Genomic DNA, 72,089 nt, shown 5'->3' on the forward strand with positions numbered 1-72,089 from the left:
GCTTAACCCCAAAGAACACAGAATGTGTTTTCATTTCAAAATTCCTAGAAAGCCTTTAAAAATATCTCAAGATTTTTAACTAAGAAGAATGCTTAATAAGCCAGAATTCTAAGAATTCTTAATCGTCATCTATCAGGTGCTCAAAACAATTTCTTTTTCTTGTAATTTGTGTTTTTAAGGGCTAGATATGAGACTTAAAACCATCCAGTTCCTCAAAGTTTATGTCATCCTGGGTTAGTGGACTAAAAACGAAGACTATTATCAGAAGGAGAGCTTGTTCTCTGATTACTCAGACGTACAAACTATCTTTCCTTTATAGCCCATTTTAGAATGAGTGCCCAACATCCGCCTGCTTTGCTGGTACCATATGGTGTTGATGTAGGTTTATTTAGGCTCTGTGTTATCTGGGGAACTGAAAATTGACTGGGGAGTTAGGCAGACTCTTATCTCCTGCTGGCTCCTTTGCTTGCTTATTCTGCACTTTAAATAAATCACTGAGCCCCTGAGCCTCTGTTTTCCCATTTCAAGAATGGGATGGGTGAATATCTTCTTCGCAGGCTCTTGGGAAGCCAGGGAATGCAAAGGTCTGCTGTATGCCGGAAGGCGAAGAGCTATTGGAAACAAATGTGGTAAGTGGTGTCTGTGAGAAGGCAACACAAGCCTGCAGGAGAGAGATGCTGCCTCTCCCTGCTCATGATCCAGAGAGCTCAAAAGCAAGCAGTTCACATTCCCCTATATAGGATTTCCTGTCCTTTCTCTGGTATTAATCGATGATGGACACCCAAATCCCATATTGTCAAAGGGAGGAAATGCGTCTTCTTGCCACCACTGCTCATTCTCCTTTTCCCTCCTTTTGACTGCTTGTCTTCTCAGAGGTGGTAAGCAGAGGAGCCGTGGCTTAGCGGGTTAACCATGAAGACTAATAGGTAGATGCACAGAGTAGTGGGGCTCAGCTTGTCCTGCCTCTTCAAAGTCTCCACAGAGCTTTCCTTGCAAGAAGACAGTGGGGCAAGAGATGAGGAACTCATTGCCTCTGCTCTTGACAAGCTTGCTTAGGAGGCATAACACGATCCATACCAGTTAAGGTGAAGGATGCAATCGATAGCAAGGAGGCCCAACTACATGGTTACCTATGAACCCTCCACACCCCCATCTCTCAGAACAGGCTATCCAGGTGGCTCTCTCCACTTCTTTTCTGCCCTGGCATTCTGCTGTCTCATGTACACTTATGCTCATGATGTGATGTACCAGTGCAGGGCACTTTAGAATATTCTGCTGCTTAGTCAGTGATACTCAGTGGTGATGAGTCAACACCAATGGGGATATCTTCTCTCTTCTTCTATTTTGATGGTATCAGAAACAGTTCCCTGCTTTTCAATGACGTTTGGCTCTTCTTATTGACCAGAACATTATGCAGTGGTCTTTCCAAACTGCCTGCAATCCACAGTCCTCATTCTTATCCAAGCTTCCTGGAGGCTTAGAGTTGAGTATGTGAGCCTGGCCAGGAGGGGCTCTGTTTCTGGTGGGGACACCCACAGTAAAAGAATGAGCAAATCACGAGTAATGTGCCCTCAGTGGAGGACTCAGGAAAGCTCTCAACACCAAGAGAAGGATACTTTCCCAGGAACGTATGACCAGGGTTCCCAAAGACTGGGGAGGGCTCTAAGCTCACCATAAGCTAACTGACTGCATAAAAGCTGTGAAGCAAAGGGGATGGTTTCAGGCTGAAGAATACTTACGAGCCAGTGATGGAGAACACAGTGGACACAAACAAGCCCTCTCTCAAACCTCAGAACAACTGAAATAAAGAATATGAGGTTTTAGGGTATAAGCCTGGGCTGGAATATAAACACAGGCCAGTTTTTTGATGAGACCTAATTTGCCACCTACGATATTGGGATCAAATCTATCCAGCAATGGAAGATCACGAAAGAAATGCTTAAAGTGCATTAGGAGCCTTCTGTGTTAAAGAAAGAACATAAAAAGATAAGAGGAAACGATGCTCTCAAATACAGCATCTCAGGTCCACCAGCGTCAGACTTACATGAAGTGCCAATTAAAATTGCAGGCTCTTTGTTCTCCATCTTCCATTCGCTGAATCAGAATCTCAAAGTGTGAGCCTCACATGCCTACACTTGTATATAAGACATTCTCAAAGTAATTCTGATGCTCACTGGACACTTAAAGAGGTGGCAGAATGTCAGGGACAAGAGCCAAATAATGGGCCAGCAGCCCTAGGGACATGAGAGGAGCTTCTCATAGTTTGCAGGTACTGATGGGAAGGGTGGGGAAGCACCACTCCTAGGCATAGAGAATGAGAGATCTATGACCCTGAGAAAACTCTGATACCGAGAACAGTAGCTGTGACTTTTCTTCCCACAGACGAGGACGCAGGAAAGCCTGCTTAAATGTAAAAACTATTCCACTTCAGAGTGGACAATAGTCTTCAAGATGCCTGCTGAGGGGCTGTAGATGAGATAGGGTAGAGAGAGAAGAAAATTGTGCAGCTGTGAGCATTGGCTGGAGAGGACTAAGAAGTATGAAGCTGTTAACATTGACAAGCAGGTACTAAGTGTGTAGCTGCCATCACTGAGTGGTATGGTCTAGTGATACCCTACACCCTTTGCAGCTTTAAAAGAATCACTTGCTTTGTGACTAAGTCAATTTCGTATTCATCCGATGGCTGGGAAAGGTGACACTGACCAGGATGGGGGCACTTTGGTTGCTGTATCCTCAGTCCTGCCTGCATCAAGGAAAAGCCACAATGTTCCTCTTGCTGGCTGGCTTGGGACCAGTAAGCAATATTTGGAAGAATGGGGGGCATCGTGCGCTGAGGCTGCTGAAGCCTACGAGAGCCCAGACGGAAGAGCTTCAGTCCTGCGGAAGCCACCGTCACCTGCATTTCTGCCGGAGTGGTTGTTTTAGCTTTTATGTATTTTCCTTGTAAATGGGTTCTTTGAACATCCATGCTGTAATTTTCCTTGGCTGAGTACCCAAAGCTGGGGGGGGGGAGGGGAGACTGGGGGGTCAGATCCAGAAATAGAATCTAACCTTCTCACCACAGCTTGCCACAGACTTGCCCAGTGACCTCAGACCATGAATGACCTTTTCCCAAAGCACAGAATGCTGGACAATAGAAAGGCTTTTTAGAGAGGAGTTCTCCATCTATAGCTGCCACCACACTCAGAACCTACGATGGATTGAGGACATCCTATTTGCTCTCATTTCAGGGCAATGTGAATGACAACAAACAAACAAAGCAATCAATCAGTCCCTCTGTTGCGGTGACTTGACACAATGGAAGCCTTTTTCTCCCTCATGCTAGCTGCTCAGGGCAAGTGCTCAGTTGGTTGTTGATGGGATGTGGGTAGGTATTTGCCGCTTACAATCATTTAAGAATTCATGATGACAGAAATGCAGTTGCCTTCAACCCTTGTTTCCAAGGTCACTTGGGCATTCGCCAGCCAGTAAAAAGGGAAACATGGAAAATGGAGCTTCTGAAGTCCAGACCTGGAAGGATTATGCTCACTGCAATAAAGCCAGTTACACAGGCACACTTAACCAAAACAGAAGTAAAAAGTTCAGAAGAAACAAATTGTGATGAACAAACAAGAAATCCTAAGCAATATGCAGAATGAAATTAAATAAAAATCGTTTTTAGGAACATGTGTGGAAAAAGCCAGTGGAATCTGGAGGTTCTTTTTTGGTTTGTTACCTACAATTTATAGTTCCTTCACGTACTGCCCATTCACAAGCATCTATTTTCTGAAGACAGGGTTTCTCTGTATAGCCTTGGCTGTCCTGGAATTGATGTGCAGACCAAGCTGTTCTCTAACTGAGAGATCCATCTGCCTCTGCCTCCCTGAGTGTTGGGATTAAATGTGTGCCCCACAGCGCCCAGTTTACAAGCATCTATTAAACTTCCTTTCCAGATTTGTTTATTTATTTTACATATATGTCTGAATGTACATATGTACACACATGTATGTAGTGCCTACAAATGAGGACATCAAATCCTCTGCAACTGAGTTACATGTGACTGAGCTGTCCATTGTGGGTGCAGAACCCAAACACAGGCCCTCAGCAAGTATTCTTAATTCTTGAATCATTTCTCTAAGCCCTTCAACTCTTACTCTACATCAGATACTGTGGTAAATGCTTAAAGGGGATTTGAAGTGCATAAAAGTTGGTCTCTAGCTCAAGGAGTTCAAAGACTAATAAGAGAAACAATAACACCACCACCAACAAAAATGAGCTGGAGATATACCTCTTCTTGTAGAGTACTTGCTTAGCATGTACAAAGCCCTGTCTTTGATTTCTTGCACAGCATATAAAACCAGGTATGGTGACTCATATCTGTCTATATTCATAGCACTAAGGAGGTGGAGGCAGGAGGATCAAAAATTCGATATCATTTTCAGCTACATAGTGAATTTCAAATTGGCCTCAGGTACATGACACCCTGTTTTAAAATAAAACGTTAACACACAAAAACAATGAATGCTGGAATAGAAGAACTTGTATACAAAAGATGCTGTTTATAGAAAGATTCTATAAATACAAGGGGGAGGTCTACCTAGGTGAACTCTTAGTTATGAAAAATTTCCCTATACAAAAGAAAGAAAAGATCAATTTTATATGATGAGACCCAACACCTCTAGCTTCCTTGGGTATCTGTACATACATAATATACCCACACAGACAGAAACACACGTGCTCAAAATTAATAAAAAATAAATTCGTACAAAAAGGAATGTGGTGAATACAATGGGTAGAGCAAAGAATGAAGAGAGAAATACATGGAACCAAAGGTAGAAAGATAGATCAGTATTAAATTACTGAAAGCCATGCACACTTGCAATGATTCTCAGCTTTTTCTAATTATGTACTGTTTCCCTCTCACTCTTCTCAAATACCTGGTTCAAACCTTCAGTCTCTGGGGGTTCTGGAATAGGACTCTGAGTATTCGGGTATTCAGGTCCCAGGCGCCTATCTCTACGTTGTTCCCTCCATCGGTTTGTAGGTTGAAGCAATGTACTTGGTCTTTATTCCTCTGCTTCTCACTCAACAGAAAGACCCAGCAATGTTCTTTGATTGGAGGGACTCATGCCTCCATCTCTAAACCATTTCCACTCTCGTGCTAACCAGATGCTTAGACTCTTGCTCTGCACTGTAGCTTCGAGTTGGCAAAGGATGGTTATTCAAAAGGAAACCAAGGTACAGTTACAAGGTCATGGGTGAATGGACACTTAGATGAGACAAAAAGTCCACTACCCAGAATGCCACCGCACAGGATACCCACCTTAGCAGGTTGCCAGTGCCTAAAACACACTTAAAAAAAAATCTTTTAGCAAACCACATCATTAGAAAAATGCTTCCTACTTATTTTAGTTGATCTAAATACCATCTTCTTTTAAAATTAAGCAAAAGAATAAGCTCAAATCCTTGTTTAGGAGGTCTGATATGTTCACCCCTTTCTATAAAGAAATACAACATTTCATGTCTACACAACTCTTTAGGAAACCATGGGTGATACCTAAAACTGCAACTGTTGGTCCTCCTCAAGTACCATCTACCTTGTTTTTTGATCTATTGTCTCTCCCTGGCATGGGTAGGCTGTCTTTTCAAGCATGCCCCATTGATCTGCCTGCCTCCATTCCCCAGTCCTGGGATTACAAACATGTACCACCACACCCAAATTTTTGTGTGCTGTCTGGGGGTTGAGGTCAGGTCCCCAGGCTTTTCCAGCAAGCTCTTACCAACCGACTTCTCTCTCTCTCTCACAGCCTCTACCGTGTACCTCTTTATTGTCCCTTGAAACTTGATTTACGTGTTTCTATTCTGCTTGATTTACATGTTTCTGTTCTGCTTTGCTCCGCAGTGATTTAAGATAGCTTGCCGGATGCCTGTGCATCACCAAGTTGAGTAAAACTAAAGCATGAGAGAGTATGGTCCTTCAGGAAATCCAGTTCCTGTCTGAGAAACCTGACTGCTCTGAAGTTAACATGCTGGGTAGTACAGAGCTACCCACAGTGAGTGAGCTGTCAACTAGGCCCTCGTCGTTCCATGTAGTTCAGCTCAAGCACCAGATTTAAGAATAAAGAAACCATTTCAGACAGTCCAGCCCAGAGGACAGCCAATGAAGTAAGACAAAGAAATCTAAGCAGTAGCCAGAAGCTAGGATCAAGAGATAGGCCCAGCCTTCCTTGGTGTCTCCAGCCACATTAGACATTCCTATTGAGGATTCGGACATGATGAAGTAGATAAAAGTCCTGCCCATATGCCGAGAAAAGACTTAGACACAAAATCACATTCAAAATATTTCATCAGGCTTGTAGGCGGTACAGGATGGCAAGTCTCGTGTTTAACCCTCATAGAGTATAAAAAGCTATGCTCTGAGGAAACAGAAAGCTAAGATTTGTACCTGGTAGCTCTAGATAAGATAGAATACCCTGTCTCTCTCAGCTGAGTGTGAAGGACTTTGAAAAGTATAGAGCTAGATACAGTGGAAAAAAATAGAGTCGATTATTCTTCCTGGTCTTATTCTTCCCACTGGACTCCATGCAGCCCACCCCTTGGCAAAAATGTGCACAGACCAGCCAACTCGTTCTAGATTGGACAGCAGTAAAAGAATCTCTTAATGATTGGAGAGGAAGATATTTTCTCTGTGTTTTTTGTTCTTTCCATTCTCTCATACCCTGACAAGAAAGGTATCATGGTGGTATCAGACCAGATGCCCACAGAACAAAAATCTACAGGAGAGTTCTTTCCTTTTCTGATCAGTGGATCTGTGCAAAGTTTCCTTTCCACATCTGGACCTGGGCACAGCTGCAGGAAGTGCATGTAAGAGTGGGGCACAGAAAGCTCCACACTTCTAAACAGTTAAAATGGGAACCTGGCTGGTGGAAAGTACCCGGGTGATTGCAAGTCTTTTTATAAATTCTTGGGCTTAAGACTATACTTTCAGGGACCATTTTTCTAGTTACAAATTCTTGGGCTTGCTTTGAAACTACGGTGTGTAAACTTCACCCTAAAGAACATACCATATTCTGAGAGAGTGAATCATGAAATAAACCACCACCTAGGTTTCTGGTTAGCCAATGAGTAGCATACACACCAGACCAATCTGAATGGCAACACAATGTCTTCAGAATCAAAACTGAAGTTGAAAGAACCCACACAAGGCTATTTGTACTGCATTGCCTAAAACCAACTATTACAATTCTTTAACACAAAATTATCACTATTCGCCACAGGATTTAGAAAAGGCTCATAGTTCATCACAGTAAACTTAAAATATCCAGAACATGATCCAAATTAATCAGCACACAAAAGCCTGCAAAAAAAAATCTCACTCAATTCATGGGATGTCGATCCACCAATGTCAAAGACAAGATTGAGAATGTAAGCAACTATCATAAAAATACTTTCTCGGGGAAGGGTAAAAATGTGTGAAATTAATGGAATCACATCCTCAGCAAAGAAGTAAGATCTACAACATGGACAGTTTCACTGAAGAAATAGCTAAAAATTAAAAACCCAGTAGATGGGCCTCAACAGCAGACCGGAAAGAAAGGAGGAAAGAGCCAACAAAGTAGAAGAGAGACTAATAGAAATCACCTTAATAACAGTAAAGGGGGAAAAGGATTGAATAATAGAAAAAAAACATAACCATCAGAATTGTGGTGCATCAAGAGGCATAACATTCCTGTTATCAGGCTCTTCAGGGAGAGAATAAAGATTGTGGTAAAAAAAAAAAGTATTTGAAGAAATAATGCCTGAATATGTACCAGTTTAGTGAAAAGCACAATCTACATTCAAGGAACTCAGCAATCCCAAATGGAATAAATTTTTAAAACATGCCCAGAAATACCATAATTAACCTACTGAAAACAAATGGCAAAACAACAACAACAAAACACGCTGGTAGCTGGAGTTCTCTAAATTAGGAAGACCAGACGGAAGTGATACAAATGTTTTAAGCAGTGAAAGAAACACATATCAAGGAAAAATTTCCACCCAGAGAAAATATGCTTGAGGAATTAAGGTGAAATAAAAGTATCCTCATAGGAGGGGAACTAAAAAATAATGTGTTGCTAATTAGCCTACTCCAAAGGAACTGCTTAGAAAAATATTTTTCAGAGAAAAGGAAAATGATACTATAAGAAAATGTATTATATTAGCGACTGAACATATTGTTCCGTTGGTAAGGTGCTTGCCACACAAACATGAGAACTTGAGTTCATACCCCAGCACCCATGTAAAAAAAAATCAAGCAGTGTGGTACACAACTCTAATTCCAATACTTGAGAGACAGGAGAACCCCTGGGGTTCACTGACCAGCCAGTCCAGAGAAATCAATGAGCTCTAGACTCAATGAGAGACCCTGTCTAAAAAATAATGGAGAGGGTGATTGAAGAATATATATAACATCTGGCCGCCACACTTACACGCTCACACATAGGTGAAAGCATAACTGAGCATAAATATAAACATACAGAGAGAGACTTTATTATAGTATATATAAAGGACAATAGACATGGTAAATACCTGGATTAATATAATACATTTCAGAAGGCTTCGCTATATGGTAATCCACAGGCGACAATGAAACTATAAGGGCCTAAGGACCTGTATAGAGTGGTAAAGATTTTGTTTTATTTATTTATTTTGTTTTTGTTTCTGTTTTTCCAAGACAGGGTTTGTCTGTGTATTGGTGACTGTCCTGGAGGTACCTTTGTAAACCAGGCTGGCCTTGAGCTCATAATTCACCTGCCTCTCTTTTTAAAGTGCTGGGATTAAATGCACGTGCCACCTCATCCAGCGTTAAAGGTTTTTGTTTGTCATTTGAGGTGGTAAAATTTTGAACAGGTAAAATTGTTAAGTAGGCTGCTTGAGGCTAAATATGTATACTATTAACTATAGCAACTAAAAAGAATCCCACACAAAGACAGGAAGAAATACAGTAGATAATTTAACAGTAGATTATTTAAGCTGGAATACTGAGACATGTTCAAATAACACAAATTAGCGTAAGATTCAGGAAATGAAATGAAGAATAAATGATAAAAATGGGCATAAGTAAAACATATGAAACATAACATTAATTATAAATGATCCACACACACCAAATAAAAGGCAGATATTGACACTAAAAAAAAAAAATGGCCCAACCGTGTTCTGTCCATAATTTACTCCACAATGATAAACTTGTGTTAAAATATAAAATATGGCATGCTTATATATTGTGAAAGTTATTCAGAATAAAGGTATAGCAAAAGAAGAAGTACAGAAAAAAAAAACATACAAAACCTAATCGAAAGAAGTTTGAAAGGCTGTGTTAATGTAGGACAAAGTAGGCTGCGTTCCGAAGAAAATTAGCATGGGTAAGAGGCATATTGTATAATTATAATAGGACCAATTCACCAAGAAGGGATAGCATTTTAATAAATGTGCATATCTAATTACAAAATACATTAAGCAAAAGTGACAGAACAGAAAGGATTCTAAATTATATTTGAGGACTTGAACATCTCTTTTTTCAATATCAGTAGGAGCTGTATCTAATAACCCAGGCTAAAGCACCAGCTAGCACCATCGACCAAGAATGATCAGCACTTACAGACCACCCCACTAAAAAACAGCAAATTTATGTATTTCTGTGAACACATGAAATATATAAAAATATGACCAAGGTAAGTCATGTCTGGGCCTACATTAACACATTTTTTAAAATTCAGGTCCTTAAAACTCTGCCCATTGATGATCACTGAGTTAGAATACAAATCAACAACCAAACTAGACAAGGACATTTTTTTTTTACACTCAGAAATTAAGTCACATATTTTAAAATGGTTCATGGTTCAAAGGAGAACTCCTGAGACTTTTTTTTTCTATTTTTCTTTTATTGAAAATAGATTTTTTTCAAAACCTTCTGATAAAGGCTTCCTCTCACCTAACTTTTCCAAGATGCTTCCCACCTCCCCTTTCATCCACATTCACACCCTTTGTGTCTCAGAAAACCAACAGGCATCTAAAGAATGAAAATAAGATAAAACAAAAACAAACAAATCAGAATAGAACAAAACAACCAAATAAACAGAAGAAAAATAGCCAAAGAAAAAGTGCAAGAAACACAGACAGACACAGAGACATACACGTTTACACACATGGGAATCCCATTTAAAAAAAAAAAAAGAAAAGAAAAAAGAAGAAGTCATTAATATGCAAAGTACCTACCTGTAAGGTAGAAAAACAACCTGACAAAACATTATGAAAAAATAAAGATCCTTCAGTGATGCCACTGAATTTGTTCTGTTTTGGTCATCAACAGCTGTGCATGGGGCCTGCAACTTTAGAGAGGTTTGCATCCTAGTGAGACTGCTTTTCATTTATGAGTGGTTATCAGTTGGAGATAGGAATGTGGCTCGTGTCCACTTCTCTCAGTGATGGGACCCCATCTGTAACAGACCCATGCAGGCCCTGTACATGCTGCCAGTCTCTGTGCATTTGTATGTCCACAGGTCTGCTGTGTTTAGAAAGCCCTCCATCCCCTCTGGCTCTTACAATCTTTGCAGCTCCTCTTCCATGAGATTCCCTGAGCACTGAGGAGATGAAGACATCCAATTTAGGACTGAGTGTTCTAAGGTCTCTCACTCTCTGTATATTGTCTAGCTGTGGGTCTCTGTATTTGTTCTCATCTATTGCAGGAGGAAGCTTCTCTGATGAGGGCTGAGCAAGGTACTGATCTATGAGTATGACAGAATATCATCATGAGTCATTTTGTTGCTGTGTTTCTTTAGCAGAACAGTAGTATTTGGTTTTCCTCTAGGTCCATGGCCTATCTAGTCTCAGGCTCTTAGCCATCCACATAGTATAGGGAATAGGTTCCATCTCATGGAGGGGGTCTTAAATCCACTCAGATATTAGTTGGTTTGTGCTACAGTTGTGCTCACAAATGTTGCAGGCAGGCAATCACAGACTAAAGACTTAGCTGGTTGGTGTTTACCTTTCTTCTTTGGTATCAATCAGAGTCCTTTCAATGTCATGATCACTGGTCCATCTGTGGGAGGGAAGGCTCTAAGTCGGCATCAGCCTGACTTCTCCATTTTTCAATGAGTTGTATAGGTGTTGCCTTCAGCAATAAGGCCTTATCGTCAGTTTGTGGAGAGCAATCAATAGCCTAGACAATAGCCTGGATTGTTTGGGTGTTCCCATGGGGTCACTTTGGCCAAAAATTCAATTAGATGTAACCCATGTCTGGAACTGAAAGCTTCATTTGGTGACAAGTTGGGATGTCCAGTTGGGAATCTGTCTCCTCCATTACTTGGAGATTTCATTTAGATTGCCTTCATTTATGTATATATATTTTTAGGAAGCTTCTACTATATTGAGTTTCCCTACGATTCTCCAAATACTTAAATATTTTTAAAGCCGGTGTACACAAAAATACAGAATGGCAAACTTTGTGGATGAAACAAAACCTAGAAACATATCGATGACGATAAGTGGCGGTATCTGAAAAGAAGAGCGAAAATCAATACTTAATCTGACAATTGAAACAATTAGAAAACAAGAGAAAAATGAAACCAAGCATACAGAAGAAATATTATAATAAAGGTGAAAGCTGAAATCGATAAAACTGAAAATGAGAAAAATCAATGGAACTAAAAGCTGGATCTTTGAAAGATCAATAAAATTCATTAATCTTTAGCATACTGGCAAAGAACAAGGCTAGGACGTACAAATGGCCAGTATCAGGAACCAGAGGAAGACATCATGGCGGAACCTCCAGACGAGTACAGGATGACAACAACGGAACTCTAATACCAACTGCAATGGAGCAGACCTTGAACCTAGCAACTTTAGAGTACCAAATTTGCACAAATGAAATGGATAATCTCAACTGTCCCACAGCTACTGAAAAAAAATATGTTGTTGATTAAAACTCTATCCAATCTTCACTAGCTAACAAAAAATATAAAGGAAAACAAAACACAATTTCTAGACAAGGTGTTTCAGGAAATATAAGATTCATATCCGTTCTAGCTTATTTTATAGGGCTATCATTGAATTGATAAAAATCAGATGGACAGTGTAAGAAAGCCACCGTCTAGTAGCACTCTTAATCTTTCACATAAAAACCTACAGTGAAAACAAATCGATTACATAGCATGTAAAACTAGGAGTACAGCATGCAAAAATTGTATTTTATATGTTGCAATGTATGACTAGAAATAAAAAATTCAACAGCAATATACTTTATAATGCTTTCCTAATAATAAAATGCTTGGGTATAAATTTAACAAAATATTTTCATGATCTGTGTGGTACATACTACAAATTTCTGATCTATGAAAACAGACCTAAATGTTTAGATTTCTATACTATATTCATGGATTAAAAGACACATAATATTAAATATGCCAGGTCTTCCCAAATGGATTTACAAATATTATAGCATTTCAGTCAGAATCCCAGCAGGCATTCCATAGAGAAAGCTGATTCCATCACTGGTGTGGAAAGACAGTGGAGCCTGAAAAGCCAAAATAAATCTGAAAAAAAGAATGAAGATAGGAGAGGTACACTGGCTGATAATAAAATTACTGCAAAGCTAGAGTAATCATATTAGAAATTGGAAAAGAATTAAGCACAAAACTCCATGTCCAGCGATAGAGCCACATACATACAACCACCTATAAATATGATTGTTGGAAAATACAGAACAAAATTTGCTGAACATGATAATAATTTCATGAATGATGTTAAAAGCATTAGGTTACCAGATTTAAAAATTAAAAATAAAAAAAAGTCCTTTGCTGTAAATCTCACAACCTCACACTTAACTTAAAAATCAAATACAATACAAAACTGGTCATAGCTCTAAACTTAGAAATATCAATAAATTAAGATGTTAGAAGAAAACACAAATACTTTTTAGGTATCTTATCAAAGGTATAACCAATTAAATTAAAAATGAAAAAGCAACTTCATCAAAATTAAACAAAATTACGCTGAGAGAAAAGGCAGGCTACCATTACACGGAAGCGTTTTCAGATGACGTGTCTGAAATGTATCTAGGATACTTAAGTAATTCTTAAAGTTCAACAACAAACCAATAAGTGAAAAGCAAGTTGTGAGTCAGAGGACCATCAGTAAGCCCATCACCTTTAGAGGAAGTGCACGTTGAAACGGAGATATAGCGTGGACAGCGTGTCGGTGAAAACATGGATAAAACATGAGAGTGTGCACGAGGAGAAAAGAGGATCTCTCATGCAGTATGAGCTTGTGTGTGTGTGTGTGTGTGTGTGTGTGTGTGTGTGTGTGTGTGTAATATCTCAGCCACTCTGGAAAAAAGCTTGACCATTTTTCACAAAATTAAACACACAGGCCGTGCACATGTCAGCAATCTCACTTCAAATGTAATCTAGCAGATAAGCGAGTATCTGAAAATACCCTACAAAAGAATATTACGTTTATAAAAAGAAAAACTCGTATAATCCCCAAAGATGTATTAAGTAAAAAGAGCGAATCTCTACAGGTTATACTCTATGAGAATCTATGACTGTGATGTCTTCAAAAAGCCAAAACTTGGTGAAGTCCATATTAGTGGTTGCCATTACTATGATGTGGAAGGGTCATGACAACCACAGAAAAGAGAAAATTTTACTTCTGTTAATTTTTATTGGTTTTGTTTTACTCTCGAGGTGGGGTCTTACTATACAGTTCTGGCTGGCCTGGAATACTCCATATAAACTGGGCTGGCTTCAAGATTGCTATGACACACCTGCCTCTGCCTCCCAAGTGCTGGGATCCCAGTCGCATGTGCCACCTCTGGCTATGTGTTAATGAAAAAAAAAAAAAAGACATCTTAAGAACATTATGTAAACGTTATACCTACACAATAACCTTTGGCAACAGCAAAAACAAAGGGTCAACCAAGGTCAATGAGGGAATAAGAGAGCCGAGAATTCTGAGAGGAGCAAAACCTCACGTTTAAGCTTTGACATCCCCAGGCAATGACTGAGGAGAGATCGAGCAAATGCAGCAGGTCTTTCTCTTTACCCAGGCCTTGCACAAACCATGCTGAAAGGGTCACTGGAACAAAGGGCGTATGGGTGCTGAAAGCTTTATAGAGATGTACCTGTCCTTGAGGAGGGAGACAGAGTATTAGCTGACCTCTGTCCTGTGACATCTCTGCCCTCCCTCATGAGCCTGAGAATCAGCCTCAGCTTTCTATTGAACACCCGAAAACACTTTCATAAGTGACACCTCTCTCAAATGCTATCTCTGTGAAAGCCAGGATAGGTATTAGTATTTTCACTTTATTAAGGAGGAAACAGGTGAACATATTTCACTAAGATCACTAAGAGAGGAAAGCCACCACAGATGAGAACCCTTGACCTGTGTTGCTCATTCATTCATTCATTCATTCATTCATTCATCAAATGCTATTTGTCAAGTAACTACTTAAGTGGTAGAGAATGTAAATTAGTCTACTCAGCTAAATTCCATCTGAAAAAAGAATTTTATATATACCATGAAATATATGTTTTTAAATATTTGATAAATGTTACATATATTTATATTAATTTTTATTTGAGATACAGTGTTATATATCTTTTAATATATTTAAATTTTGTATGTTATAAGTAACAGTTATATATCATATAAATTATGTATTTTAATTATATAATTATAAGTAATATAAATTATATGTAATATATAAAAATTATATTTATGTGCTCATTCATATATATATATACATATATGTGTGTATATATATGTACATATGTATATATTCAAACAAGCTGTTAAACAACAGCTTTGTGGCCATAGGAACAGTAGCAATTGTAACAGGCATGTTAGCTGTTGAAAGATCTAAGACATCATGGAGGTTTTATTGGTCAGATTCTTCATTGCTATGTGTACCTGACATACAAAATTTAAGGGACGGATGGGCATATTTTGGCTCACAGTCTCTGTGGTTTCAGTCTGTGACTGCTTGCCCCCAGGTGCTTGGGCAGAACATCATGATGGCCAGGAGTGTCTTCTCCTCAGGGTCAACAGAAAACAGGGGCGGGGGTAGGTCTAGTTTGGGTTACTTGGTTCTATCTTAAGTCTCATTGTACTTAACAACAGATATGAACAAAGCATCAATCTTTTAGATGATGAGCCTCCATTAATGGTAGATAGTTGCTGAACATATTTTGATTGACTAGCAACTACATATATGGTTTTGGGGGTGAAAAGGAAGATGGGAGGAAGCCTGAATATCCTGGGGTGACTGGGCTGAGTTCCCCATGTCCACCTGCCTGCCTGTGGCCACCAGGGGGTCTCACCTGCTCTGTGTATTGTCTTCTCTCAGCGCCATTTTAGGAGCACTGCCTGGAGAATAAGGAGAGAAGAATAACAGCCGAAACGCAACTGTAAAAAGTCATTGTATGTTTTCAAAGGTGGTAATTACTACTCCGGCTTTTCATGTAAATCACTATTAGTATCTTTATTTAAACTACAACTATGTTTTGTTATTTGATACAAAAAAAAAAAAAACACTTTTGAGAACATCTGCCCATAATTGGATTTCTTTCCAAGCATTCCTTGGAAGAAGAGGAAAAGGATATATATGTCAAGGCGTAATTTAATGCTTGTAGTTAAGACTTTGAAAAGAATCCATTGTAAGGGGGATAATTCAAAGGAAGTGTATTATGAAACACACAGAATCCTTTCTGGTGGCCCCTATGAAACAAGGCTGGAGATTTGCCTTTAAAGCGAGAAGCTGCACAGTTGGCCTTTTACAAACCTTAGAGATTAGTCCACACTGGGAAACTCCGACTCCTGAGGAGCAAGAATGGTTTGTGAATGGGAGGCTGCAGATGTGAGGATGAGAGGCATGAGAAATATAGAGAAGCTGTGAGCCTAGAGACCTGGGTGACTGACTCGGTAACTGTGGCCAGTCATTGCAGTGATCACTTAGAGGAAACTAGACTTCAGGTGACCTTTGAGAAGAGGATCCACGGCAGCAGCTAGTGTGTGACAGTGGTGGCTTGCAATCTTTAGCTACACGCTGTGGCAGGAGGCCGGGTGACTGGAATTAAATGCATTTAGAGGATGAGCTGCACACCACGTGGAGTGAGAATCATTTAGATTCCCCTAGAGTCTGGCAAACTAGCTGTGACTCTGACAACAAGATAGATAAATTATTATCCTGACAATTCAAAATCTGGCAAAAGCTGAAGAACTCTTCCAGCGGCAATGACAGAAACAGGTCAGGCTTGAACTCAGCTGGAGCTAGGTCACAAATATTTCTGTATTTTATGCAAAACACTACTCAGCCATTCCTCTGCAGTGCAGCGAAGCTTTGAAATGGCAATAGGTGGTGTTTACACGACTTTGGAAAATTCATAGGGGCCACAAGGATACTGAAATCAAGAGGGTTGGTGGGTAAATATGGATTTATCTTCTATTCTTCTAAGTGTTATAATCTTAGAGTCAGGTCTGCTTTCAGAGTGACATAAACTTAATAACCTTTTCCCAGCCTTCAAAACAACTCTTCTCCTCCAAACTTCAAGGTGATTTCTGCTCCTACCTCCCTAAATGTGCTGTCTACTCTCTAGACTATACTGAAGACTTTCTTGGTCCACAGAGAGGGCCAGCTCCCTGGTTACTTATTCAATATTAATTCCAACCCTTTTTCTTACAAATAAAATGATAAGTTTGTCTGTTAACTCAACCTCTTTTGCCCAGCCATATGCTTCACTGAACAAATCATGGTAATTCCACTCTTCTATCCAAACCTTTCTCAGGAATATACTTGTGATACTGTGTTGTGTCCTAAGACTGGAGGAGGATTCCATTAGGAGGATTTTAAGATGTGCTTCATAGCTTTGAAAGAGTATGTGGAGGAAAGAGTGATCCAGTTGCTGAATACCATCATGTTCATGAGTGTTTGGAGTTGAATTAAAAGTCATATATGATACTTGTCGAGAAGGAGACAACTGAAAGACAAGCAAGACAAAAAGACCTAGAGAGTATACAGTATTGGTATCATGGGGTCATGAACCAACCCATCTGGAGTGTTCCATTTCAGGACTTTAAGAACTCTCATTATCTAAGCCATTTTCACTCATGTTTCCTACTACTTGCAGCCGAGAGGATAATTGATAAGCATGCACATCTGTGTGCTTAGTCTCTTCATCTCACCTCTGCTTTAGTGAACATATTTGTTGTTACCCACAGCCCTCGCCATGCACCAGGTATCAATGAAGAGCTGATCCCCAAAGAGACAAGTGTGTGGATGGCTCTGTAGATGTGCTGCATCTCAATACTAACTGCATTCCAAATGCAGGGATCTGGACCACTGTCATTCCAGGTGTGCGAGCCACAACTTCCGCATTCTTCCCTGTTTCTCCTTTCCCTTAGCCAATCCAGCCTTAGGTTCTATTCATTTTCCCTTCTAGATTCACTCGAACGCTATTTTGTTTCATTTTCTTCCTCATTCAATTTCAAGTTCTATCGTCTCTTAAGGAGACCATTACATCAAACTTCTAATTAGTTTTCTGGATTCCCTTGAATCTGTCTTGTACACTTCAGTCTGAGAAAAAATCTCTCAAAATGCCCGTTTTTCTACTTCCCCCATCTCTGCCGTAGAAGGCTGAAGAAGATAACCTCAAAGTTCATAATGCTCCCAGGCTAACACAGTCTTTGCCTTCCTCCACTTTACGCAACGTCTTGCCCTTGATCCTCTAACAAGACAGGCCTATTGATTGCTTGAATTTGCCTTGCTTTGCACCTGCTCTTCCGTGTGTCCGTCAGACTTGACCTTTGTTTCTCTTCTCCATGTTTCAGCTCAGTCTTGACTTACCTGTGGAACCCTTTCTGAACTCACTACATGGGTAGTTTCGCATGTCACACCCCTTAACAAATATCATACATCTCAGTCAAAGCCAGAATGACCATCTAAACTGGCATGCCTCTGCAAGTGACAAGGATGCTATTAATAATTACACTAGACAGTAAATATAAGCAGAAATTGTCCTGGGAGAGCAGAATGTCTGGCTATCTATCCTTTCCTTAAACTACATTGCATTTCTTGTTTACTAGTTACAGTTAATTCATTTCAATTTCGCTACATCTAAATATGGACATAGACCATATCTCACTGTTAAATTTTTCATGCCAGGCATAGTGCCAGAATAAATAATAGACAATAAGCATCTGTCTTATTGTCTATTATAAGAATAAATGGATATGCAAAGTCAGATCACATTTCATTTCTATTACTTTTTTTTTACTTGCAGGAATTTTTAAAATTAATTAATTAATTTTTATTTATTACAATTTATTAACTTTGTATCCCAGCTGTAGCTCCCTCTCTCACCCTGTCCCAATCTCATCCTCATTCTTTCCCCTCCCTCTCTCTTCTCCTCCTATGCCCCTCCCCAGTCCACTGATAGGGGAGGTCCTCCTCCCCTTCTATCTGACCCTAGCCTATCAGGTCTCATCAGGACTGGCTGCATTGTCTTCCTCTGTGGCCTAGTAACGCTGCTCCCCCAGCAGGGGATGATGATCAAAGAGCCAGCCACTGAGTTCATGTCAGAGATAGCTCCTGTTCCTCTTACTATGAAACCCCCTTGGAGACTGAGCTGCCATGGAGAAGGAAATCATGAAATTTGCAGATAAATAGTGGGATCTAGAAAAGATCACCCTGAGTGAGGTACCCCAGAAGCAGAAAGACACACATGGTATATACTCACTTATAAGTAGATATTAGAATACAATATAGGATAATCATACTAAAATCTGTAAGCAAGAAAGAGGACCCTGGGTAAGATGATCAATCCTCATTCAGAAAGGCAAATGGCATAGACATCAGAAAAGGGAGAAAACAGACAACAGGACAAGAGCCTACCACAGAGGTCCTCTGAAAGACTCTACCCTGCAGGGTATCAAAGCAGATGCTGAGACTCATAGCCAAACTTTGGACAGAGTACAGAGAATGTTATGAAAGAAGGGGGAGATGAAAGACCTGGAGTGGACAGGAGCTCCACAAGGAGAGCAACCAAAATATCTGGGCCCAGGGATCTTTTCTGAGGGTGATACTCCAACCAAGGACCATGCATGGAGATTCCTAGAATCCCTGCACAGATGTCGCCCATGGCAGTTCAGTCTCCAAGTGGGTTCATTTTCTATTACTTTTTATCTTCTCCGTAGACTAGTTTTCACATAGTAGACAATATTATTGTTTCCCATTTTTTAATTAGGGATATTTGACACAGCATTGCTTTATTACAGAATCATTTAGTCAACAACTATTGGCTGAACATCTATCTAATGTGATTCTGGCAATTTAAAACATTAAGATACCAAACAAGCATGGCCTTTTCTCAAAGAACTAACAGTCCCATGTTGGGAGGATAGCTAATACCCACTTGAATTTCATCAGAACAGTATCTAGCCAATCTGGAGATGAAAGCATACTTCTCACCTTAAAAAAATTTCCTTCTTTTCCCTGTCTTCTCCTTGCCTCCTATTCCAAGGTCACTGCCCTCATGATTTTCATTTTTTAGTAAAATCTAACTGCAGGAAACACTCGGCTACTTTGTGGTAATTTTAGATCCTTAGCAATATGTTAAAAATGATATTAATGCATATCAACCTGCAAGAAATAAATGGAAATCTCAAGAAGCCCGAAATTAACTATAAGCATAGGATCTGATCCTGAAGCTTCCCCGTGGGTGCTTATCAAATTCAGTAATAGCTAGTAGTTTGGGTTTTAATATACAATCAGGCCAGATATGAGGCCGTGGGTCCTATGAGACGCTGAATTAGAAACTAATACCCCTTCATGAAGCTGTAATGCTCAGAGGGATATACCCTGAGTAATTAGAGGCATTGAGGGGGAAAGAGCCACCCACCTTAACAGGGGAAGAATGAAATTTGGTGTTCTAGGCTACGGGGGGGGGGGCGCGTTAAAGAGAGAGATATAGATAAAAAAGATACAGGCTTTTGTTTCCTTTTCTTGTTGAAGTTAAAATGTATATTTCCATAGTGGTTAGAAACTGTTGAGATGAGAAATTTACATAGAAATTAATCCTGGGACAGTGATGTCACTGGAGTACCCAGAAGACTGACCAGAAAATCATTGTGGACGTATATAGTTGCATGCTGGGCCACACAGGGTTTTCATAGGTGGATTACCGCTGAGGAATGGTCCTATAGCACAAAACATAGGCACATAAGCAAGAGAGGGATGCAATAATCTACAATAATAGAACGACCATTTTAAAAAGATGGCATCCTGAGCAGAATCCCCTGGAAACAGAGTCTGGAGATTTACAGGCAGAAGGTTTCTGGAGAATGCCCTATGGAACACAGTTAAGAATATGAAAAAAGTAGAACTGATCAGGAGATAATACAGTAATACAACTGCAACAGAGGCCTCAACTTACCTGCGGGGACCTCTGTGGTTGGAGAGGTCTCTTAAGAGTTATTACAAATTGAGAGAATTAAGCCAGGCCTTTGTTCCCTGATGTCAACTAGGAATTAGTAGAGATTTTCCTGGCAAGAAGCTATACATCCAGAGAAGTTGATCCTCTTTGACTAAAGATAATGTTGAGAGAGATCTAAAAGTAAGCTACCAGCAACGAGTGTGTGATAGGGAACAAGTGCCTTTGTTCTTATCAAAGTAGACGGGAGGTGAGGACGCTGAGCAGCATACACTGCAGCCTGCCCCTGAACTACTCAGGTTCTTCTACTTTGGCACATTGTATTTTGTCCTGTCTAGGAAGAGCACTGTCAGATTTGTGACGTGGTTTTTAACCCTGGGCAATCTTGGGGAAGATTGGCAGTCTTCTGTGTGGCAGGTAGTTTCACAAGCGCAAATAACGTTCACCGCGTCCCATCACTGTTATCCTTTCTGCACCTCTTCCTGATCACCAAGTGCCTTTCTGGTCTCAGTAGCTTAACTGATGAAAACTTTGAGGATATAGGATTTCTATCACTTTGCCCTTCTAAGACTGTGTAGGCTGTACTTATCCATTAAAAATTGGCAACAGAGTCTCAAGACATATGCCAATGGTTCGTTTGGGTGTGAAACATACTCTTTCTTCATTGTGGAACAGCCCCAGTTGTATTCTCTTGAACTATAAATTACTTCTGCAAGCAAGGTATGTTCTTTCCCTGGATGCTAGCCTTTTGAGACACAGAGTCATGTAAAACATTGTGCAGCCATAACTTAATGTAAAATGAGATGCTAGTACACCTTCCAGCAGAAGCCTTCACACTAGGAGCATTTGACCATCTAATTAAACTGCTTCTCAAGTTGCCAGGACAGGAAACACAAATTTTGTAAGTGGGGTTACTGTCAGTGATACTAACATAAAAATGACCAAAAAAATGGGGAAGTGGTTAAGAAACTTGATAGAAAGAAAATGAAGATCCAATACATACATCATATGAAGTATTTACTTCTTCAAATGAACACTTTGCCAATGGTAGACAACCAAAGTGGAAATATAAAATATTAAAAGCAGAAAATGAGATGATGGAAATAAAGGCAGATGCGTAAAATCACAATAAATATAAATGGGCTAAACTTAACAGTCAAAATCCAGAGATGCTCAGTTGTAAAAAAAAAAAAATAAAATAAAATAAAATAAAAGAAAGAAAGAAAGAAAGAAAAAGAAAAAGAAAAAATAGGTATATTAAGAACATAAAAGCGTGGAAGACTCAGAGTTAAGAGACAGGTAAAATTTATCAGGCAGTTTCTTTATGAAAACAGAAGCCATTGTATTATCTTTATTAAACAAATTGGTCTTTTTTAATTCACAATTTTATGAACAAACAAAGAAGCTAATTTAAAGAAATGTTCATTAGGAAGATGTCTGATCTTAAATACATATACACTTATCATCATAAGACTAAAATTTATAAGAAAATTATAGGACAACCCACCTCAGTACTATATCTCCTACGATTTTTGTCCTTTTACAAGATTTGCTACCTTATGAAAAAGGGGGCTCCGATTTAAGCAGTGGTTGTTGGGTCAATTTAATCCTCACTATTCAAAAGCAAGGTTAACTTATAAATATATTCTGGAGAGTGAATAAATAGATCTTTTTTTATCTTGTTAAGTTTGTTTGCCAAGTGCAGCTGTGTTTATGAAACTGAAGTTTTGCTTACTGATTCTAGGAAGTGGATTCAGTAAATGATTTATGGAATTGAGTTGAACTTTGGTAAGGAAATATAAGCCTGTTGTCAAACACTCATACACCATGGTGGACTTTGTAAGTGGGTTCCCTACTAAATGGAAATTATCTTTCAGAAATTTGGATTGGCTGACAGCCCTGCAACAGAGCCAACTTCTGGAATTAAAGATGATACTTTTCATGTGAGTTATTCTGTCTCTTTATTTTGTTTGTTTCTGTTTTGCTTTTGCTTGGCTGGGAGGGTTCTTGTTTTGTTTTGTTTTTTAATGAAAATAGATCTCACTGGCATGATTTATTCAAGCACAGTCTCAATCAAAAAGATTTTCCCTTGGATTAATATTCTAAGAGAACCTCCTAACTGTAGTTTTCAGTGTTTATTTGCCAAGTTAAACAATCTCTTTTTTTGGTGGGGGGGGGGCTCTTTCCCTTTTCCTTTACAAATAAAAGTGAAATCAAATGAACAGGGCTTAAAATCAGGCAGGATTTTACAGCTGGTAACACTGAGATAGGCTGAGAGGTTGAAAAAAATGGAGAGAGGGAGGACAAGACAGCAAGAGGTGGGAGAGACAGAAAGCATGCACAGAGAGGCTTCTGCGGGGTAGAGGGGAGTAGCCTTGGGAAGGGTGCTGATAGATAGGGTCTTGATGGCCTTGCTAAAGGGGAGATTTGACTGCTAAATTTGACCTTGCTCCCAAGTAATTGATGAGACGTAACATTATCATCAGAATGATGGTAATGAGCTATAGATGCAGACTTTCTGCCTGTGGAGGTTGCAGAGAAAATAGACTGGAAGGCAAAACGCATTATTCAGCCTAAAGAGACTGGTGCAGAAATTCCTGTTAGGAAAGCTTTGGTGGGGTTGAGTACTGTGAACTCAATATTTCCGTATCTGAAGCGCAGAAGAACTCAACAACAACAGCAAAGATATATTAAACTAAACTAAAATTGTTCCTTACACGTCTCATTCCTGTCATAAAGAGCAGAATCTCGCCAATCCCTCAAAATCAGGTTTAGCGTCAAGTTCATTACTAGGGTCTGCCTTAATTATACCTTTTGGTACTACTTCTCTGACATTTGAAAATACCAAATATTCCCCTAATTGTGGTTTTAGAATAAATTAACTTCGATTCTGCTTTCTTCTTAAATCCTTCTTGATGGTTTCCCTTTGAAGAAAAAAAAAGAAAAAGCAAAACGATGCTTATGTTTTCAGCCACAGTGCCTTCACTAGATACCCAGCCATTACAGCCTCCCATTTTTGATCTGTGCCTTGTCTTGTGAAATGAGATTTCAGTCCTGCATGTTTGAAAAGCTCTGTCTCTGCAGCTTTGCTTTGTACTTGCAAATGTCCTCACTAAGTCTGGAATGGAAGCAATCTCTCATCACTCTCCCTGTCCTCTCCCTCCCTCCCTCTCTCTTTTTCTCTCTCTCCAGCCTTTCTGTTGGTGTCTACATCTTATTAATTTATGGTAATAGATGACTGGCCCATTCTCTTCTATCATTCACAAGTTGACCTTAGCTGTGGTTTTTCTGAATCCAGTGAACAATGTGTAAGCACAAATGGCCTCATCACCTCAAGGGCTGACACCATTCTGAATTAAGATTCAGTAACATCTAGGAACTAGAGCTTGAAACCCTGAAAATTTAACCACGGTGCCTGCTATATTAGGTCTCACACTGGGAGTAGTTGCCAGGACTCTGGTTTACAAACCTGGGGTTGTGCCTTCTCTCTAAAATCTTGTCTTCATAACAATGATGATCCTTGCTCAGGAAATCTGAGTGATTGAAACTATTTTACCAAGTACAGCTCTTAGTTGTGTCTGACATAGTACAGATAATGTATATTAATATTCAAGGTTATACAATCGACCCTGCTTCCTCACTCTATGTGAGTCAAAGACCTGATACAAAATCCTTTCCTAAGACTGCTGATTCCAAGCCCAAATCCTACTGTCAATCTCTCCTACCCCTGTCTCACTAAGATGCCAATATTGTTTCCATGGTACCCTGCTTCCCCACTGCAGCAAGTAATGTACCAAATTGGCTTGACTATAGGTGTGCAATGGTGGTATTCAGCTGAAGGATCTTGACAAGGCTCACCAGCTTCCCATTCTTTTCAGACACCCAAGTTGTGCCAACCTCTTGTAGCTACTAAGCCCTTCTTGATGTGGAAACGTATAGGTATTTATCAATCATGAGCCACACAGGACAGTTCACGAAGTAGGGTCACTGGGTTCAGTGTGAGTGTTTGTAATGATATTGTCTATAAAAGAAGATGAAACAGCAGAGACTAGCAGAGTTAGAGCTGTTTCTACCTCTGGGTCTGAAGGCACGTTACCAAAAAAACAGGCAGTCCCAAAGAGGAGCTCTAACAGAAACTTGGCCTTTAGAAGAGATGTGTGGCCCTTCCTGACTGACTGGCCATTGACACAAGGGGCAAGGGAAGCAAACAACTAATGTCGCTCTTCTTTATGCCTTTAGGCTCCATCCCGACACCTCTATAGATGACACCTACAGTTAGAGGGTATCGTGCGGTCTTGTTCTACTCTGCCTCAGCATCTATTTTGAATATAGCTTTGGTGTTCCAGTTCCAGAGGCAAGGCTGAGTCACCTTTGACATAGTTTCTGTTTCTCCTGCTCCTTATGTGCTATCTCTTGATGACTCTTCCCTACAGGACATCTGGATACAACCTACTTGACCTTCCTCATGACCCTCAAAATCCACATGGCCTATGTGACATGCCACAGTAATCACCTTCCAGTCACAGCATGACTCCACAAGGCTTGTGCCAGCTTCCTGTAAACCATCAAGTAAAAGTTTCCAAAGGAAGCCTGCTCAGGTAATGTCCGAAATCCTAAGGCCTTAAACCAGTCTCTGTCACCCTTCATCCACCTCTTTATTTTCTCCATTCTTCTTTTCTTCCATCCCATCCCTCTGATTGAGCATTCGTGTCCTTAATCTACCCGTCAGCCCTCTGTGTTGTTTCTTTTCTCTTAAGATATATTGACAGTAAAGCTTGCTCTGTTGTCCCTTAAGTTTTCTTGTGCTTCTATGTCCATGTCTCACCTGACCAACACACCTGAACTTAACTTCTTGCTCAGTGCCCCTAGAGAGTGGCTATCTTGATGAAAATAAACAGGCCACAGCTTCATTAATAACTCTATAAGTGCATCTGACAGTATAAATAAGTTTCCAGTAAGAGACACCTGGCCACAAGTCAGATGCTTAAGCCATAGCCAGGCACCAGCATGAAGTATCCATGAAAGGCACATCGTAAGTACCCATGACCACTCTGTGTGGAGCCCCATCAAGGCCAGGCCAGAGTCTCCATCTCTTCTGCTAACATAGATGTCAAGATCAGATCAGCACCATGCAAGAAAAACCCATTATGCCTCTAGATGTAGTGGGCAGCCTGGAGCGGAATGGTGTTTATTCACACACATTCTGTGTCATTTGCCCTGTGGATATTAGTGCCATCAAATGTTTCCAGTACTAAGTACAAAACCAGAGTTTCCCTAGAAAAATAATTTGGATGCTTCAAAAACACTGGCCAGCAATATCAACAACAGTAAGAGCAAAGAAACTTGGTGGTTATCGTGTGCCAGATACTGCTTTAAACCTTTCGTGTCTTTTGGATTAGTTTCTTATTGCTCCTGTAACAAATATACTGTTCTGGAGGTTAAAAAACTCCAAGATGGTTCTTACACACTAATGTTAAGATGTCAGCAGGGCTGCATTTCTTCAAGGGCCTGTAGGGAAGAGATTATTCCAGCCTTTTCTAGCTCCCTGAGGCTGCTCGCATCCCAAGCTCATGTCTCCTTTCCACTAACCACATCATTCTAAACGCAGTTTCCATGATTGGGCGTCCTCTGACTCTCTTTCTCCTGCTTCCCTGTATCACTTAAAAGGATTCCTGTTACTGTGCCTGGAAACCCATTATATGTTCACTAAAAATACTAACTAACCCTGACTACAGTGCCTCTGTCAGAGGGCAATATATTCATGGGATCCTGGGATCTGTATTTCCTTAAAAAAAAAAAAAAGATATTCTACACCTTGGTATATTGCTATTTTCTAGTGCTTAGACCCTGCTCCAAAATTAACAAACAACCCCACACCATCCTTTGTAGTAAAAGGGTCCAATTAAAATCAAAGAACAATTAATCACCATGCTTCTTCCGCTTTCTTCAACCCGGACATCATCTCTATCTCTTTTTGACATTCATGACCTTGACAATTCTGATGGCTGTGAACGAGCTATTAGGTGTGCTAGTCTTTAATTTGTCCAATGATTCGTCATTCTTTCACTCAGTTCTATCATATAACTGACACCGGGGCTGGAGAGACGGCTCAGCCGTTAAAGGCTAGGCTCACATCCACACATAGATAACTGACACTGTGCTCCTTGCCATGCATTTACCAGAGTTTGAGCACATTTTATTTGCCCCACTATTTTGTTTGACTCACTGTGGGTAATGTTCACTTGCTCATTCAAATCATTTAAATAAACTCAACTTAGGAAGACTTTTTCTCTATAGCTACTCCTTTCCCCTCTTCATTACTGGTAATTGCTATCTGTACGGGTGTGGGCATGTGAGCAAATATGAATGCCACAACAGGCAGGTGGTGGTCAGAAGAGAGCTTGCAGGAATCGCTTTTCTCCTTCTACCATATGAGTCCCAGGGTATTGAACTCAAGCTGCCAGACTTGGCAGCAAGTATCTTTCCCTGTTGATCTGGTCTGCCAGTCTTGTAAGGAAGAACTTTGAAACTACGTTCACACACTGATCCTCACCAAACTTTCAACTCCATTTTCATGATCTTCATTGGGATTTTATTCATAAGTCATCACCTATTAATGTAGTTATTTTGGTGCTTATGTTGCCACCAGATTTTCAGTAGGATGACCTTCATGCTAGATTAACATTTTTCCCTTGATTTTGGCACTCAAGATGATTCAGGCTTATGTCATGTTTTATCTGTTCATGCCTTAGATTTGGCTCCTTCATTCTTGGGTTCTTTAGTAGAGAATGGTTAAACAACAATATTTGGGGACTATGTGTACTCACAGTCTTGGTCCTCATTATGGACAAGAGTGAGGAAGGCATGTTACATCTCTTTTATTTTTCTTTCCACTTTTATTGAAAATCACTAGTCATATGGATACTTCCAATTGCAACCAATGCATTGTCTTCTTCTTTCCATGCCTGGTGGGTGTGGACATCAGTTTTTTTTTCCTACTTCATAAATATATTCGTTTGTTTAATACAACATTCTTTTCTAAAAACATTTGATTTCATCACAGAAATGAGAACGAGCAGGCTCTAATTAGGGACAGGGGAGATAAATACAGTAAAGGAAGAAGGGTGAAATAACAGTAAGAATGTCTGGAAAAGTCCTAAGGAATCATACTATTAACTATCTACCTAAATAGATAACCTATAATACCCATAAATCTGAGTATACATGTATACATAGAGTTTAAATTATTTTTTTTTAATCAGGGCTTACAGTGCTCACTCCAAGAGCCAAAGACCATCTAACAAAAACTCCAACACCGGGTACGATAAGACCTCTTTAGAGTTGTTGGTGAGACTTGTCCAAGAGACTCCCAAATGTTACAAACCTTTGCTCCTGTCATGGGTTGTCCCCCTGAGGTGGTAGATAAGTCCTTTTGCTGATGACACCACGCACTTCAGACACAGAGCCTAGAGGCCCCTGGACTGAATGGCTCCTCCCTGAGCAGGACTAGTTTTCATGGCACCAGAAGGTGCCACACAAGCTTTTTAGGAGGAAAGCAACCAACAGTCCTACACAGCTATGATGCATATGAATCACCTCAGTGACCAGCATGACATGATAATCCTAAGGGCTTGTCAAGCAGTATGAATGTAGAACTGTTCCGATTTTAATCTACTTCCCTAGAGTTATTTCATCAGTCTTATTTGATGTGTGACTGAGGCAAGTCCCTTAACCTCTCTGTGCCTCAGTTGCCCTTTTTTGCAAAAGGAGGTGCTCCAGTTTGTTTTTACTTTTATATTGGCTTTACTCTAAACCAGGAGCCAGTCATTTCTCCAAAGAGGCTTGGCTCTGTTCAAAGGGAAAGGCACTAATAGCCAGGGTTAAGCACTGGGGATCCCATTCCAGTAGGATTGTTGCTGCTTCTAGGCTCTAAAAATGGCAGTTCAAGAATGTCTGTTAAATACGTATGGTTTTGGCATCTACTCATTTGTTATGAAAACCATAAGTCGCACTGGTATCTTGAATTGCAAACCAACACTATGGAGGTTATTCATATATATATGAATATATATATATAATGTCGATTATATATATAGTATTTTTGGCACTCCTTCCTCTGACCATGAATAATCTGGTTTTCATTATATTTAATACATTTACTTATTTGATCAACCCTCATGGATCGAGAAATAATAGTCAACCTATTATTTCTCCAACCTATTATTTCTCCTATAATTAAATAAGAAATAACAGTCAACCTATTATTTCTCCTACCATTTTCTCACTCTGTGGGGCCTGTCACCCTGATCATCTCAGCTTGGCCACTTCTAAATCCTTGGGGCTCTGACATCCCAGGCTGGGTCACCTTCACCAACGGATGCCCATTTTTTTCTGCTTAGACTCTGACTCACAACACCATGCTCTCCGCTGACAATTTCCTCAACACGTTTGGGTTCTAACTCTGCAAGCAAATCCAGTTCCCTGCATGTACAAGTGTGTTTCCATGTTGAGGCTCTCATATAGTAGGCCCTGCTGCTCTCCACACATGCCTCAGTCTATTAGAGCCTGATACCTCTCCCAGTACCCCCATGGTCTCTACTTTACTTTTGGAATAGATGTCAATCTTTATTGCTTAAAAAATTCAGGACTAGAGGGCTGGGGAGATGGCTCAGCAGTTAAGAGTACTGTCTGCTCTTCCAGAGGACCTAAGTTCAACTACCCTTACCCCCATGGCAGCTTACAACTGTCTGGAACTCCAAGATCTGACACCCTCACACATATGTATGTGAGGGAAAACACTAATGTTCATAAAATAAAAATAACTTATATAAAAAAAGAATTCAGGACTAAACAGAAAGGCATATTTGCACCATCTCACAGATACTTCATGTCTTTACCTGTAACATGCAAAGAACTGTATCTATATTTGTATTTATTTTTTTAACTTTCAACTTTATTTATTTAGTTGTTCACTTTACATCTCAATCATAGTCCCTACCCTCCTTTCCTCCTAGTCCCACTCTCCCTCCCTTTTCTCCCTCCCTCTCCCTTCCCCCTCAAGTAGAGGGGCACCCACTAACCCACCCAAGCACTTTAAGTCATATCAGGACTAAGCACATCCTCTTCCATGGTGGCCTTTCAAGGCAATCCCACCATGGGTAAGTGATCGAAAAGCCTGCAACAGACTCCATGTCAGAAATAGCTCCCCCTCCCCTTACTGGGGAATCCACAAGAAGACCAAGTTGCCCATTGCGTATATACGTGTAGGGAGCCTAAATCTAGTCCATGCATGGTCCTTTGCTGGTGCTTCAGTCTCTGCAGATGCCACTGGGTCCAGGTTAGTTGGCTTTGTAGGTCTTTTTGTGAAGCTCCTGTCCCTGCTGGGTCCTTCTATTCTTCCTTCCACTCTTCCACAAGGCTTCCAGTGCTCTGCCCAGTCTTTGGCTGTGAGTCTCAATCCTTTGCTGGGTGGAGCCTCTCAGAAAACAGCTATGCTAGGCTTTCATCGGCAAGCATAACAGAGTGTCATTGTTAGTGCCAGGGGTTGGCTCTCTCCCATACAGTGGGTCTCAAATTGGTTTAGGATAAGAGAGACATTGTTAGCGCCAGGGATTGGTTGGACATTCTGTCCATCTCTGCTCTATCTTTATCCCTGCACCTCTTGTAGGCACGGTAAATTTTAGGCTGAAGTTTTTGGGTTGGGTGGGTTGGTGTTCCACTTCCCCCCAATAGGAGTCCTATCTAGTTAGAGGGTGACCTCTACAGTCTCCATAACCACCGGCTACTAGGGGTCTCAGCTAGAGTCATTCCCATATCCTCCCGGGAGCCTACCCTGTTGGAGATCTGCACCTTGTCTCAGAAGTGCCCCCACCCACAGTTTCTCTTCTCTGTCCAAGCCCTCCATCCTCCTGCCCCTGCTCTCTCTACATCTGCTCCCTACCCTTGTTTCCCTCCGTACTCCCTCTCCTATCCTGTTGTGTCTCTTCAACCTTTTCCACTGTCTATTCTATTTCCTCTTCTGAGTAAAATTCAAGCATCCTCCCTTGGGCCCTCTTTGCTACTTAGTTTCCTTCAGTCTCTGAATTGTACTATGGTTATCCTGTATTATGGCTAATATCTGCTCATAAGGGTGGACAGACCATGTGTGTCTTTCTGAGTCTGGATTACCTCACTCAGGATGGTGTTTTCCAGTTACATCCATTTGCCTGCAAATTTCATGATTTCCTTATTTTTAATAGCTGAGTGGTATTCCATTGTGTAAATGTACCACAGTTTCTTTATCCATCTTCAGTGGAGGGACATCTGGGTTGTTTCCAGTTCCTGGCTATTACAAATAAAGCTGCTATGAACATAGTTGAGCAAATGCCTTGTGTGATGTAGCCTATGGCAGCTCAGTGTCCAAGTGGGTTTTCCAGTATGGGGAACAGGGACTGTATCTGACATGAACTCAGTGGCCTGTTCTTTGATCACCTCCCCGTGAGGGGGTGCAGCCTTACCAGGCCACAGAGGAAGACAATGCAGCCAGTCCAGATGAGACCTGGACTAGACTAGGATCAGATTGAAAGAGAGGAGGACCTCCCCTATCAGTCAACTAGGGCAGGGGCACGGATGGAGAATAGGGAGGGTAAAATTGGGAAGGGATGAGAGCAGGGGCTACAGTTGATATACAAAGTGAATAAATTATAATTCATAAAAAATAAATAAATTTTTAAAAATATTTGAATACAGAAAAAAAAAGTCCTTGTGGTACTGTGGAGCAGTGGTATGGCTGGGTCTTGAGATAGAGCTATTTCGAATGGCTGAGAAGCACTTAAAAATTGCTCAACATCATTAGTCATCAGAGAAACACAAATCAAAACAATTCTGAGATTCCATCTTACATCCATCAGAATGGCTAAGATCAAGTGACGGCACATGCTGGCAAGGATGTGGAGAAAGGTGAACCCTCCTCCATTGCTGGTAGGAGTGCAAATTTGTACAACTACTTTGGAAATCAATCTGGCACTTTCTCAGAAAGTCAGGAATAGCTATATTTCTATTTATAAAGAGACATTTTATCTATATTTATTAACAAAGTGTATTGCGACCAAAAAAAATTTTTTTAGTCAAATATTCACTATTGTTATTGTCAAGATCTCTACTTGATATTTTCATCGCCTTTTTATTTTATTTCCTTGGTGCAAATGCTTTACCTTGTCTATCTGTGGTATTTATTCTCTTATGTATTTTTATATACTCTTGAAGAGCTGACATAATTTACATACTATACAATCAGTATAAGCTTAGAAACTAGACTCACTTTTAAATAATTCAAATTTATTTGCTTTGTGAATTTGGGCAAGGTAATATGCTTGAATATGCCTCAGTTTCTTTAACTTTAAAATGGGTAGCAATATTTAAAATATTTAGTTTACTTTAAGAGTTGTAAGAATTACATAACAGTAAATATTATATGTAATAAAGTATTTGCCAAATGTTCATTTCTTCCACTGCTGCCCTCTTGCCTGTGGTGGTTTGAATAGGTAAGGCCCCCATACACTCAAGCTTTTGAATGTTTGGTCCATGGGGAGTGGCAATGTGGGGGGGGGGTGGCCTTTTTAGAGTAGGTGTGGCCTTTTTGAAGGAAGTGTGTCATTGTGGAGGAGAACTTTGAAATCTTTAAAGCTCAAGTCTGGCCAGTGTGTCTCAGTCTCCTGCTGCCTGTGGGATCAAGATGTAGACCTCTCTGCTCCTTCTCCAGCACCATGTCTGCCTACATGCTACCATGCTTCTCTCCATGACAATAACGGGCTAAACATCTGAACTGTAAGCCAGCCCCAATTAATTGTTTTTCTTTGTAAGAGTTGCCATGGTCATGGTGTCTCTTTACAGCAATAGAAACCCTAAGACACTGGCAAAGCCCCATGTGGGATTCTGTGACCCTTTACTCACTTGCCTGATTATCTTTTTATTCTTTTCTCTTTGAAACCTGAGGCTATGTGTAAAAACTTCAAGCAAGCAAAAATTTCTGACATCATCAGTCATCAATATCAATGGGTCGAGACACTAATTTCCTACTGAATCTTAAATAAATTTACCAACTTTTTTTTTTTCCAGAAATCATTGATTCAACAGTTTAACTGGATGTTTCCTAGAGGATCTGTACTCTGACCGTTTCCAGAGTACTCTCAGGTCTTTGGTGCCACCTTGATGGTTTTTTTCATTATCCCCGAACAAAAGAAGGCAGAGGCATCAGTTCTGAAAATCTGACCCTTTCTACACTCCGTTTTACCCGGAGCACATGCTGCCTCACACCTGCGGAAGTCCCCTGCTGCGGCATGCTCACCTCTCCTTACCCGGTCACCAGTCACTTATTACTGAGCCCAGCAGTGGGGAATCCCTGTCACCTCTGTGTTTCAAGAGAAGCAGAACTGAAAGAGTTTATTGGGCTTCTCTGCCCCAGTTAGTTGGAGGAATCTACATCTGTTGCCGTCTAAAAATATTCTGCGGCATCCCGCGTTCTAGTATCACCAAACCACTTTTGTTGAAATGACTCTTTTTCTCTTGGTTATTTTATTGGGGCTCAAGCCTTCCTTTGATTACAACAAAGACTTGTGGAGAGTGAAGCCTGCATCTTGTGGTGCAATGAGATGGAAAATCTTACCCTGGCCACATGACAGCATAGTCAAGTGGGGAGCTGCGTTGGACTAATCGTTAGAGTGCAGACCATGCGATCGGAGTGTAGAATGGTTTCCTTCTGAGGATGTAATTAAAACCATTACTTAAAAATAAACATTGTGACATCGTGAATGGGCTATTTTGAAAGTGTAGAACACCTAGGAGAATTCAAGTTTCCATGAAAAAGTATCTCTTCATTCACACATGCAAGCTTTGCTGATCTCGAAAATTTAAAGAAATGTACCAATCTCCTGGCCAATGACAATGATTGTTTTTATAGTCGTCTAAAATGTAGAGTATATAAAAATCATTGAATATTTTATAATATTTTTCAGGGTCATTATGAGACACTCTCTTTTTATCCAATAAGGATTAAATAACCACATCTATGTGTTTTGTTGCTTATTTGTATAATTAAAGCAAATACATATAGGCTGAGCTGATTGCAATATAAAGAATTATTCTCTTGGGTCCTACTGGTACTCATTCTTTTTCCTCCACATTAGAAAAAAAAAAATTCATCAATGACTCGGCACTTGTACTGGTACTTAGCATGCGCATATTATCTCCTCATATCCCATTGCAGTGTTCCAAATCCACCCATGTGCATGTGGGTGAGTGCACGCGTCCTCCCACGTCCACAAACACATACGTATACAGACAACCCTTATAATGGCATCTGAACATATTTAGCCATCATCACCTTCCAGGCACTTTCTACGGCGCAGATATTTCTGCATTCCTCTGTGGAACCTGCAAAGAATCCGTGCTAATGTTTGGAGTCTTAAAGCCAACTGTAAGCTTATAAACAGTGAGGTGAACCTCAGAGGCAGGACTCCTTGATATGCAGCATAAGTGAAATGCTGCATAATAGAAAATGATGGCGCTATTAATCCTTCGGCGCTCATGCTGCCCAGCCCCCCCTTTGCTATTGATACCAACACCATTGTCTCTGGCTTTAAACTTCATCAGTATGCAAACGGAGTGTCACTATGATGGGTGGCAACTTGGTTGGATGCACTTTCTACATTTCTGGCAAATGAGTATAATTATTTTCAGAGCTGCGGGCAACTCATGCATGTTTTATCCCCCATCTGGACCGGCACGGTACACAATAGTGATAAAAGATGATTTTCCCCCTTGGATGTTCACAGGCCATCATCGACACAGTCCTGATGAAATGGCCATGTATCCCCTAGCAGTTCTATATCTGCCACAGCTTGACAACAAAATTATTTCCCCATAGTACTAAAACACTTCAAATATTCAAGCCCTCTGTGCATATATTTGTGTTTTGAAGCATTCAGCGTTAACATAATGTGGTAATTTATAAACTGACAAATTAACTATGCAGAAATCACAGAGAGGCCTTATGAGGTCTGCAAAGCAGCACAGAAGAACACAGCGGCTTTCTGCGGCCCGTAATAATAATAATCCTATCAGCTGTCGCGGATCGCCCAGCCTCCCATTGTTAGAGCTGCTTCCTCTGAAGCTTGCTGACTGTAGGTGGTTCTGCCAGAACTGCCTGTCTCCAACAACTCTTGGCTGGCTCAGGGCTTCGCTGGCCGATCCGCCCCACAACCAGGGCTGATGAGCACCAGTCAGAAAGTGCAGGCTGCCCACATTGACCACTTAGAAGAGGCATGAGTGTGGAGTGGAATCTGGTGACTGTGAGCTTTGCCTTCTAGACAAGAAGTGAATTTAGGACCCGCCGAAGCAACAACACTGAGGTTGTGAGCGTGAAAGGGGATCAGCCTTCTTTGTGTTGTGCTTCTGAAATGCTTTTAATGATGAAAATCCATCATCTTGCTAGCCCGTTCCAGCAAAGGCTCGTGCTCCTCACAGGTCCACTATTGATCCTCAGGCAGACAGCTGAAGGGAGGCGGCATTCATCACAGGACGCAAGGAGCACATTTTCACTTTTATTGTATTAGCTTAATTCTCTTTCAGATGAATTAAAGACTAATTCTTTTAGACCAAGGGGTGAGCTGCGCCTCCACAGCTGCCCCGTCTGTGTAGCGTGTGGATTATTAGAAGGCAGGGCTCATTTTTAGAGGGAAGAAAGTACAGATTTGTCATAAAAACACACAGAACATTCCTTCACGGTTTGCCAAGCCAGTCTCACATCCTTCCTCCCCCACTGCACCCTGCATTCTAGTCATCTCTCCCCACCCCCACCACCCACATGGACGCACTTGTTCTCTTGCATATTCACACATGCAACACACACACACACACACACACACACACACACACACACATACACACACGCCCGCCCGCCATTCTTTAAATGGTATGTACCATTCTACGAGGCCTACCAAACATCAGACACTCTTTATCAGCAGTTGTGCCAGGGTCTCCATGGCAACAGTATAATAGATTTGCCCTTATTCAATCCCAGAGGCCACATTGAAGCGCAATGCAAAATTTGCTGGGGCCTGAATTCCTTTCAAGCCATGGCTCATGTGTCAGGAAACAAGTCAATGCACAGACAGCACTGCACATAAAGATGGAAAGGAACCTTTTCTCTCCACTGCTGTTTGCTCACAGTGACATGCAGAAGCCCAGAGTCTTCTAGATCTCATTTCTGTCTCGTTTCCTAGTTATTAATTCACTTCTTTGGGTGGAGAGGCAAGTGGGGGAGGGAGCGCGCCATGCTTTGCAATAATAAACTGCCAACAAAAATGCAAGCTAGCTGCATAGAAAGCGAAGCATGCATCCCAGCCTCCAAGGTTACACAGGATTCAATATGGCTGAAGCCTATCACAGCTGCAAATGGAATGCCAAGGTTTGATGTGCCTCCATGATGCGCAAAGCCGAGAGGCTCGAGCAACCTTGTCACCCCGACTGGAGAGGTATTTTGTGGCAGTCTAAGCAATCCTCCCCAGAGAAAGGGAACTCAGAGGAATGGACATGCCCTCTCATCCTAGATCCGGTCTCATCAGGCAGGAAGCATTCCCCGGAGTTCACACCTGAAGTTGACGGTGGCTAAAACAAGCACTGCTTAAAAGTTAAACAATCATTTGTTTCAGGTTTATTTTAATCATGAGCTTTGAGACTTCCGAGATGATTACTTTGTGGGTTAATTATTTTCTGTGCTGTGGCTTTCCAAACCTAATTGCTCAACTTCATTATTGTACATAGTGATCCATAGCCAGTTCTCCAAATTACCTGTCCAAATATTTTCCCTTTTGATTATCGCTGGGAATTTGCTATTTTTTTCTCCCTGTGTTGAGACTGCATAAATGACTTGGTTGGGGTGTGTGTGTTTGTGTGGTGTGTGTGTGTGTGTGTGAGAGAGAGAGAGAGAGAGAGAAAGAGAGAGAGAGAGATTTTGGAGATTAAACTGCAGAGAGCAGCAGGCAGGTGATAGAACTCAATTGGCAGTACTATTAGGATTTGGAAAAAGATGCTTCACTCAGATAAAGCCTGATTAACATCAGGCCAGTTGTTTTAATGTGTGTAAAAAAATTTTAATGTGTGTATATTTTTAACACTCATTTTCTTGAAGCCTAGCCCTAGAGATTATGCCTTAGTAGGTCAGAGCTAAGGGGCTGGGTCCAGGGATTTCCATTTCCAACAAACTCAAAACAAAGCCATTGGTCCAAACACCATACAGTGAGAATCAGGTTGTCCCTGAGCTCTTGGGATTAAGCAATCCCCCTGCCTAAACCTCTAGAGTAGCTACAGCCATACACCATGGAACTGACTATGTTTTAACACGGGCCAATGTCCATGAGTTAAACTTTCTTGACTTCTGACTCAGAGGTTGTTTTGAATGTTTGTCATGACTTCTATGTTTTTCTTAAATGCACTACTTATTAGTTTAATATATTTAGCCCCTTCTCCTGTACCCAGACCTTAATTTCTCCCAGCCCTGGAATGCAAACAGGATAGGAGCTGGGAGAAAGAAGAAAGAGGAAAGCATCAGGAAATCCAGATATATTTTTAGATATTAGGACTTGATCAATAGTCTGTGGGTGAATACATGAATGAGAAAGATGTTACAGTACCACAGCTTCCAAGCTCCAAGTAAGGAATAGTAAGGTATGAGTGTTCCATGCTTAATTTATACTGAAATATATTTAAATGTCTATGTTTAATTTGTACAAATGACAAATGGGCTTTGTGAGCAATGCAGAGCAAATAATATTTTGGATTTTTCTAAGAGGTTGGAACCATTCCAAGAATCACTGTAGAATGCAAAATTTAAAACATAGGCAGGTATGACAGAGTTGCTTGAACCTAGAAGTTTAAGGTCAGCCTGAACAGTATGATGAAACCCCGATCTCAAAAAACAACCAATTAAAAATATAACTACTATCTATTTTGAGAACATGGGATCACATGTGCGTGTACACACACATACATACACACACCCTGATTAAAGAAACAGAGGCCATGAATTAGAGAGACAAAGCAAGGGACCAAGAGCTGGAGAGAAGAAAGGGGAGGAAGAGAATGGTGTAATCATACTTTAATTTCAGAGGTTAAAAAAAAAGATATTAAAAAAAACACCAACTTTATTCTCTATTAAACATCATAAAAGTTTCTATTCAATGTTTAGACTCTGAAATCACAGACTCACAAATAAATTCTCTTCATTTCCTGTGCCTGTTGACTTGACCCTAAGATCTGGGTCACTTTAATGAGAGTCTACTCACTCAGACCACAGGTTCCTACTAAATGCTGGGAAAGCCACACTCTGGAAAGTGACTTCTGGGGACGACGATAGAGAGTGTGGAGCTGGATTGCTGTGGTTGGCCTTGTGATGATCTAATTTGGTTGGATTATTGATAGGGTAGCTGGCAGCACTTGTCGTGACACTTTCCCGTCCATCTTCTGCTCTAAGGGTTTCTTTCCAGAGCAAGGCCAAGTGCCCCAGAGTGTGTAGTTCTGGACACTAGGTGTCCTTTCGGTGGATGAGGTGCTGTGGAATCAAGGGACTGGTTTAACTCTATACCCATCCTGCCACAGATTCAGCCTTCCGGTAATAGCATACCACAGAGACCGGAGAGAGATGAAATTTCCTAAACCCAGATACACAGAACTCTGTCTACCATGAGCTTTAAAAGGTGATTCTTAATCCTTCCATCTGTCAGAGCTGTGGGAGGAAGGAGAGAAAGAGAAAGGCCCAAGAAGGTCAATTCCAGGATCATTAACTAGCCAGTGTCTGAGAGGGATGGTAGGCCCACAGCCTAGACTCCACAGAAGTTCCTACATGCCTGGCATGTTCTGCCCTATCAGAAAGGATGGTGGTCATATTACTTCAGTTCCTGCCTCCAGGCTCCTGCCCTACATGGGTTCCTGCCTTTCCTTCCTTCCGTGGCAAGCTGTGATGAGGACGTGTAAGACAAATAAAGCCTTTCCTCCCAAGTTGCTTTCTATCATGGTGTGTTCATCACAGTAATAGAAATGCCAGCTAAGTCAGAGACTTACCACAAGCTCTCATTTCAACAGATACTCACTGAGCAACCACTGTGTGCTTGGCGCTACCTTGTGCTCTGACAGCACCAGAATGAACATGATAAGACATTTCGTTTTGATGTGGTTCTATCCAGGGAGGTCCGCTTTTCATCACTGTACCATGGCTTCCTCCTGTTTGCCTTTCGCCCTGGTATACCTGCAGTCACAGGTAAAACTGGCTGTTATTCTCAAAGTCCTCCATTTTTATCGATTATTATTACTCTAATTCCTCAATATGTAAGCTATTTCTTCTATTCAAACTTTAACTTTTGGCTCTCTGTGGTGGATCTTTCTCAACGCATGTGTTATAAATGGGTGGCTGTCTTCTTGTTTCTTGATATAGGCTGAGCTGCACCTTAGAGTGATAGCGGAGAATTGAGGGACTTAGAGGACCTAAAAATCTGATCTGCCATGTTAACTATCGTCTACCACACACAACGTATCAGCTTAGAGTACATTTTTAAAAGACAAACAAGCACAAGAAGGAGTCTCTCTCCCTTGTGATGAATTTCTGTGGGCTTCACCCTGGAGCCCTGAGCACTGTCTTTTGGTTCATCAGCATCTGGGCTGCTTGGACAAGCCTGGGTCTCAAACACACGTCGTTTTGTAAACATCCAAGTCAGAAGGATAAAACTGAATCTGGGAGAGCATGCGGGTGAGCATTCTCAGCAAAAACTGAACCTGGACATGGGCAAATACTTCAGACAAACCGGTTCCTTTTAGCTGGATATGGTACTGAAGAATCAATGATTTCAAGTGCCGTTAAACTGCCGATTCAAGTACTGGCTCTGTCACTTCCAAGGAAAGCTGTTTCTGTCACTTCTTGCCATAACTCTCTACAACCTGCTCAGTGTTGGATTCTGCCTCTCCCACTGCCCCCCACAGCCACCTGTTGTGCCTGCCATGCCGATCAGAGCCAACAGACCATGCCTTTCTGGCCATGTAAAGCCAACACTATGGACCATTGTTTCATGGGGCCCCACTGTCATCCCCAAAGCTGTCCTATCAGGACACTTGTCAATAGCTGTGGGAGGTTTCCTATCCTGTGAAAGGAGGGATGGGAAAGGCTTTTAGGCGCATCAGCGCATAGGTCATTCCAACAGTCCAACAATAGCCGATTATTCAAGAGACTCCAATTCATTTTCGTCTACTCCTCCCCCACAGTTACTCTTGATAGAAAACTAATTTGCAGAAAAATAGCCCCTGCCAGCTAACTTCTTCTGCAAAGCATATGCTGACCCTGGAACTCTTGTCTCAGTGGATCCATATTCTCCTCGTCAATGCCTCAGTCTTGAAAAGCAGTCTTCTCTGTTAAAAGCCTCCCTCAGCCCCCTTGGCACCTTGTTTGGGAGATGGTTTCTTTCGCTCTTATGCTTTGCTTCTCTTTTTAACGTGTGTGCCAAAATTGGCACTTTCTCTTTTCAGCTCCCTCCTTTCGAGTATTAATGCAGGCGGCAACGGAGAAATGTGTGCGATTTTTTTTTCCAGTCTCTGCACTCGGCCAGCCCATGGGTGATGGATGAAATGTAACATGCTCTCCCTTACATATCACTATTTAAGTGAAGCGCCCAGGCCTCCTGGTGATGTATGGTGTTAGCCAAGGCGCCTGACACAAGCAGGGAGCCAAGGCAGCCTCCACCATCCTCTGCGTAAATAATGGCACCAATGGCACTTGGTGCAAATGAGACTCCTATGGAACACGCTGCGCTTGTTCATCCCCTTATTATTTCTCTTTGTCAAGCTGCCTTTCTCTTCCCTCTCTGGGGTTTCACAAGTGTGGTCTGCCTGGCTTATTGGGGGAGGGGGGGAAGGTCTCCAAGAGTTCAAGATTTTGTAACTAATAGTGAACGCCAGGGAGAATGGAAGCCAAGGTCAGGTTAAGAATAAAGAAAATTGATTTGGAGGTCAGGGTTATGGGTGTGAAAGGCCCTGGACATTGCCAAAATATTTTCATTATCACTGTTTTTGTTGTGGAAAAGAACAGGAGACTGAGAGAGGAGAGAGAAGCCATCTTGGAGAAACCTGCAGAACTGAAATTCTGTGTGATTTGCTGAGTTTATGTGTTCCTAGTTTCTTTGCCTGTTGTCTGCCTCCCCTGTGTGTGGCTGGACCTTGGTAATGAACCCCTTTCTTACAACATGGAGCCCTGGACTTGGGTTGAACTCTTTTCCTGCTCTCCTTTCTCCCCACTTCCCTCTCTGCTCCTCCCCCCTCTCTCTGCAGAAGCTTGGAGACAAATTCTTCTAGTTCTATTCAGGGGAGTGAGCTATTTAATGCATCACTGTAGTTCCCTCCCCCCATGCCTACAATATATCTACAACGCAGGGCTGTATATTTTAACAAACTCTTGTTATTATTGGAACTCTGACCCGATTTTGTGTCTATATTCTGAAGCAGAAAACACTCCAGTGGCATAGAATTAGCAACACATTCTGCTAGTGTGTTAATTGTGTGAGAGTTGTTGGCAGGAGAATCTCCTAGCACAACACATCATTTATTTTTTATTTAAATTTGGTAGCAATTTCATATTGTGTTCAAGGAGAGGTGCCATGACTTAAACCACTTGGGATTTACTGTACATTCAGGGAAAGGAAAAAAAAAAAGCAACTCTGCTTCATGCAGCGGTGCAGAATTATGTAATTTTTTTTTCACTTAGCAGGGAAGCTGCTAGAACTGATTTCTAATTTTTTTTTATGAGAAATTGGCATTTCTCGGCAGTGGTTTGGGATATCCTTGGGCCCCAACAAAGTATCTGAATGCAGTGGTTAGCTGGCCATAGCAAATTCCTTACTTTGATAAAAGCAAATACACATAAAAAGCAGAAAAAAAAACCAAAATCTCCCAAGCCAGAGGGACTAGTTTTCTCTAATAGCTAGCTAGTCCTCCTGTATTCCCCCAAAGACCACAGGTGACATTGTATGAACGGTGCTAACTCTATCAATGTGTGGATGGTGGATCCCAGAAACGAGAAGGGTGGGTCAACACAAGCACCCTACAGAAGAGGGCAGCTTCTCACTCTTACCTTGGGACCCGGAGGCCTCTCCAATCAAAGACAACAATAGGATATGTTTAGCGTGATGTTTTACTCAATGCTTGCTGTCTGCCAGCCACTGTACCAGTTAATATGTAAGCTTGTTCAGACGCTAAGCCATATCCACTTCCTGTCAGTGTCCACGAGCACCACTGACCTTCTGTCTGACATCTACCATGTCTGGCTGCTAACTGTCCTCTGCTTTCCACTGTACAGCTCAGTCCAGAAGTCTGAAACAGGACAGGCAAGGGCTCTCTCCTCTGGTGCCATCAACCTGGTAACAAGTCTTTCTCTAGACTAACCCATGGCCTGAATCTGATATGGTATGTAGAAAAAAGACTGTGATCACAGCTCCCTGCTTCTGCCCCTGTGTGTTCTGCCTTTGGGTACATGGTTTCTTCTTTGGGCCTGGGTTTCACTAGGTGGAAAAGAACAAGCATAATTTAGGCAGGACTAAGTAAGGTGACATCTGTAGAGACTTCAGTACTGGTCCGGCCTGTGACCCAGTTAAGTTCCTATGCTTCCAAATCTCTGAGTCTTGGCAATCACATTTACCGAAGCCATGTTAGGGGCCATCTGCCACATCAAGAGATGAACCAGACTTAACAAGAAACAAAATCCTCACAGAACCTCGAAGAAGTGGGATTTCAATTCTCCTTCTGCAGATAGGAAAGCTGAGGCTTAGGGAGAACATACTGTCAAGAAAAAAAAAACTATGTGTTCATATTGATTTGCCTGATTTAAAAGACCTTATTTGAAATCAGTGCCTTTCAACTATGGGTATTTAGTACAATGATACTAAGACCCCTATCCAGACCAACTGAGTACACGTAGACATTAGGAGTTACGGAACAGTTTAGTGTATGTAGAAACCACTGACTTCATCTTATCCTACAGCAAACGCATCTGCCACTGCTCATGCCTACCATGTCGTCCCTTAACAGAGGAAATTAAACCACTGACTGCTGAGAGCAGGGCCTTGGAGGTCCTGTGGATCTGTGTCTTGCTTCTACAGTATTTGGACCGAACAGACCCAGGGACTCCCTCTCTGCTAGCTTCCTTACAGTCTCTGCAATCGCAGCCTTCAGGACCATCTTCTCATCAGTACCTGTGTCTTTGGGGTTAGCTCCACACTGTTGTTCAGCCATGACCTCCCAGATTTTTTAGAATTATTCCAACTGAAGTGGATGCTGCCGTGAACCGCCTGGTCCAACCTGCAGGCCTCCTCCACCTGCCTCTCTCTGGGCTACTGTTTTGGTTGGGATGACATGGATCTGGGGGGGTGTAGACCACTTCTGCGAATTGACTGAGGAGAAGCACAAGAACACCCGCTGTCTCCTCAAGTCACAGAATGGATGGCACAGCCCACACCCTCTGCCAGGATGTACAGAAGCCATCTCAAGATGAGTGGGGTAACCCAGAAGGCCGTGGGTTCTGCCCTCACAGACCCACATCTCTGTAATTTCTTGGAAAACCACTTCCTGGATGAGAAGGTGAAGTCCATTAAGATGAGCAACCATCTGACCAACATCCATAGGCTGGCTGGGCCACAGCCAACACACACTGGCGAGCCCCAGCCAGCCCTGAGTGAGTATCCCTTTGAGCGTTTCACTCTCAAGCATGACTAGAAGGCCTCCTTACCTTCTAAGGGGCTCCTTCCTCTGCTCTTCACCAGCCAGCCTCAGGACCTCCACCTGAATGAACCTCCCAGGCCACTGGGCAGCTTTGTAACCATACTGGAGAACCTCCCAAGTCTTGGACCAAGTAAAAACAAAACTTTTTGAAACAGCAACAAACAAAAAAACAAACAGAAAACACTGACTGCTAGATAATATTTATGCTAGTATCAATGGAAGAGCTACTGAGGGCTCTTACGCTGTCTCTGGTTTCAGAAAAACCACACAGAAAGGATAGTAGTATTAATCACCATTACCTCTTGAGTCTTCATACCAGCTCCCAGACCTGTCATCCCAGACCATAGCATCCCTGAAGTCTGCCAATCCTCTTCATCCCCACTGCTACCTTGTTTCCCTGAATTCCCATCATCCCTCACCTGTACAGATACTAGTGTCTTGTAATAACTGTCTATACCCAGTCTCATCATCTTCTAGTCCCCTTCTACAAAATAACCAGTGTGATATTCTTCAAAACACAACCATCGAGCCTGCCCTGGCTGGGAAATAGCGCTGTCAGGGCTGTAATCTGAGATGGCAGTGGAGCCCTTCATAAATGTACCTGTCCAGGGAGAGATTGTTACCAGTGGCTTCTATCCAGAATAGTGTTGTCAGGTTCTTGCCATCTTAAGAAGCACACAGAAACAGCAAAGTTGTGAGGGGTGTTGTTGGAAAGCAAAGTGAAAGCATGATGTAGATATACTACCGCAAGGAAGCCACAGGCCCTGAGCAAGACTTGTCCAAGAGCCTCTAGTTATTACTGGGCCTTCCTTTGTTGGTCCAGGAAGAACCGGGGTTACTTACTAAGGGCACATACAGTATAGGTACTTTTCTTTTTTGATTGATAGGTTTGAGTTATGTATTTTTTTAACTAAGCATATCTTTGCTTATGATATCTCTGATTTTAATCACATGCATGCTCAATCACTCATAAGCATAAGATTTTTTTTTAATTAAGGTTTTTTTTTTTCCACCTTTGTTTCAGGATATGTTTGTTCACAAAAGTAAGTTACTGGAGAGTTCCTAGGGAGTTCCTAAGGGTTGTTAGGGCAGAGTTACTAGTTGCATGAGGTGTGTGTGTGTAGCTCAATGCGGGTAGATGTTAAGCTATCCCTGTAACTACCTTTCTCAACGTGGTGCTTAAATCTCCTTCCCTGGCTGCCAGGCCCCAGGTGAGGCCACTGCACGGGCTCTGGGGGCAGAGCTCGTGTTCATGCTTCCTGGGTACAGAACACACTCGATGTCATTTGGTTTGGAGAATAAGGCGTGCGCTTTCCTAGTTCCCCAAAAGGGTTGAGCTTAACAACAGCTGCCCTGACACTGAACCCGCCTCACTGAGTCATAGTGCTAGATAAATGTAAGACTTAAATCAAACTGAGAGGATCCCTAAGGGAGTTCCAAGTTGAACCCAGACTGTCAGTCTCTCAAGCTCCAGCCCTAACCTCTGCTACTTCCCCAGGAATGCAAAGAAGTGGGGGTAGGGGTGGGGGGGTGAATTCGACAGAGAGGTAACCCTGAGCAAGGCAAGGAGGAGCAGCTCCTGGGTGAGAGAGACATGTGCCTTCCTTCAAAGCCACAGGTAGCCATGTAAGCCAGCCACTGCGCTCTCTCTCATCTCACCTAGTTTAAGACCTCAATTTATTTGACCTTCAAAGGTAAAAAGTGAGATAAAACTTTTGATGAGGAAATCTTTCTTAGGAGATGGGAACTCAGGTCACATGGAAAATGGTTATGTTTGGTGTCTGACCTCCATTTTCAGCCGATTCATCTAAGGCTACCTACTTACTAGGTAAGGTAGAGATAAAGAAAATGAGATTTTAATGAGATGATCTATGATTGCTCTTTGCTATCAGATCATTGCTTTTCTTCGCAGACTGAACATTTGGCAGAGAATTTTAAAACTGTAAGGCTCCTGGAAATGGTTGGCACCCAAGAGCCCCTTTAAAATGATGGGGGTCTTCAAACAGTCTTTCAATGTTTCTGAGCTCCTATGTGTGTTAAGTTGGCTCAGATCTAAAAAAAAAAGAAAAAGAAAAAAGGAAAAACAAAACATAATCATTATTTTTTGTTTTAACTAAAAGTTTTAGCATATTAAGAAAGAAAACTTAGTATTTCATGCTGACTTCCAGCTCACACCCATGTGTCTTTAATGAATAAAAGTGAAAATAAAGTCATTACGGCACTAACCCCCACACAAATTCCACACGTTCCTGACTCCCAGATATGGGGTTATTTGTACCACAGCATCCTGTCATTTTCTTGACATTTGGGTCACTGTTGAACTTTGTTTGAGACAACCTCAAATCCACTTGAACTTCAATGCAATCTATTCTGTTTTCAAGTTTCACAAAAAATAAACAAACAAACAACTATATCTACTATAGATTTAAAGCAAGATCACTTTTTGCCAGTACAAATTAACACCAAATGATTTGGAGAGATGGTACAGTCAATAGAGCGCTTGCATTAGAAGAATGAGAACGTGGAGTTCAGATCCCCCAATCCACATAAACAGCTGGGCATATCAGTAAGTGCCTCTGATCCTATGGCTAGAGTGGTAGAAACAGAATGATCATTGACTTACTGGCCAGCCACCTGGCCTAATCATATTAGTGAGCCCCTTGTTCATTTCCATCCCTGGCAAGATGGCTCAGGTAGGTAACAGCGCTTGCTACCGAGGATGATGACCTAAGTTTGATTTCCTGGCTTCCGATGGAGAGAACTGATTCCCACAAGCTGTCCACTGACCCTCAACATCTAGATTTTGGCAGGTGAAACCATATATACATGGATGTGCACATAGGCACACTCATGATAAATAAGATGTAATTTTAAAAAATTAGACTTATTTCATTTGACGTATATTAGTGTTTCATCTGCATGCACGTCTATGCATCACACATGTCCTCGGTACCTCCGAAGGTCAGAAAACAGTGTCAGATCCCCTGGAACTGAAGTTACAGATGGCTGTGAGCCACCGTGTTGGTGCTGGGAATTGAACCTGAGTCCTCTGCAAGAACAAATGCTCTAAGTAGCTGTGCCATCACTTCAGCCCAGGGTGTATTGGAAAAGTGATTGAGAGAAGATACATGACATCATCAGCCCCCTGCGCCCACATGTGTACATGTGCCACTTACACACACAAACACACACAGAAGAGAGAGGAAAGGGGAGGGGAAGAAAAGGAAGGAAAGAGGAAAGGAGAGGGGAATAGGATAGGATTCCAGCTAACCACAAAAGGCTACCAGAACTTTTTTTTTGAGACAGGGTTTCTCTGTGTAGCCTTTGCTGTCCTGGAGCTCACTCTGTAGACCAGGTTGGCCTCAGACTCAAAGAGTTCCACCTGCCTCTGCCTCATGAGTGCTGGGACTGAAAGCATGCACCACCATTACCTGGCTACCAGAACTCTTAAACTGAGACCCCTATTTACTCTTCGTTAAGGAAAGAAGGTAGAGCAGAGAATTAGGAGATGTTTGTAAGCCATTAAAGGAAAACTGACACAACCAAGGCTCTCTCTGGGTGTATTTAGAATATGGAAAGGCCATTGAGTATAATGTTTTTCTCATAAAAATTATTTTGTGTTCCTAATGTTTTCAGCTCATGGGAGAAACACCACATTACAGAGATTATAAAGGATGACAGAAACAGATACACACCCTGGATTCAGTCTTCCCCTTTCTGGTCCAAGATGACCTTACTTTCTCCTTCTTCTCCCTCTGTTTTTGAGCCTTTCATCTCCTTTCCCGCCCAGTCACCAGAGCTGTCCCTTTACTCCATTGGGTCTGAAGCCCTGGAGTTCCCAGCTGGATGGTAGGGGCTGGGGTCTTGAAAGTAGGAAATAGAGTGCTATAATACAGCAATAACAGCTTTGTGTCAAGGTGACAAAATACCAAAACCTGAATAACTTAAGGGGAAAGATTTCTTTTGACTCAGGGTTTCATAATTTCAGCCTGTATGATCAGTTGGCCCCATTGCTTTGGACTGAGTGGAGGCAGAGCATTGTAGATGGGACCTGTGTGATGGTGGGGAAAAAAAAAGAGAGACAGAAAAGAAACTAGAGCCCCAATATCCCTTTTCATTGGAGGTGTCCAATGACCTACCTCTTCAAGGTTCGCCCAGGTCCCAAGAGCACTTCAGGGTAGTGGCCTGCCTTTAACACAGGAGCCTTTGGAAAAACCCTAGCAGGTGAGGAAAAGGTGGTGGCAGCCATGGTTGGATGCTCTTCACCAGCCCTGTGTATTCCTGCCCAACAACCAAAGCTGGTTTAACACTGTGCTTTCCTCTCAGAGTTCATTGCTCTTTGTGAATATAATCGGCAATTCCTGTTTCTATAGTGAAACCTTTTAGCCATGTCCTCCCCCAGCCCTCTTTCTTTTTGCCCCCACAGCAAAGAGGATGCTTCAAGCTAACCTACACAGCCTTCCAATCCATTCAAAAGCTGCACGATTTTGTCGTTTGACGATGCACTCTAGGCAGGTTATTTAAGCATCCAGCATTTTCTACGTGATTGCCATCTTACCAGGCTGAGGTTGAGAAATTCAGTCACCCGAAGCCAGACCCCACACTTCTGTGTACTTGAAATTCTCCATCAGCTTCTACCAACCCAGTCACCCTGTGCTTGTTTATTCTGGAAAGCCTCAATTATCTAAAACTCCCTTACCCAAAGACCCTGCCCTCTGAACTTGGGTTATGCGGCTGACGTGTGTTGCTTTGAAAGCTATGTGGCTCAGTTGAACTCTTGCTTTTCTGTTTTGATCCAGGGATTACCTAGACTGTTTTGATCCCCAGGCCCTGGAGCAGCAGTTCTCAAGCTATGAGTCACAACCCCTTTGGGGGTCAAACAACTCTGTCACAGGGGTCCCCTATGACCATTGGAAAACACAGAGATTTACATTACAATTCACAGCAGTAGCAAAATTATAGTTATGAAGTAGCAATGAAATAAATTTATGGTTGGAGGTTACTACAATGTGGGGAACTGTGGTAAAGGGTTAGGAATTAGGAAGGTTGAGAAGCACCGGCCTGAGGATCCTGACACCATTTTCTTATTGCTCAGTCTGCCTTGCAGGTAGACTCAGTTGCTGCCCTTCTTCTACAGAAGCACAGGCCAGGTTATCTGAGTTGTACCACTATTTTTATTTCTTCTTTTTTCCTAGAACCCACAGTCAAAAAATGACTAGACTTTTGAAACCTCCTATGGTAGTCCAAGGCATTGGGGCCAATGAAAAGGAGATTGCCCTGCATCAAGGGACTTTGCTTTGGCCTTAGGTCTGTGGTCATAGGAGAATTAAAGTAAATATCCTGACCCCATGTATGTCTGGGTCTCAGTCAGCCAGCATAACAGCATCTAGACTTCTTTCTATCCCAGCATTTTGTGGATGATAAGGAGTACAGCTGTAGAAAGGCTTTCAAAGAAATATTCTTTTTATAATTACAGAATCATTCATAATTAATAATCTCAAGTCCTTGTAATTATTTCTTATAATATCTCACGTTTGGCGGAAGTAATACAAAGGGGTGTTAAAATGAAACCAGCTCCTCACCGTGACTTTCTGAAAACCACGCACTGATTCCTCTCGCCAAGGAGCATTCTCCCTTTGCTCAGACCCATCCCCTACTAGAAGTAATAGAAAGATGGCTGTTTTTTTTTTTTATTTTTGTCTTTTTCCTCCAACATTTATTTCCTGACTCTCAGTTAGATGTTTCTTTCTTGAGTAATACCCCTTTGTGAAAATTTCACCCACTGCAATTCAATTTACCTGCCATCCACCAAGCCCTTGATATAGCAAAATCACCAGAAAGTCACCTGGGGCTGCACTGGTACATTCAGAGTGGCTAGTTCACTCTATACTGTTGCAGAGAGTACACAGAAGACATGTCCTGTAGGTCAAATATAGTACTGGATTTTCTTTCTTTCTATTTTAAGATAGATACTGTTCCACTGCTAATATGGAGTAATGGGCCCAGAACTAACTGTCTCATCTTGGAGCTACCAAAATACTAAGCAAAATACAAAGCTACAGTTTTCAAGGCAGAGGTTGAAGACAGAGGATATCACATAAAAATGACAAAAGGCACAGTGATTCCTGAGTCTGTAAACAAATGGTGACCTCTAAAAAAGAGGCCCTGAAAAGGTTCTGCAGGCCCCTGTCTGAGAATCAAGGTGGGGAATCTTGTGCACTGCCCGAGGAAATACAGAAATGAAATTTCCAGAGAGCAAAACAGCCAGAGTTTGTAAGACAGGGGAAGACTGGAAAGGGTAGCTGCTCCCCAAAAGGATATGCAATAAACTTCCGGTCAATGAACATGTGTTAGAAAACTGCCCTGTGTGGAAAGCACCACATCCCCAAATTAGAGGAAACAGCAGCATAAACAGAGCCTGCTTCTGCCAGACCGAAAAATCTCATGATGTTTAGGTCATTGGGTAGAGGTTTCAGTATGCTCTTTTATCAGTAATGAAAAATTATTCACCCTAGACTAAACACACTCTGAGTTCCATGAAACAAATCTTAAAAACAAAAGCTAGAAGGAGCAAGCTGTTTATAGGCAACTTAACTGTACCCCAGAACAAAACTTGGTAATATTTATAGGACATAAAAATAACCAGTACTTAACAAAAGAAAATTTAGAAAATATTGTATTTTGTAAACAGATTACTATACATGCAGAGACGAGAATAGAACCAATAGAGAGGACAAATACCATCCAGCCAAAACCAAGGCAGAATTCATAAAGATATTAGAATTAACAGAAAAGGATGCTTCAACACCTACTGTCAGTATTGCTTGTGGTCAACTAGTAAAATACAAATGTGAATGATATTTTAACCCCCAAATATACATACTGCATATAATATTATAGAATATATTTTATATGTGATATATAAATATTACATAATTACATATATGTCACAATATATGTAATATTGCATAATTACATATGTGTCACAATATATGTAATATTACAAATATTACATATAAATATTACAAATATATGTTATTACATATTATTTAATTATTTGATTTTTTATTTTTGAGACTATAGTATAATTCCTACATACATTTACTCATTTCTCCCCAAATTACATATATACACATATGTGTGTGTGTTTCCTTATTTCTCTCAAAAATTGCAGTATTTTGGTAATGCACTAAGAAAATATCATGATTTCTAAGAGAAATGAATAAAATGTTTTATACTTTATAATATAATATATAATCTATTTTAAACTCTTAAGTTGCATGTGAAGACTAGTATAACAATGAGTTTTAGTTAAGAAAAAAAGGAATATAAAATGAAATCATAAAATAATCTCAAAGAAGACAAGAATAAATAGAAAGAAGGAGTAGAAGGAAAATAGGATGCAAATAGCAAGGTGGTAGACTTAAGTTTAAGCACACTGGTAATCACACTAAATGAGCTAAGCACCAAAATTGATAGGCAGACTTTGACAGATTAAATATAAATAAACACAGCTATTTGCATTCTATAAAAAATATATATACTTTGAAAGACGCCATGAATCTGTAGGACAGCAGCAAGGAATATATAAATGGTTTAGAGGAAGGAAAGGAAAAACTATTGTGATTAATTACATTATATTCTCAAAAATTAAAAAAATATTCAAAAGAAATTCACTTTGAGGGATAACTGACTGCTTAGTATTATTTAGTTTTCTAAACCACAAATTCAATACATCTCTCTATTTACTTTGCATTTTAAATTTTTCTATCAGCAATATTTTAAATTTTTCATTGTATAGATCTTGTACTATTTCATCAGATTTATTCTTTAATGTTTCAAATGTATAATGTTGTAAGTTATATTATACTTTAGTTTAGTTGTTTTTTGAGGCAGGGTCTCAAACTATAGCCCAGGCTGGCCTGGAATTCACTATGTAACCTAGGCTGCCCTCAAACTTTCTGCGGTGCTCACATCTCAGCTTCCTGCATGCTGTCATTACAGGCAGGAGGCACCATGCCGGGCTTGTGTTTTAAATTTCATCACCAATTCTCTGTTGTTAGTAAAAAGAAATACAATAGATGATACTGATTGTTTGGTACTATTGTTAAACTCAGTTATTTTCTTGTAAATTGTAGAATTTCCCACATAGATTACCTGCAGATGTAGAGTTTTTCTTTCAACTTCAAGTGCCTTTTTCTCTCTTTCTCTTGTTGTTCTAGTTTGCTCTCTGTTGCTAAGATAAACATCATGACCAAAAGTACCCTGGGAAGGAAAGATTTTATTTTTCTCACATTTCTAGGTCACAAGCCATTACCACAGAGGGAAGTCAGGGCACAAACTTAAAGCAGGAACCTAGAGGCAGGTACTGAGAGCAGACAGCACAAAGGAATGTTGCTTTCTGGGTGTCCCCCCAGGCTTTCTCTGTTGGCTTTATTACACAGCTCAGGCCTCTGCCTAGAGATGCTAGGCTTTCACACGTCAATTAATAATCAAGAAAATGCCCCCACAGACATAACTGCAAGCCAACCTACTTGAGACAGCGCCTCAACTGAAGAGTGGAGATTAGTCATCACAATCACCTTCTTGCACGGTCTACAACTTTAGCACAATGTAGACTAGAAAGAGCACCCTTGGCTTGTTTTTGATCATAGAGAAAAAAGTACAGCTTTTCACAATTAAATATTTTGTTAGGTGAATTTTTTTCATCTGAAAAAAAAAAGATGAATAAATATGGGATGTAACAGAAACAGCAAGATGATATACTTAAATATCATCATATCAATAATGATAGCAAATAATCTAGATGTTAACACTACTCAGGTTTCCTCACTGGGAGTACTGGTATACCTATCATGTACCATGCACAGGGGATGTAGCAGAAAACCAACAGACAAAAATCTCTGCTCCTCATGGAGTTTACATACATACATAGACAACAAGCAAGGCAAATCAGTGAGATATAGAATATATGGGATGGTGGGAGGGTCTAGTGGGAAAAAATGAAGAGGCTGCATGAAATGTTAGATACTGCGGCCTAAAGGAGCATATCTTTGAGTTGTTGCTTTGTCTTAACCATTTACCCTATCCATTCGCCTTCCCCCATGACTACCGCCTACGTTTGGGTCTCATCATTCCTCATGTGTACCATTACAACAGTTTCCTGGTTGGGCTCTCCTCCAGACTTGTCCTGATCCACAGCTCTCTCCACGTTACTACCCAAGTGCTTCTCTAGTGAGGTTCCCCATCTTACAGGGGAAAATCCTGAAACGATCCTTTCATAAATTCACCTCATTGCCCTTACTCTCCCTCCCTTCTCCCCTTACATTCTGCATTTCCACCTCACAAAACCACTTGCTCTTTCTCAAACACACAATCCTCTCCTTCCTCTGAACATTTGTCTCAACTGTTCCCCGGGCCGAGGTGCTTCCTCCCATCACCGGAAGTTTTGGGTCGTGAGTATCGGGTTTGTCTCCGCTCCCTGAGAAATGGCTTACACCGAGTGCAGCTGGATCAATGCAGTCCATGGCTGAACAACGGCTGTTCTCTAGGCACGTTTTAGAATTAATTTGGTATAAATTTTATTAAATATTCTGGAAATGTGCCACTCTTTGAGCTTATATCAAACCTGTGATCAACTAAAATGCGTAGGTCTTTCTCACTGATGTGGAGCCAAGGCTCTCCTGTCCAGTGCATACTGGCTGGGCTTTTCCTGTACAGTAGGAAAGCTCCATTCCTGACTCCATTCCTCCTCTTGCTTTTGTGGCAGTGTATGACCCTCACAACTTTATTTTTTCCTTTTCACTACATTAAACTTTTTACTATGTGGAATCATAATAGATCCAAATAACCAAGGTTTATTGAGCAGATTCCTTAAATAGTTGATGCTCAAAGCTGCCACAGATAGATGCTACACAGGAAGTCTCAGGGAGTGTTCATGTTCTTGCCCTATGAAAGCCATTTTATCTACCACCCAATTTGTAAGCATTCTTCTTGACCAAAGTGGCTGATTTTCAAATCTTGTTTCAATCTTCAGAGTGGAAAAAAAAAAAAAACAAAACAAAAAACACAGACAAAGAGGTGGGGTGCAAACGCGTTTGATCAAACCATAGGACAGACAAACTAGAGCAAGAGAGAACAAATCTGTAGCCACACACAAGCAGGGAGAAGCCACGGTGGTTCCTGAGTCAGTAAACAAACACTGTCTTTTAAAATAGAGACCCTGAAAAGGCTCTACAGTCCCCATTCTGAGGAATCGAGGTGGGGAGAGTCATGTGCACTGCCAGGGGAAATAACAAAAATGAGATTTCCAGAAACCAAAACAGCTTCTGTTTGCAAGACAGAAGACTGAAGAGGATACCTGCCTCCAAAAGAACACAAAACTATAGTGCCCCTCCCCCAAACTCCACATATGCAATAAAGATGCATATGAATATATGAATATATAGAAAACTGACCAATATGACAATAACCGATGAAACACTGTTAGCCCAGGAAGAACACCTTTCAAATAAACTTTGAAATACAGTGCTTAACGCAAACTCTTCTAGCAATATCTTAAACAAAAACTGAAAATATTCAAATGAGGTATGCAAGATTACTTTTAGTTAATGGAAGTTACTATAAAATTGCTCAAATTTTGATACATGTTAAGCTTAGACTTTACAGAGGACTGATTTGTGATCTTGTTATTTGCTCCACCTCTTCATTACTTCTTCCTGGGGCTCCCATTGCTTCCCAGCCTGTGGTCCATCATCTTCTCTCCACTTGTCTCACAGGGTCATTTGTCAGGCTGGCTCATGTCACCCAAACAGCAGCTTATCAAATCTGTGTGGCAGTGTTATAATGGCAACTCTAACCTATAAAGCTAGGGGACAACTTAATTTTAAGGGTGGTAGGACAGCAAAGCCACCTCAACAAATCTTTGCCAAGATCGAAACTCTTAATTGGGATGGCTAAAGTCCTGAGACTCAGTAAGGAGAAAATGTGGGTAAAGATACTTGGAGCCCTCTGAAGTCAAACAGAAGAATACCTTCTCATTCTAGAGGAAAACAAGCTTCCTGAATGGTAACACCCCCCAGGCTCACCTGAGGCAAACACTGTAAACGACCGTGCCTGTACTCCATGAGGCATGAATTTTCTCCCTTTTCTAATTAGCAGAGTCAGACCCTAGCACAGTTTAATCCAGGAAGCACCGCACTTACTCCTTCAGTACCCAAAAGCTTACAAGTCCTGCCAAATAGTTCAGAAAGAGGAAGCACATGCGTAGGGTACATCCCGAGGAGATGGACAAAGGCATGGAACGCTAAGATGGACAGAGAATAAATTAATAGGCAGCCTTCTTCTCGGACTCACAACATTTTGATGCAGAGATCTGGATATAGTCCTAGCACATTATGGGATGGTGTGTGGGAGGCAGGACACAATGATGGACTATGATGAGTAAGGCAGTGCTGCTAAAATGACCTTGGCAAAGTATCAAGGAAAGGTCACAGAGAGATAAAATATCAAAATAGGATTTATTATATTGTGAAATCAAACAGCTCCCCATCTATCAGTGCCCCCAGAAAATTTCTGAGGATATTCCTTTGAAAAGCAACCTGAAATAAACAAGAAGACACAGATTTTGCTTTTAGAATTGAAATGCTGATCATCCCCTGAAAACCAGGACTGATTATATGATATGCTGCCATAGAGGACCCCTTGCATCCATAAGGATGAGAGGCAAGGCACAATTTTTAAGTAACTAGAACAAAGTATATGTGATTATTATAACAGACAAAAAAAAAGTTAGATGATCTCTTGGTGCGTAGGTATCTGTTATAAGGACTAGTGCGCTCCCAACAATGAGACAGCCAAACAACAGCATTTCAATTTTTATTTGTAGAATTGAAAGAGAGAGAGAAAGAGATACCCTAATGATGGTAGTGCACACCTTTAATTCCAGCACTCAGGGGGCAAAGGCAGGCTGATCTCTGAGTTGGGTTTGAGAGCAGCTTTGTCTGCAGAGCATGTTCTGAAACAGCCAGAGCTACATAAAGAAACTCTGTCAGGGGAGAAAGAGAGCGAGTGAGAGAGAATACAAATACACCTTTAAAATAAACCAACAGTCCACAGATTCACCATGCACCATGTGATCATTTTCCCATTCCATATGTATATGATTTGGAAAGAGTGGCTGGCATCACCTTCCTGTTGGCTCCCTAGCAATTTGGTTAAGAGTTTCTAGGGTAGAAGGGCCAAGTAGGATTCTCTGAAATATCCAACTATGATTCCATCAGTCATGCGAGTGTAACTGAGATAACCTCATGTTCTAAAAGAGAATTGATGTCAACATCAAACTTAAAGTATATGGGAATGCTGTGCCCCAGCATAGCCCTATATACCTCACATCTAGGCCTTTGAAAAAATAAACTGACAGATCATGATGGATGACAGTGGGCCACAAACTTAACAAAGTGATAGTTCCAACCTCGGCTGATAAGCTGAATGTGATAACTTTACTAAAACAGACCAACACAGCCTCTGGTACTCAGTATGTTGCTATTGATCTGGCGAATATGTTCTTTTCAACCCTCATCAATAAACGGGATCAAAAGCAGGTCTCCTTTTAGTGGTGAGGACGTCAGTTTACACTGATAGTCTTGCCAAAGGCTATGTGAAGCCTCTTGTGCAATGTTACAGTGTGTGCAGAAACCATAATTGCCTTGCTATTTGAGAAGCATATGGCATTTGTTGAGACACCGATATTATCAAATTTAACCCAGCAAACAGAAGTGATAACTTCAGTGTCAGAAGGTGGGAATAAAGCCACAGAAACATTCCCAATTCACCCCCACAGTGACCCTTTTAGGAGGCCCATGGCCTTTGACGTGCTTGAACAATATCTTTGAGGCAAAGACAAGATGTTGGATCTTGTGTCTTATTCCAGTTTTCTAGTGAAAATCTACCCAAAATGCAGTGATGACAGAATCTTACCATTTTACTGTACTGAAAGAGTCTGTAAAGGATGAGTTTGAACAGAAGATAACATCTCTACTCTGATGACATTCAGCTTTTCTAAACTGGGTGTCCATGAAAGAGTTTAGCCCTAATGCCTTAAGGCATCCCTTCTAATTGAATGAACATGTTTCTCTTCTGGATGTCTGAAATAGTATTAGTGATGTAACAACACATTGGGAGGACTGAGAAAACAGTCATTTGGACCACTTTCTGTCTTCTGTGGCTCTGATGAAGAACTCCCTTTGAGAAAAGCTTTCTAGAGCCTAAGGTGGTAACCTCGACTGGCTAAGAGTGATTCAAACCATGCTGGGCTCTTGTAGGACCATCAGAAAAAAAAAGTAATAAAAAGCATTAGCAGATTCTATGAGATGAGGCATCCCCTGGATGGAAAGAGTGTCAAAAGATTTTTGGGCTATTTTAAAAGCACAAAAACCTTCAGAAATTCAAAATAGCATGCACTCCTCTTGGGAAGATTGTGGTGACCCATTTATTGGGTGACTGTGAAGTCTGTTAGCTTTGAGTTTCTGAGATCTGCAGCAAAGCCAAGCTCTGGTACAAAGAGCCTGCCACCCATCTATGTGACTAGAAGACCAAGCAGTGCTAACTGTTGCCAATGACAGCATCCTGTGTATGGAATCTCTGGAGCATGCTCTATAAAGAGAGTCGCCACTAGATCCTATAGTGCTGGAGCTTGGCCTGCCTCTGGAAGAAAATTTAGTGTCATTTGAAAACCAGCTCCTTCCTCAGCCCTAACAGAAATGGGTTTTCTTATCATGGGACACTAGAGCTACCCTTTAGAGCCAGATACTATCAGATCCACAATGATGGCCACGATGTTGTGCAGGCAACACAATGACCCATCCAACAGTGGAAATGTCTAGAGAAATCAAATGGGTACAACCAAGTCACAGCTTCCTCAGATTCCTACATTTCTTTGAAAGACTTTTACAAGACTCCAAGTACATAGACACATAAGACATATATGTAAATCAAACATTACTGATAAGAAACACTCAACCTCTTAGTCATCAGGAAGATGCAAATCGAAACAAACCTTACACACCTTACACACATTAGAATGGCTAAGATAAAAAAACTCAAGTGACAACACATGCTGGAGAGGATGGGGAGAAAGGGGAACCCTCCTCCATTGCTGGTGGGAATGTAAACTTGTACAACCACTTTGGAAATCAATCTGGTGCTTTCTGAATTAGGAATATTGCTTCCTCAAGATCCATCTATACCACTCCTAGACTTATACCCAAAATATGCTCAAGTATACAACAAGGACATTTGCTCAACCATGTTCATAAGAGCTTTATTTGTAATATCCAGAATCTGGAAACAACCCAGAAGCCCCTCAACTGAGGAATGAATACAGAAATTGTGGTACGTTTACACAATGGAATACTATTCAGCAATTAAAAACAAAGAAATCATGAAAATTTCAGGCAAATGGTGGGAACTAGAAGAGATCATCTTGAGTGAGGTATCCCAGAAGCAGAAAGACACACACGGTATATACTTATAAGTGGATTTTAGACATATAACGTAGGATAAACATACTAAAATCTGTACTCCTAAAGAAGCTAATCAAATAGGAGGACCCTGGGTAATATGATCAATCCTCACTCAGAAGGGCAAACGGAACAGTCATCGGAAGAGGGAGAAAACAGGGAACAGAACAGGAGCCTACCACAGGGGGCCTTTCGAAGACTCTATCCAGCAGTGTATCAAAGCAGATGCTGAGACTCATAGTCAAACTTCGGGCAGAGCGTAGGGAATCTTCTGAAAGAAGGGGGAGATCGGAAGACATGGATTGGCAGGAGCTCTACAAGGAAAGCAACAGAACCAAAATATCTGGGCCCAGGGGTCTTTTCTGAGACTCATGCTCCAACCAAGGACCATGCATGGAGATAAGCTAAGACCCCTGCTTGGATGTAGCCCATGGCAGCTCAGTTTCAAAGTGGGTTTCCTAGTAAGGGGAACAGGGATTGTCTCTGATATGAATTCAGTGGCCTGCTCTTTGATCACCTCCCTCTGGTAGGGAGCAGCCTTGCCAGGACACAGAGGAAGACAATGCAGCCAGTCCTGATGAGACCTGATAGGCTAAGGTCAGATGAGAGGGAGGAGGACCTCCCCTATCAGTGGACTTGGGGAGGGGCATGGGAGAAGATAAGGAAGGTAGGGTGACTTGGGAGAGGTTGAGGGAGAGGGCTACAGCTGGGATACAAAGTGAATAAACTGTAATTTTAAAAAAATTAATAAATTTAAAAACATTACTGATAAAAGCATAATGCAATTTTATAACAGTTCATTGCTATGCATATAAATTTACTGTTAGAACACAAGCAAATCTGTATACTAATGATATGAGTTTATATTTTTTACAAAAATAATTAAATCGTGACTGAATATTTAAAACTTCAGGACATAGAGTATTTCTGATGACTTTAAAAGTTAACCAACATTTTGACTTTATAATTATCAAAACTGAGAACACCACATTTTATAAAAATGTTAGATACAAAATAGCAAGATTGTGTTTGGAGCCATTTCAGAATGTGTTGGAAAATCTGTCCCAATCCCAAGTCAAAATTCATTTAATACCTTTCTGTGAAACTCTGGTCAGCAACTCAAACAGCTACTCTTGAAATCCAAGATTCTAACGCAAGATGTTCTAAAGATACAGTGATTTTTATCTTTACATGAGGAACGAGAATAAGAACATATCAAAATCTCTGCTTTCTGCGATTAACTAATCGTGTTTCTACTGAGACAGAGAACTTTGTGTATACCGAGTCTCTAACCCAAGCTGGGGGATTTCAGACAGCACTGATCGGCACACGAAGTATAAGAAGCACATGCTGTAAGTGCAGCATTAAGACTGCACCGAAGCAACTGCGCAACGCATGTACATGGTGCATTTGATTTTGGACTAATTCTCGTCCTTGCACATTCAGAAACCTTTTACCCTTGCCAAATTTTTTTCATTGCTCACAGGGTAAGAAGCTGGAGCCCAAATGGCCCTTTACTAAAAGCAGCTGTAGGAGATGAGACAAGTGAGAAAAGGAAGGACCAGCCAGCCCTGTGCAAATTGAAAACACATACTTTGTTCTGTGTGTGATGTTTCTGGAGGGATTTCATATAAGCACCAGGCAGCCTCCTTTGAGCGGTTACCAGGCACCTGCACAATTAGGGAAGGTGGTTGCATTCTCATTGCATCAATGTGTATTGAACATTGGGTCAAAAACAAAGGGAGAGTGAAAGGGAATAAAATAAAAAGAGATCTGTTGAATGGGCATTTGATTGTTGTGTGTTCAACAAGCTTGTGGACATTACTCTGGGGTCTTTGACTCACTGGTGACATATCTTTCAGCATGTTGTGCTGTTTGCGATAACTGGTCATATTTCACTCTAAAATGAAAGACAAGAGTGACCAAAAATAAAATAATAATAATTATAAAGCCTCTGGCTAAGAGGAAGCCAAGAAAGAGAGGCAAGTAAGTTGGTTTCCAAGAAATAAAATAAAGAACACAAGGGACTGTGATACAGCTCAAGGTTTAAAGAATTCTTGATTTCCCACCTGTGCTCTCTCGCTTGCCTCTCTGTAGTCTGATGGCTTCTCTCCTTCTCCTGCCCAGATGGCTGCTTCTGATCATACATAGGCTAGAGGATTAGCTGATAATCACAATGTAAGAAGGGAGCCTGTCCCAAATTTCACTCTGATTCACAGTATGTAACTGAGCTGGGCCACGCTTTTCCCATAACTCTCCACAGTGCACACGGGGAACATAGGGTCCCCCAAAGTCTTATAACATTTATCTCCATTCTACAAGTCTCCAAGAACAAGAGACAAAGAAGATCCTATACACTGACTCCTATATGAAGGTATATGACCCCCGGGATCAAAACTTCTGGCTGAGAATGGCAGGACAATGACCCTGGAGGAAGTGAGCTTTGATATATGGATGGTATTTGTGCATCATTTGGCTATGGGACGGGTGTTTTTGCATCTTAAGCATTCAGAGACCATAATCCAACCCCTTTTCTTCAAAGTAACAAAGCAGGAATGAGGTGATTCCTTCACACAGTACTAGTAGCCCCATTCTGTTTTTAAAGTCCTGACAGCTGCTTATCAACTCTGTGGTTGGTAAGCACATTTTAATGTCCCCAGATCTCTATTTTATTATGCAGGACAGGGGATGAGAATAACATTTATTCAGTATTGCCGTCTGCCAAGGTCAGATCAAAACCATAGAACCGTCGCAAAGATTCCATGAGTTAGGACACTGTTACTGGCCCCCACTTCACGGATGAGAAAACAAAGCTGTGCAGCTGGGAATGGCAGGAACAGCATCGAATCCAAGCAATCTGTCTGTCTCCATTATCTGTGTCGTCCGTCTCTCCACACAGGAGTGAACAGTGCTATCTTCCACACAGGATCACTGTGTGAACTCAATGACTAAGTCGCCTAGTGCTTGAAGCGAGCAGTGCTCCCACTGGAGGCGCACGGTGTGAGCTGGCACAATTCCTGTGTGGGAACAATTAAGGGAAAGAGGGTTCCGACAGCGCGGGCCAGGAGGAAAGGGCAAGGGAGGTGAGGCTGACTCTGCTCTCTCTGCCCTCTTCCCCATGAGCAGCAGGAGTGATATTATTGGTGCCTAAAGGTGCACAATTTTGCCTCCTATAAGATTCCAGCACCGCACTCTGTGCTCAGTTCACACCAGGAGCGCAGTGATCCTCAGATTTGGAGCTCTGAGCTCAGGCAGGAAATAAGATCACTCAGCTCCCGGTACTCTGGCAGGCAGGCCTCTCCTTTTTGTTTCAGTTTCCTGACTGACACCGCCTTTCTCTCCGGGTGGGGGCTGACCCAGTGTTCTGCAATCCGTGCTCAACCCTTCATCGGGCCCATATCCTATCGTTCTCTGGCCCTGACTTTGTTCACCCATACTGCCTTGCCAGCTGCCTTCTGTAAGAGCTCCATCAAAGGGAAGCACCAGCACGAAATGAGAAGACGAAGGAGGAAAGGTCAGGGTATTTCTTCCTGTTTTACTGGCGTCTGACCTTGACTCTGACCCTTCCCTGCTGAGGCGTCCATGGAGTGCTCAACACAATCTCCTTCCCAGAAGAGCTGAAACTGTGGTTTTACTTTTGTTCCCTTAGTCCCGGGAATATTCCTAGTGTCTAGGCGTTTCTTCCTCCTTGTTAATCTCCCCGTCCCTTCTCCCAGCGCTGTGACCTGTGGGTTTTGCTGTGTTCGAGAGTGAACCCGGAGCCTGAGGTATTAAGTAATCATTTACCAGAGCTCATTAGATTGCTCAGGCTGGCCATGAACTCACTCCGTAACAGATTTTGAACTTGTAATCCTCCTGCTACAGCCTCCTGAATAGACAGTATTAAAGTCTTGTTCCACCAAGCATGGATATAAGCCGTGTCTCAATTCACACTTTTCCTTTCCATGGTCTGGACAATTCAGATCCCTGCCAGGGCGTTGGCTGATTTGTCTACATGCGTGGGGGAATCCCTTGACCAAGGAAGCCCAGGGGCGGGTCTGCATTTTTTTTTTCATGCTAATTATCATTACAAAAGTAATTTAATTGAAAATGCAGAGTAACATACTATCGATGTTCGCTGACATTAAAATCAGTAGTGATAATGCATCGCACACAAACGCCCTGTTAGAGCTTTGAATGTGGTTGCGCCTGTGTGGAGGGGAGGATAAGCACTCTTGTTTTTACCTGGGCGTGCCTATACATCCATGGAGACCAGAGAATTCTCCTTCATCACTCTCTGCCTTGTTCCTCCGGGATGGGGTCTTTTACTAAACCTCACTTTTCTTTACTAGGCTAGCAGCCAGAAAGTCCCTATGGTGTCCCTGTACCCTCGCAATCAATGATGGGGTAACGGGCATGCTTAGGAGCGAACCTGGTTCTCACAGGGGTGCTGGGCCCTGGATTCTAGTTCTCATACTTACTCAGCAATCGCTCATAGCTGCTGAGCTATCTCCCCAACCCCAGCATCTACTATTATTTGTGGCTTTAAATATATTAAGAACAACTTCCTTCACTGATAAATGTGTTTCAAAATCGATGGATTTCTTTTTAATAGCTCCAAATAAAAATTCTTAATGACTCCATAGTACTCTGGCAGGGCCTATACTTCTCTATTAAGGAAGATTTACATAGACTCCAAGTTCTCCTTGTTCAAAACACTTCTTCTTTTAACATCTTTGCACAACCTAAAGGACTTGAAAACATGACCTAATAGACTCGGGATGATTTTATACATGCCCATCAGCAACAGGGTCTGCTGATCACTTCTGCGTCCCTCTGAAGCTGTGATGCTCCACTGAAACCTCATGAGTCCTTTATACGCTGTAGAGGTATTGTTAGAAAATGGTCTGACTCTTCCATAAAAAAACCCTGGAGACAGGAATGGTGCCTATCTTAGTCACATTGTACTGGCAACTTGTCCAGCGTGAGGAGTTGGAATCTTTTTGTTGTTGTTTTCTTTTTTTGTCTTGTCTTTTGTTTTTCAAGGCAGGGAGGGCTTCTGTGTTTAGCTTTAGCTGTACCAGAGCGCACTCTGTAGATCAGGCTGGTCTCCAACGCACAGAGATCCGATCCCCCTGCTTCTGCCTCCCGAGCGCTAGGGTTAAAGGCGCGTGCCACCAACGCCAGACAGAGTTGGAGTCTTACTTTGAGACTTTGCAATATGTATTTTTCTCTAGAAGAGCAAAGAATTGTGTGTTAGAAAAGCAGCCACCCTGTGTCAGAGTGAACTACCAGCTGTGGGTTAACCCTCTCCACCCCTTCTAAAGGGCAATGGCCAACACTCAAGGAATTTGAACCCCTTGAAATTCACTGCTAATGGTTACCCCAGTTCCTAGAGCTGAGTAGTCATAATGACTATTTTCTGTTCCTTTCCTGATAGCCCCACCTAAAAAGCATTTTAGATAACTCTGCTTGATTTAAAAAAAAAAAAAAATGGAGCCATAGTTTAGTTTTTGGGTTTTTTTTGTTTGTTTGTTTGTTTTAATGGAAACTTTTGTGTCATGCACAGAAGCCACATTGACCTCCCAAATGAAAACTACCCCGTCACTCAGGAGGCATTCCATTTTGGATGAATTCTTGATTTGCTTTCTATGAGTTCATGGATTTTTCGCTGCTATTGCTAAGGCTAATACTATTAACATGTCAGAAGAGGTTCCTAGAGCAAGAGTCTCGGAGTGTTTTCAATTCTTAATGGAAGACACCAGACATGATTTTAGACTCTGACTTCAATCATGCTTAATGCTGTGTGTTAACTAGTGTGAAAAGAAAAATCTCCTCTGTGCTAAAGTGGTTGTATTTAATCTACAAGGAGGAAAAATCGTCCTGATATTCTATCAGGTTGAATATTTTCTATTGTCATTCAGGTTTTCCACAAAAATTCAATAAAGGGGATATGACCCCTTGTTGTCATATTTAAAAAAAAAAACTTTTTTATTTACGTTTTTTATCTTTTTCTCCCTACTCTACCCCAATCCCTTCCGTCACCCCAACACCAGGTAGCAGAGAGAAGGGGTTACTGGGAGAGAGGGTGCCATTTTTTCTTAGCTGCTTCCTGCTGGTGAGGGTCATCAGGTTCCTTGGAGGCAGTCCAATCCTCATTTCAGGGGGTGTGGGTGTCTCCATCTTCTTGTTTCACAACAACAACCAGGAGCAGCCTTGGTCTTTCTCTGTCTCCACTCTCTGGGCTCTGGCATTTACTCTCTCTCCAGAGTCCTCAGATTTAAACTATCTGCAGCTGCCACAGAGCTCCTCCCAGAGCCTGCACGAAGCAAACAGTCTGCTGCTGTGGACCATCTGAATCACTCCCACATCCCATACCTGGGATCAAAACAAAACCATGTTTATATTCACAACAACTGCTACCTTAAATATCAAGATCAAGTTTTACTTTAAATCCCTCTGAATTAAGAAAATGCACAGAGCCTCCATTTGGACTCTTTCCTCAGCTGCTTGATCACTTTTATCCCCTCTGTGAAGACAGAAAGAGGAAGCAGAACATGCATGATGTCTTTGTGGCAGATGTAGTTGGCCCTCCCAGCACAGGGGCCTGTTTTCTGAATGAAGCAACAAAGCACCTGCTACTTAGCAGGACAAGCCTAGTCCAGACCCTGGCCAGGAAACGGGTGTGGGCCTTGCAGAGAGATACTGAAATTGCTTTTGTTTCTTTCCTTCCTAATTTTATCTCTGTAAATGTTTCACTGTTTCCATGGACTACTCATTTCTATCCCTCCCACTACCTCATTTTTTTTTTCAGTTGGGTATTCAACCAAAGGAAATGAATAAGAAAAACAATTATGATACTGAAGAAAAAAAAAATAGATTTAAAACTGCCATATGTGAGGCCCTTGAGAATCCCTGATTAATTTTTATTTTCATCGTTTAGTTCTGAGCTTGGCCTGTTTCAGTAATGTGTGAATAAGACTGGTCATAAGCTGGGTTTGCTTACAGCTCCAGGAAAAAAAAAAAAAAAAGAATGAGCTTAACTCTCACTCTTACTGTGATGGGTTCATAGGAATACAAAGCCATGAGCAAATGGTCTCTAGCTATGGACCTTTGTCACACAGCAATTCCCAAAATAGGAGGTCTGATAGGTTTCTGAGCACAATCAGTTAACCTGGCTCTTCAGGCACAATTATTCATGCCTTTATTGGGCATTCTTGTTCTTTCTTGGGTTCATGTTTATCTCCACATCCTACATGTTTGAAATGTCAGCTCCTAAAAATGTCATCAACTCAGAAATAGTCACAAGAAAAAAAAAAGGATCCCCAGGGGTACAGTTATTAAAAATAGATGTCAACAAAATTGTGGCAAAACTACTTGTAAAAATTCATAATTAAGGGGAATTATGATATGTTGGGGAAGACTAGCTTAGGTTACACATAGGACAAAGATGCAGTCTGAGCCTTAGGTTAAAAGGTTGGATGGGGATGCATGGAGTGGACAGGAGAAGGGAAGGCATGGCATTTATTCTATAAAATACAAGTTGACAGAGGTGAGTAAGTTTGAACAGGTATACGAAGGTGACAGAGTCTGACTGAAAAGAGATTTCAGGGAAGAGTAATGACACATAATAAGGACATGTTAGAGAATGGAGAAAAGCATCAGGATTGAGGCTATACCCTGTAGACTCTAGAAAGTCACTGAATATTTGGGGCAGGAAAGTGGCATGGTGCAAGATGTCTTTGAAGATGATTAATGTGAATCAATGGCCACATGGGCATGAGGAGGATTTTTCTAGTCTTGCTATGAGTCCATGAGGTCTTAGAGAGGGTGGTGGCTATGATAATGATAGGAGAAAAGTAAATGAATATTGCCAAGCATATTTGATTAAACTCTGGTGACTTCCTAGGGACCTTTTAGGAAATGCTTGGTAGGTATGCATTTCTTCTTCCTTAAGGATTTTCTCCCATTGCCTTTGACAACTGGATGATCTATACTTCACTGGGATGCCATGGGTGTCCCAAGACTAAAAGTGGCTCAAAATTCATAATGGGCAATACTGAACCTCTCAAGCCACTGCTAAAGCATCTCTAGGGATGCAGGGTCTTCTTCAACTGGAAGAGACAACAACAAACAACTTAGAGGTTGAAAGGGAGCCTTGGACGAGAAACGACTGGCTCTATTATTTTTTTCCTCAAGTTGGACTGTGGTTGATTGCTACAACATCAAGAAAGAGAAAGTTTGTTTGGATTGGGTATCTTTTTCTGCTTTCCTAATTACTCAGATTGTTCAAGGCCATTGTCTTTCTGTGTCTGGACTCAAGGAATGGCTCAGCCAAGAGACACCCCCAAAATAGAAGTTTCTGTTCTCTGCAGTATCTCTCTGTTAAACTGCCTATTAAGCAAATTGGGCATCTAGCAAGAGTAGCTAAAGCAGTCCTGCAAATTTCCACCATTTGTGGTTCTTAAACTCTCTGGACCTGGCCCAAAAGACCTCAGGTGTCCTCAAAGGAGAAGAACCTTGTTTCTAAGAATGTTCTCTTCAGCTTCCCCATTTGCTTCCATGACAGGCATCAGTGGGGTGACAATTAGGTGTGGTGGGTGGGCATTTCTGTGGGCTGGCAGCCTATTTTAACTTCCAACTGTGGGAGTGAGCTTTAACTCTGTGCTAAAATTAAGGGAATCCAGCAACTCCTGTGGTTATTTCAATCAGCTCCCACTTATTGAGAGGCAGAAGCAGAGTTAAGTAATAATATGCTAACCTTGCCAAGATGCAAATGAAATGCGGAGTGGTGCCCAGTTGGATCTGAAGTCTCTTCAATGATCTAAGTAGAGAGCCAAAGCAACAAAAGGGCTGCTGCTGGCTCACTGGGGGCAGGGGAACTAGGAGCATGGAACAGAATCCCTGGTAGCTCCTTTAATGCCAGGAAAAAAATTGAAGGGAGAAGGGACTGATTGGTCTGGAAATTCAGGCTCCACTAAAGAAATGCCAAAAGCCCCAGTGGTCGGGAAAGCTTGTTTCAATCTGCCACAGGAGCCTACCCCAGAGCCAGGACATCTAGCCCAAACTTGGCCCCCAGTATTTGAGCCTACAGTGGAGTAATGGATGTCATAATCATGCAGGTAAGTAGCTTCCCTGGCCACACTGTGAAGGATGCTGTTCTGACTGGCTCCACTGTGAGACAAAGATTTTTCTCAGCTGAGAAAGCAAGAGGCTGTGATGCCAGCTCCTGGTTCAGACAAGGCCGCCCTCATCAGCAGACAGTGAAAAGAAGGCATAGGTAGAACAAGATGCCTTGAAAAAAGGTTCTGTCCAGGATGTACAGAGTGTCAGTGGGTCAACAAAACCTACATCTTCCCTCCTGGGTTGGAGTTGGAGTGAGAAAGAATGAAGAGCTGGAGATGGTGAAGGCAGTGTGGGTAACTATGGACCAATCACACAAGCTTTTGGATTCTACAGGACTTTTCCTCTCACCTTTCTTCTTCCTAATAGTTATCTTCCTTTAGATGATTAAGTTGAGTTGAATTCAAGTCTAACCAATACTAAAGGGTCACATAGAGTATCAGGATCAGTATCACGAGTGGCCATCATGGAAGTCTGCCCAACACATACACTATCCTTCAGTCTACCTGCGAACCAGAAAAGAAGCAAGGAAGAAGACAGATATTAGGTCAGTCCCTGGCACTAATATGGCTCATGGGGTGCTTAACTCCACCTGTACTTACACAGGAGTTTTCAAAGCTAGACCCCCCCCACACACACACACATACACACAAAGAGTAAAATGGAATTGGCAGTTTAAGCAGGGAGAGCTGAGACATCTGTACTTTTAAGTCTCTCACCACATGATCCCAGTGAGCAGCATGGCTGACATGTGCTGACTCAGTCTCTCCTGAGAAGCTCAAGTAAGGAACCGAAACTAAAGATTTGACTAGCAGAGCGGCGGGGGGCGGGGGGGGGGCAGCTCTGGGTGCTGCAGGTAAAAAAAGCAAGCATGCTAAATGCCATCTGACAGGCTCGTTCCCCCTTCACAGGTGGGCTCACCGGCACACCCTCACCAATAAGGCGTACTGCCCTGACCTTGGAAACTCCTGCCCTGTGCACACACTGCTTAGTCAAGCAGCTCACAGCAGGACACAGAGATCAGCTCCAAAGTTACCTTACTGATTTCACTGACCTATTCTTACTCTCATCTTCTGTGTTTTAGTAAAAAGGTAGAAAGAGGATTTCACATACCGTTGTTTAAAAAAAAAATTTTTTTTTTGAGCAGCAGATCCATTATTGGGTAGTAGGACTGATCCTGTGACACTGCCAACTGTAAGGATGCCCCCTCAAGTCCGAAGATGGGCATAAGCAGTCCAGGGTTCATCTTTCTGCCCCTAGAAACTCACCCATCCTAGTCTCCACTCTCTCTAGACCATACTAGCTTTTGTGCTAACAAGGGGCTAGGGCTTAACATGTTACTGTGGAGTTTAAGCCAGTGGTTCTCAACCTTCCTAACGCTGTGACCCTTTAATACAGTCCCTCATGTTGTGGTGACTCCCAACCATAAAATTATTCTTTTGCTGCTTCGTAACTGTAATTTTTCTACTGTTAGGAACCGTAATGTAAATATGGAACAGAATCTGTTCCATAAATAGAACAGATTCTATTCTGATATGCAGGATATCCTATATGCCACCCCCAAACGGGCCACAACTCACAGGCGGAGTTGTGGTTTAGGCAGTCACCTTCACTGCTTCATCCTGAAACTGGGACTAAACAGAAAAATGAGCAGCTTCCACACCATAAATGAATATCTCTATTTGATAAATATGTATTGAAAGCCTGCCCCATACAACATCATGACAGTTTCCAGAGGACTCAACAGTGGGCCAAGGGGACCACAGTTCTTATTTCATGGGAGAGATGAGGAAAATATCAAATGAAATATGTGCTTTGTCAGTCAGTGCACTTTAGGCATGTGCGTGTGTGTGTGTGTGTGTGTGTGTGTGTGTGTGTGTGTGTGTAATTACAGAAAGAGAGATGACAGTTACTGAATCCTGAAGACAGGATCATCTAACATGCCATCTGCAAGCTGGAGAATCAGAGAGCTCAGAAGCTCTTCAATCCAAGAATCTGGAACACGAGAACCAGTGAAGCTGTCTCAGCCCTAGAGCTGGAGACCTGGAGGCCTGGAAGCTTCCGGGAGAGCTGGTCACATGCCTCTGCGTTGAATGGCTGCAGAGGTAAGAGCTGGTGCTTCATGAGCGCTGGCTGCAGTCATGAAAGGGGGAGCTTGCACACACTGCCTGGTTTTCTCTTTTTTTCCGTTTTTATTCCATCCACACCCAGCCTATTGGAAGGTGCTGATCACATTCAGCTTGGGTCCTTTCCGCTCCACTGCCATCCTGTTCTACGTATCAATTGTCCTGGAAATTTCCCTTGTAGAGGAATCCAGAAGTGTGCTCTGGTATTCTTCAAGGAATTTCTCAAACCAGGCAAGTTGGAGATCAAAATTATCCAGCATACTTGCCAAGTCACAACTGTGATGCGTGGTACTCATCACAGGGGGAGGTGTTGGGCAGTCTGATCCAGGACTTGAACTTTTCAGAATGTCACAGAGGCTCTTCTTTAGGAAGCAAGGCTTGAGGTGAGATGGGAAAAGCAAGGAAGTAACAGCACAGGGGTTGTACCAGAAGAGTCATCCAAATGGACAAAGTCCTTGGAGTAGATGCTGTGGGCAGATGGAAAATATGCAGGAGGAACTGAAGAAAGAACTGATAGTCAACAGGGACTTGGGGGAAGGGCAAATGGAATGGACAGATGAAACACTAGAGGCATTGTGGAAATACATTATGGCCCTTCCCATGATAGAGAACCATCAAGTGCTGTATTTTTAACTGAGTAGAAGATTTGGATGCCAGAAATAGCTTCCAATGGAGGGTCCTTCCTGCACCGAGTGAACACCACTAATCTACATTTGGGCTATGGAACTTGGAAAGTTCATCTTAAAGCCTGGAAAAGCCCCTCTAACTATCCCCCCCCAAACACCCTTTTATTTTCATTTTATCTGCTCATCTTAAACTATTCCTGGGAACCCACTATGTTCTGGGTGCTGCCTTGTGGTCATTGCTCAGAGGAAGCTTGTACCAGGGTGATAAAGAGGACAAACAACAGACACGCTACAGGTAGCCTGCACAGCTCCTGATATCTACAGTGCCTTCATGCACCCAACCCTGTCAAGCTTACATCAGTTGGCGAGAAGCTGAGGGAAACAAAAAGAGACAGTGACGGGTAAAACAAAGTCCTTGTTCTTGTGGCTGCCAGCTTCGGAACACGCGACAGTGACACAATATGGAATAAACATATACACACAAGTCAGAAAATTACAAATGCTGTAGAAAATGAAAGGGAATACGCCGTGAGAAAGAACCTGGTATTTCATAGACAGGAAGGTGTCTAAATAAGTGACAGTTGAGCAGAGAGCACAGCAGGAAGCTATAGGGAAGAACAGCTTCCAGGAACAGGTATGGCAAGTGCGAAGGCTCTGAGGTGGAAACAGGCTTGGCATGTTCCGGAACAAATCAGGGAAGCTGCCGGGAGGGGAGGAGAGAAGGCATCGGGGAGTTGGGCAGTCAGGTGAGCTTGCCTCTTGAGAAGGGGGCGTTACGGTGGCTGAAGACAAGGTGTGGCTATCAGAGCCCCCGTAGGTCACATTGAAGAGCTGGGATTTCATGTTGCCGTAGGAGAGCCAGCATTTGCAGCAAAGCCTTGTGCAGGATTGTTCAGCGCTGATAAAGGTGAGGCTGCAATGACAGCAGCACTCTGGAGGGGCTGTTGAGCTCATTCTTTATGAGGAGTGACTTTAGTGAGCTCCTAAACGATTGGGAGTAGGAACCAGACAGATCCATGGGAGAGATCATCTCCTGGAAGAGAAAATAATGCTAAGAGGGGCTGAGCATGACATATGCCAGAAAGAGTAATTGGAACATGGTGTGAGAGGGAGGAAGGAGGAGGTAGAGGAGCAACTGAGGAAGTGGAAGTGGATGGGGCCAAGCCAGAGGCCTTTGGAGGCCAGAGTCAAGCATCTTGAATTTTTTTCTAAATACACCAGGTGGATTTGGTCGGGTTGCATGTACACAAGTGACGTGACAGTGTTTGTGGGATTTACTCTGACTGCTGTGTTGGGAAGAGACAGTAATAGAGAGTGGGGAAGGGAAGCAGTAGGAAGTCCCTGCTGTGGCTGAAGCCAAAGATGGCAGTGGTCTCGCTTGAATACATATAAGACCTAGTTTGGATGAAGCCTAGTTTGGATGAAAACCTAGATATGCTTGGTGATACTTTGCATGTGGAAGTGAGAGCAACAAGAGAGCGGGATCAAGGATCTTCCTGCTTCTATTTCTTTTGTTAGTTCATCTGTTGAGAGGACTGGTTCTAAACGTGGGGTATTTTAGAAGCTGTCTTGATGAAGAAGTGATGCTATTGCTCAGCCACTACTGAGTAAGGTGGCACAGGGATACATGCAGCCCTGGGAGCAGAAAAAAGAAGGGACGCCTTGGGTCTCCCTGGGGAACAACAACATCACAGCCATTCTCCCTAGACTACTTCTTTTAAAAAAGTTGTTTGTTTGTTTGTTTGTTTGTTTGTTTGAAGACAGAGTCTCACTGTGTAGCTCTAGCTGTCACGAAACTTACTTTGTAGACCAAACAGAAATCCATCTGCCTCTGTCTCCTAAATGCTGGGATTAAAGGCATGTACCACTATGCCTGGCTTTTAGATGACTTCTTACTGTTTTTAGGGTTTATTTTAATTTACTTATGTGTCTCTGTGTGTAAACATACATGCAGGTACCTGGGAGGCCACAAGAGGGCATTGGATCCACTGGAGCTAGAGTTACAGATAGTTGGGAGGTGAGTAACACAGGCTCTGGGATCCTAACTCTCGTTTTCTGGAAGAGCAGTCACTGGAACTTACCACTAAGCCACGTCTCCAGCCCACTTCCTAATCATTATGAGCTTAAAATGACCCATGTGTTTCTAAGTACAGACCTGTGGATTTCAGAGCAGGTAAAAATGCACACAGCCACCACAACAGTGAGGATACAGGCCAGTCCTGTTGGTTAAAACTCTCCATGACATCCCTGGGATCTCCTCTCAGTTTCCACTGCTTTGTCTTCAAGAGACATCACATAAATAGAATCACACACTTACATGATCTTTTGAGTCAGGATTCTTCCACTAGGGATGCCTTTCCAATTCCAAACAGATGCTTTTAACCACCAAATAAATATTCTAGTGTATGAACGCACAATAGTTTGTTAACCCAGTCACTCACTGAAGGACACTTAGATTATTTCCAGGTCTGGGCAATAATG

The 72,089-nt window shown here is 41.7% G+C and overlaps 1 long non-coding RNA gene and 1 pseudogene across 1 annotated transcript; both read left to right on the forward strand.

The window, feature by feature from the left end:
- The first annotated feature begins 22,283 nt into the window (after positions 1 to 22,283).
- On the forward strand, positions 22,284 to 33,547 carry LOC129672470 (uncharacterized). The gene is made up of 3 exons (XR_008719503.1): positions 22,284 to 22,390; positions 24,881 to 25,045; positions 32,544 to 33,547. It is a non-coding gene; the product is annotated as an uncharacterized LOC129672470 (long non-coding RNA).
- Positions 33,548 to 42,747: 9,200 nt separating this feature from the next.
- Positions 42,748 to 43,229, forward strand: LOC129672479 (ferritin light chain 1-like; annotated as a pseudogene).
- The last annotated feature ends 28,860 nt before the right edge of the window (positions 43,230 to 72,089 follow it).

This window comes from Psammomys obesus, unplaced genomic scaffold, assembly GCF_907164565.1.
Source record: "Psammomys obesus unplaced genomic scaffold, mPsaObe1.curated_primary_1811, whole genome shotgun sequence".
In the NCBI taxonomy this organism is placed as follows: domain Eukaryota; kingdom Metazoa; phylum Chordata; class Mammalia; order Rodentia; family Muridae; genus Psammomys; species Psammomys obesus.